This window comes from Euphorbia lathyris, chromosome 8 (genome assembly GCF_963576675.1).
Source record: "Euphorbia lathyris chromosome 8, ddEupLath1.1, whole genome shotgun sequence".
Lineage (NCBI taxonomy): Eukaryota > Viridiplantae > Streptophyta > Magnoliopsida > Malpighiales > Euphorbiaceae > Euphorbia > Euphorbia lathyris.
Genome location: NC_088917.1, coordinates 71,483,913 through 71,556,001, shown reverse-complemented (window position 1 = coordinate 71,556,001; position 72,089 = coordinate 71,483,913). Strand labels below are relative to the sequence as shown.

At 38.5% G+C, this 72,089-nt stretch overlaps 1 protein-coding gene across 1 annotated transcript; it reads left to right on the top strand.

The window, feature by feature from the left end:
- Positions 1-25,598: 25,598 nt before the first annotated feature.
- On the top strand, positions 25,599-30,113 carry LOC136202081 (homeobox protein knotted-1-like 6). The gene is made up of 4 exons (XM_065992538.1): positions 25,599-25,863; positions 27,073-27,180; positions 29,738-29,870; positions 29,970-30,113. The coding sequence occupies exons 1-4, from the start codon at positions 25,744-25,746 to the stop codon at positions 30,041-30,043; spliced, it is 435 nt and encodes a 144-aa protein (XP_065848610.1). The 5' UTR covers positions 25,599-25,743; the 3' UTR covers positions 30,044-30,113.
- Positions 30,114-72,089: the final 41,976 nt, after the last annotated feature.

Sequence of the window (72,089 nt, the reverse complement as noted above, 5' to 3'; positions counted from 1 at the left end):
CTCAACTTCACTTGTTCTTCCGTTACTCCTTGTGGTCTCATGCTGGAGCACACCACATGGAATTGCTTAAGATGCTTATGAGGACTTTCACTCTCCATGCCGTGAAACTTGGGCAACAAATGAATCAACCCGGATTTCAGCTCAAACGACACATCCAAGTTGGGATATGTGATGCATAGGGGCTGATTATTAACCTCTTGCGCCTAAAGTTGTCTTAGAGTTCTGTCTGCCATTGTTTCCTCTTCTGATTGTTCACTTTCTTCACTGGATATTTCTTCTTCGTCACTAGAACTCGAAGTTTCAGCGCTTTGTAATTTCTGTAACCTTACTTCCTTGCGAAATCTCCGAGCCAGTAATTCAATTTCTGATTCAAAAAGAAGTTGTTCTGAATTGTTGGACCTGGTCATAAAAAAATCAAATCAAATTAGATTATTCCCCGGCAACGGCGCCAAAATTTGATGGGTGCCGATACCAGCAAAAATAATCCCAACTTTTCCTAAACGAATAATTTGTAATAGAGCAAGTAGAGGTCGAACCCAAAGGAATAATATTGATTTAAAACTTCTAATGACCTAACAAAATAATTAAATGGGGGGTTTGGAATTGTGAAGTTTATTAAATTTAAATGTAACAAGTCAAAAATCATAAGAAGAACAAAACAGAAATTAAAGAAGGTTTGTGAATAATATTTTGATGAATTCGGTCAAGGGGAATCACAGGATAATTCTTACGTTAACGATCATTGACAGATAAAATTGTATTCTCATGTATTCACCGGGTCAGTTTGGCGTGTTCTTCCTTAATAGTGAACTAGTTAAGCACGGCAAATAACTTGTTCCTAATCAATAAACAATCCTATCTCAGCGCCTAAGATTTAATTTACTGACAGCTTAAGAATTAGAAGAACCTGATCTTAGTTAATCGTCTCTCAGCGTCGGCGATTTTGGACTAACTTATCTGTTCATTTGGCTCAGATAAACCCAACTAGATTCGTATTAATGTCACGTGGAAGACGAACTCAGGTTTGTCCGACTCGAGTCCGTTCTTCCAAATACGAAGCTAGCTTGATTTAAATAGTCAATAGCTACTTTGTTTGGCTATCTTAGGTGAAACTCTAATAAACCAAATCAGCCATATGATTATTCGATTCGACAAACAACCTGCAGTTATCATTCATAGAACAAACAATCAATTGAGAATAATTCTCTAAACACGATGAACAAATAAACGGTTTAATAAATTGAGAAAAGTGAAATACAACGATCTCACGATAACGGAGAAAAATCCCTTGAATTAACCCTTAACCGAAATTAAGAAATTAGCTATCAATAGCCATGGAACGTATGTGTTTTTCTGCTGGAAAAATAAATGTAAAAACTGATGTTCTGAACTTGGAAAATCTGCCGTTCTTAAGTCTATTACGGCTCCTCAAAATAAGGAATTAAAATCCCTTCAAATTAGCTCTAGAATCCTTCTTCAAATTTGAAATTAATTGCCTCCTCATTTGTCTCCTACAAATTCGTGCTTTAGCTGAAAGTCTTGTTCTCAAATTGTCCAATCCGGATCAGGAAAGCAATCCTATTCGAACCAGGAAACTGTCAGCCCATAACTGCCTTAGTCTTGTGCAAGACTAACTCTGGCTCAGACCAATATCTGCTCAATCAGCTCCGGATCACGACCCGACATCAGCTCGGCCCAAATTAAGCCCAATTTGTCTCCATTTAGTCATCATTGGCCTGTAGAGATGGAAATACCAAAAATAAACAATAAAACCCGCAAAAATAACAAAACACGACAATTATAAAGCACAAAAGCGGGGTAATTTATTGTTGAATTATGCACTTATCAATCCTCATAAACACTTGAAGGAATTCCATGTCGTTTGTTCCGGTTTGAAACCCGAACGAGTAACCGAAGAGCAAGTTAAACTACAAGCCTTTCCTTTTTCTTTAAAAGATAAGGCTAAGGATTGGTTGTACTATCTCCCATCGGGATCTATCACGACATGGACAGAAATGCAAAGGTTATTTCTTGAGAAATTCTTTCCATCTTCACGTGCAGCGAATATTAGAAAGGAGATATGTGGAATTAGACAAGCTTGTGGAGAGACCTTATATGAATATTGGGAAAGGTTCAAGCAACGGTGCACTAGTTGCCAACATCATCAAATACCCGAACAACTCCTTATCCAATATTTTTTATGAAGGATTGGCTCCAATTGATAGAAGCATGATTGATGCAACTAGTGGAGGAGCGTTGGTGAATAAGACACCCGATGAGGCAAGACAATTAATCTCCACTATGGTTGAAAACTCCCAACAATTTGGAACAAGATCAAACAGCACCACCAAGCAAGTTAATGAGGTAACCAATTCTAACATTGAAAATAAATTTGCTGAATTAGTTTCTTTGGTGCGTCAAATTGCAGCAGACAAAGTGCAACCCGAAAAGGTATGTGGAGTATGTTCAAGTGTGGGACATCATACTGATGAGTGCCCATCATTACAAGAAGATTTCCAACAAGCAAATGCTATTGGAGGATTTCCAGGACAACCACAACGCAATTATGATCCTTGTTCTAACACTTACAATTCAGGATGGAGGGATCATCCAAATTTTAATTATGGAAATCAAGGAGGACAACCAAGGTTTCAAAATCAGTCATATAGTAGACAGCGTGCACGAACCATATAAACCTTCAACGTGCACGAACCATATAAACCTTCAACCTCTAACTCATGCATGCCTTTGGAAGACATTGTTAAAAGCCTTGCTGAAAGTACTTTTAAATTTCAACAGAAAATGGAGGCAGAAATTCAGAATTTGGGAAGCCAAGTGGCTCAATTAGCTACATCAGTTCACAAATTAGAGGCATAAAATTCTGGAAAACTAACTTCCCAAACTATGGTGAACCTAGAGGAAAATGCTTGTGCAATCACATTACTAAGTGGGGAGGAAGTTCAATTAAGTCCACCTCCAACAAGAGAAGAGAAACAAAAAGAACCACCCATTGTAGCTAAGAAAGATCCTAAGGTAAACTCTAATCCCATTCTATTAATTCCATCTAAATTGGCTCCTTTTCCTTCAAGGTTCGCAAAATCAAAGGACGACTATGAGAAAGAGGTATTTGAAACCTTTCGAAAGGTAGAGGTAAACATTCCACTACTTGATGCAATAAAGAAAATTCCAATGTATGCTAAACTTTTGAAGGAATTTTGCACAAATAAGAGAAAATTGAAAATTGATGAAAGAGTAAGGGTGGGGGAAAATGTTTCAGCTGTGATTAAAAAGAGTCTACCTACTAAATATAAGGACCCATGCATGTTTACAATGCCTTGTGTTATTGAAAATAAACAAATTGAACATGCCATGCTAGATTTAGGAGCATCAATAAATGTAATGCCTTATTCTATTTATAATGCTCTTAATTGGGGACCTTTGAAAGAAACTAGGGTAGTGATTCAATTAGCTGATCGTCTAACTCTTACCCGGAAGGAGTTGTGGAAGATGTTTTGGTGCAGGTGAATGAATTGATTTTTCCAGTGGATTTCTATATTTTGAAGATGGAGAATGATACATCTGGAAATTCAGCACCTTTGTTACTTGGAAATTCTTCAATTCGCCCCTATTGATTTGGCTTCAATGGAACTTACAGCAAAAAGGACAGTTCAGATCGATACATTGGCCAACCTTCTTTGCCTTCAGCGTCTGGTGGCTCTGGAAATGGAGAAACGAAAAGGTATTCAGGTCCAACTCTCCATTTGCTTACTCTATTGACAAGCTTACTTCGTTCTGTGAAGAATATGTTCGTGCAAAAAGATCCCTGGATAGTGGTCCCTTGATTGGTCATCGGGTAATCTGGGTCTCCTGGCATCCGCCTGATCCGGGTTGGATTAAACTAAACACGCACGAAGCCTGTAAAGGGAACCCCGGGCTAGCTTTTGCATGAGGACTTCTGAGAAATGATCTAGGGGCCTAGTGTGGTGGATTTACAGCTAACATTGGCCTTTGCACTTCTTCAGCAGCAGAGCTTTGGGGCCTCTTCTTAGGTTTGCAGCTAGTCTAGGAAAAAGGTTACAAGAACCTGATTGTTGAATTGGATTCGCAGGTCGTATTGCAATTCATGGATGGTGAAACATGAGATCGTCACCCTTTCTCTTGGCTCATCAGTATGTGTAAAGCTCTTCGAAACAGAAATTGGAGGGTTGTCCTCGTGCATACTTATCGTAAAGGAAATAGGGCAGCTAACTGGTTGGCGAATTTCGCAGGGTCGTTTTCTCTGGGTCACCATGAGTTTGGTGTGCCTCCTGCAGGCCTCCAGGAGATTCTTGCAGCTGATTGGAGGGGCTCAGTTCTGAGTTGGGTTGTTCGCTCTTAGTCTCCTTTTCTTTTGTTCGGTTCCTGGGCCATGTGCCTTCGTCTGTTTACCAAAAAAAACAAGGAAGAGAATTAAATATACGCTTAAATTTTTTATTATCAGTTATAAAATTTATTTTGTTTAAATACGAAACCGTTATTATTATAATAAATTGTCGGTTATCAAAATTCATTTATGTTTTAATAAATAAGTAACAATGATTTTATTGGAAAAGAAAAATTTCAGTTATCTTTTTGAAATTATTTTCGAACTTCAATGACCCAAGTGATGTTTAATGGGATTTTTTGTTCACATATATGAGCTCGAGTTCAACATTCTGTTCATGAGCTTATTTATGAGTTTTGCTCGCAACCAGCTCGTTAATTCAGTTTACGAATTTCGTTTGCGAATAACTAATTAATTATGTTCATTAATTATATTGATTTGAAAAAGCAAAACTAAATTTTACATAAAATTACGTTGTTTTACATTTTCCTTTATATAAATATAATTATTAACATAATAATTGAATCAAGTTTGCTCACGGATGTGTTCAGGAACGTTATAATTGAGCTTGCTCACGAGTTTATTCATGAACCTATAATCAAGCCTGCTTACGAGCTTTCGAACAAAGTTTTTCCGTGCTCAAACTCGGCTCGTTTATGAATCGAGCCGAACACATTAAGATTTTATCGAGTCTAAGACCGAGCCGCTAATGAGCAGCTCGGCTCATTTACAGCGCTATTTCTAACAGAGAAATAATTTTCTAAACAACGAAAACATTATCCATATACAGAGATCTTGAAGTGTCAAATTTGGTTGGCAAGGACATCATTTGTCTGCTGAAGGGGTGAATTCTGAATAAATTATTGTACGAAAAATAATACAGTAATGAATTTTGGAATTTTCTCATGAAGAAATTTAGGAGAATGAGCAGTATACTACAACAAAAACATACAAACAAATGTTTGTGAGAAAAATAATAATGACATATAATTTTTCTATTGGATAGCCAAATAATTAATTAATTAATTGTGATAAAAAATTACAAAATATATAATTTTTTTTTGAAGGATACAAAAAGCTTAATGCATATTTACACCCTTAAACCTGACAAGTTTTGCCTATTGACACCCTGAACGTTTAAAATAATATATGATATACCTATAGTTGGCTTTAAAAACCTATCAAACACTTATAGTTTGCTTTAAAAACCTATTATACACCTATACTTGGTTCATTCAGACCTCTTGTACATAAAGTGTTGATCTGTCATCTTTGGTTGAACCTGGAGTAGGTATTAGTGCTCACCATAAGAGGGATCGAGATGCTTACTTGGCATGGAAGAAAAAGATTCCACAGCTCGCACCATCGACTTCATTAGGCAAATCTGTAAGTCTGAGACTGCAAGGGGTCTCTAGGCGATCCTAAAGGATAAATTTGGAGGTGTATCTCCGACTAAGCTCTGCTCTCTCACTATCAAATTCGATACTTACAAGAAGAAGGCTGATCGTACTATAAGAAAACATCTAAGAGAGATGTCAAACATGATCAGTGAGCTTAGTGAAGCAGGTCATTTGTTGACTGAAGAGTAGAAGATCCATGTTGTTATTCGCTCATTACCGAACATTTGGGAGCATATGAAGATGTTGACTGATAGGGGTCAAAACCCCCTATCTTTAGGTACGGGTTTTAGGGTAGTTTAATTAGTTTTCGTTCAATAAACGAGCGTTTCTCGCACTTTTATGCATGTGTACGTGGTTTTCGCATATTTCTTATTTACTTTTGTAGTTTCTAGCCGTTTCTGATTGTTTTCAGGCAAAATATTGCCAAAATAGCACACACGTGAACTTCAGCTTATTTATTTCGGCTAATTGATCCACCAAAGGTCACACCAAAAGGAGTTTTTACTCAAATCTAACGACTGATGGGTCAATTTAGCCTTTGGACTAATGTTTTTCGGAGTTTATGTGCGTGTGGAGGTTAAACGAGATCGAAATTTGCAAGAAATCGCGCCTCGGGGACCCCCAGGAGTCGCTCGGCGAACTGGGCATCACCAGCCCGTTGAAAATGGCCTATGTAGGCCAGCTCGGCGAGCTGGCCTGCGTGAATCAACATTTTAGCTGATTCCCGGCCCTATGTCTTCACGAATCGCGCCCCACTCTTCCACCTACATTGGGAAACAAGTTAGACTAGGTTTAGGGACAAAACTATAACTATAAATAGAACATTTTATCATTGTATTCAATATCTTTAGTTTTGTGTAGAAAAACCTAACCCTCCTTTGAAGAATCTTCCTCATTCCTTTGTTTGCCATTGAAGAACACCAACCTTCGAGCTCCAAGAGGATTGTTCAAGGCTTCTATCCTTCAAGTCCTAGGAAGACGTCTGCACTGGTCGACAGCTTCCCTGAAAGGGTTTCAGGATTTCATCTCTTTTATATTTGTTTGCCTCTGATCCATTCTATGAATCCTAGGCTAATTATATCTTCGTGACAATACTTTCTTCATCTTTAATGTTAATCTAAGTTTTATTTTATTCAATTGATTGTTATCGCTTTTCTGCTTACGCTTTGCCTCTTTGGGTTAACTCATTCATATATCCAAATATCGTCTAGGCACATATTGCGAGTTGAATCTGACTAAGTCAGAGCCTATAAGATTGACAACCTTATAGAAGATTAAACCCAAATTGCTGAGCCTCAGAGCTAGTTTCGGTCTTATAATGGAATCATGCGCTAGGAACCATAGAAGGATAAGTCAGGTTAATCGCCTTAGGCATAAGTGACTCAGATTAGGTTAACAACTGAATGTTAAAATAAGATTGGAATTGATATTATCGTATCACCCATCTCATTCCAGGTTAATTTACCTTGCTAAAGATCACTTAGGAGTAGATTTAACTTAATTAGGAATAACTTTAATCTAATTAGGAGTAGTTTAACTTAAAACCATCAATCTCAAACCCCCATAGCCTAGATAACATTAGAAGCCTAATAGTTTGGTACTTACGGTATAAATCATGTGGATTCGATACCTGGACTTGTCCAGATTTATTACTTGATAACGACGAGATACACTTATCCCTTAGTGAGCTCTCGGGCGACCGCTCGGGGCACATCATTGACCCACACCGAAGGTCTCACAAACCTTCGATTCTATTATTCACCAACTTGAACTTAAGGAGGATCCCATTGCATCGATCAAGATCAATGCAGAAGGCCCACTATTTGGGTTCACACTAAAGTGGGAGGCATTCCAATGTTTAAGACAAGAAACAAAAATGTTTCAATGGACAAGGCAAAGAGAAAGCTAAGGAGCCTAACAAAGCAGAAGGGAAGAAGGACAAGAGGCCTAAGAATAGGAAGAAGGGAAACATCTCATGTGTGAAGAGTTTCAACTGCCAACTAAAAGGGCATTATGGAAAAGACTGCTTAGCCCTTAAGATACATTATATATGGGAGACAACTTGATAGTTGAAGACCAAAGGATTGGCACGTGTAGATTGAATCTACAAGGCAGTCAACCTCTTCTCCTACAAGACATCCTCTTTGCTCCTAATATTCAATAGAATTGTTACCTTATTGTTGAGGATTGGCTTTAGTTTTTATTTTAGTAATAACAGTTCAGAATTGTGTTTGAATAATTTTTATTATGGTTCTTGATACGTTTTGAATGGTTTAACAATTTTAGATGTTATTTTAGAGGATTCCAATGAATTTTTTTCCTTAATTCTTCTTCTTGTTCTATGAATGATAAGGATGTTAATTTATGGCATGGCAAGTTAAATCACATTAGCCAAGACCGAATGAGTTATTACTCAAAAAAGGTTTACTGGGTAGTTTGTAAATCATGTCTTAAGGGAAAAATGCATAGAAAACCATTTGGAAAAGATATGAGATCAGAATTTCCTTTGAAATTAATCCATTCAGATGTCTGTGGTCCTATGAACATGAGGCTAGGAACGACGACTCCTACTTTACACTTTTATAGATGACTATATCATGTATAGTCATGTCTACTTAATGTCTCACAAGTCTGAAGCTTTAAGCTGTTTCAGAAAGTTTATAATCTTTGTTGAGAACTAGTTAGACAGAAAGAGAAAATCTTTAAGAATCGATCATGGTTGAGAGTAACTCTCAGATGAATTTAAAGCTTTATATGATGAAAAGCGAATAGAACACTAGTTATCTATTCCATACACTCTGCAATAAAATGGTGTTACCAAGAGGAGAAATCATACTCTTCTCTCGATATGGTTAGATCTATAATGGTTGAAGCAAATCTACCATTCTACTATTAGGGATATCCGTTGCTAACAACTACATATGTCTCGAATCGAGTGCCCTCCAAATCTTTCACCTCAATTCTATATGAGTTTTCACCTCAACTCCATATGAGTTATGAACAGGTCGCAAATTCGATTTAGGCATGCTTAAACTATGGGGTTGCACCGCTTTCACCCCCACACCTCAAGCAAGTTTGGTAAAGTAGGCCCGAGAGGTAAGAAATGTATCTTCATAAGATACCCAGACATATCAAGATGATACGTCCTAGTGGGAGAAAACGATGTAGGCCATATGACGAAAATAGACTAAGGAGACGTCTTTTTAGAGAACGAGTTCCCTAAACTAGGGCAAGTAGACCATGATCTGGCTTTATATGAGGAACTTGATTCAAACGGTCCTCTCCACTCGAGTGGGAGGAATTTTGAGGAAGGAATTGACCAAGTTGTGCAAGACCATGATTAAGTACAAGAACTTGATCCTGAACCTAAAAACATTTTGAATGAGATAGATCCTAATTTAAGTGGGAGCATGATTCCCGACTCGCATTAGAATACAGAATGAAGTCTAAAAGAAAGGGTTATGGGTTATGATCAATATATGAGATATTTTTATCAAGACCGAGAACCATGTTATACTAAAAGGCAAAAGGTCGAATGTCGATGATTCAATATCGAAGGCACAAATATTTTAGCCACTATAAGCGATGATGTAGAGCCTATAAATGTAAAAAAGGCTCTCTCTTATCCAGAAAAGACAAATGGATTAAAGAAATATAAGCGGAAATGGACTCTACGATATCTAACCAAGTTTGGGAATTGGTAGATCTATTAGAGGGAAGAAAAACTATGGGGAGCAAGTGGGTTCTTAATATGGAGCGAAAGGCTGACAACATTATCTGAAGGTGTAAAGCTCGCATTGTCGCTAAATGCTATATATAACAGGAAGGGATATACTTTAAGGAGACCTTCTCACTTGTAGTAAGGTTTACATCAATAAGGTTAATCTTAACTATAGTAGCAAGTTTAAACATAGACCTACATCAGATGGATGTGAAGATTGCTTTTTCTCAATGGAGAATTGTACGAAAAAATCTACATAGAACAACTAGTGGGTTTCATCGTACAAGGCCGTGAACAAAAGGTTTGCAAGTTGAATAAAGAAATTTATATCATTAAATAGTATTCTAGACAATGTACATATGATTTCATAATCAGATGATCTCGATTGACTTCGAGTTAATTGAAGAAGACCATTGAGTTTACAAGAAACGCTCAGGTAAAAAATTTGTCATTTTGTCATTATATGTTGATGACATCCTAATAAAAGGAAATGACATTGGATTTATAAACCAGATCAAAGTTTGGCTCAACAAGAGCTTTGAGATGAAAGATATGGAAGAAGTCGTATATATTCTTAGAGTCAAGAATTCAAGAGTTCATTTGAAGAATATGTTTCCTTTGTCTCAAGAGACTTAGGTCAACAAAATCATCAATCAATTCAGTATGCGTGGTTTGCAAGCATATAGATAGCCCGATGACTAAGGACATCACCCTCAGTACCGAGATGTGTCCACAAACACAAGAAGAAAAACAACAGATGAAAAACATTCCTTATACTAGTATCGTTGGTAGTCTAATATACGTTATATTATTAACGAGACCTAATACTTCTCACGCTATTGGGAGATAGCACTCTAGTCTAGGACCAACACATTGGGCAGCTGTTCAAAGGATATTGAGATATCTTAAATCAACTACAAACTATTCTATGTGCTCTCAAGGTAAAGATCTCAACATGAGAGGATGTGCAGATGCTGATTGGGAAGCAGATTTGGACGAAAGGAAGTCCACATCATACTACATATTCTTGCTTAGGAATGGTGCCATTTCATTGAGTAGTAAGAAACAGACGTTCGTAGCTTATTCACCGTGGAAGCCGAGTACATATCATACTCCTCAGCAATTAAAGTGGATGTTTGATTTAATGGGTTCCTAAACCATCTAAACGTTACTACCTCTAATACTTTGGTCGTAGTTAACAATGATAGTCAATTTGTTTTTACTTTCACTAAGGATGAAATATACCATAGCAAGACAAACCACATAAATATTTTTTTTTGATAGAAATTGGGACGAGACAGATCTTGAGCAGGGAGAGCACCCATGGCCCAAGAACTGCCAAACTCACCATATATTAAAAAAATAAAAGGTGAATGTTTGAACAAGAGAAGAGGAAGGAGAACAAACAAAAAGAAGGGGAAGGAGAAAAGTTTGAGGAAAGGTCAAAAAAACCGCAAATGAAAAATATTACAGATGTCATCATTGATAAACTTGTGACAAAAAGCCGGAGCTGAAAGCCACCAATTGATCACTGAGGAAGAGACTCCAAACTTTGCCAAAGCATCAGCAACGCGATTTCCTTCCCTAAAGATGTGTGTAAAAATAATGTTCATCCTATAGCAAATGCTGAGACAATGCAACCACTCTTGACGAATGCTCCAAGGAACATCCATGGAACGAAGTCGAAGCAGATTAACTACGTACATGGATTCTGACTCAACCCAAAGTTGATGCCAATTTTTCTCCCAAGCAAGTTCAATTGCGAAAATAGCGGCTCTCAATTCAGCCATATAAGCAAAAGAAGGAGTGGTAGAAAAAGCAAAACAACCTTTGGGAAAGTCGCGATAGTTACGAAAGATACCGCCCGCTCCCGCCTCGCCAGGAGTACCAAAAGCAGAGTCGTCCACATTCACTTTAACCCAGCCCGGAGGAGGTTTAAGCCAATGGACCAGAATAATGTTGGGAGCAGGAGGCGGCCTTGGAGAAGCCAAAAGATGGGATAAGATATCAGCATCTCTCCTCGAAGAGCAAAAACCTTTAGAAGAGGCAAAGGACTCTCGAATCATTCGAAAAAGGGTGATCTTCGAGTGTTGAATAGAAGGAGAAACCTCCTTAAAGGTTGCTTCATTCCTATAATGCCAGATTAACCAGATGTAAGAGACAGCGGCAACATGCCAGATCATCGACACTTGTGAGCCAAAATGAATGCTACGAAGAGTGCTGAAGAAGTGGATTAAGTACCACTTTATTATGGATATAATTTCATACAAATAAGTTAGTATGAAGTATGTGTCGACTCATGACATGATTGAGGATCCCTTTACCAAACATGTCAAGATAGGCGTTTATGTTAAACATGTTAGATCCCAAGGATTGCGCATGAATCTAGGCATACTTCTATTTTTTTTATGTATTATGTAAACATGAATTATTAATAAAGGTTTCATGATGTTTTTCCAATATATAAGTGAGAATATTTTTTTTGTTAATGTTCGCTGTTATATGTTACAATGCATGCCAGACATAAAATGAATGATATTTTTATCACTCTTAAAAAAACTATAGTTTTGATTTATGTCTTTTTTTTCCACATACCTTGTTCTTAGGCATATTCCTATATTCCTTTATTTATAAGTAAATGTGTATTGTTAATTTGGTAGGCTGTATCTTTTTTTTCCTTGTATAGAATAATATAAATCCATACCATTTATTTTTCATATATATAGTAATATGAATCCATACCATTTAGGTAATGTGAATCCTTACCATTGAATGATTTAAAAAAAATTGAAAATAGAATAATCAATTTAAGTATTGACATCGCAGTTGATTAATCATTCATTAAGTAAATTAAAAATGAAAAAGGTAGAGAAGTTACTGAATAAGTAACTAGAGACTTTGTGTTATAAAATATGTAAGCATATAGATAGCCTGATAACTAAGGACATCACCCTTAGCACTGAGATGTGTCTACAAAGACAAGAAGAAAAACAACAGATGAAAAACATTCTATATACTAGTATCGTTGGTAGTCTAATGTATGCTATATTGTGCACGAGATCCGATACTTATCACACCATTGGGATGGTAAGAAGATAACACTGTAGTCTAGGACAAGCACATTGGGCAGCTGTTTAAAGAATATTGAGATATCTTAAGTCAACTGCAAACTATTCTATATGCTATCAACATAAAGATCTCAATCTGAGAGGATGCGCAGATGCTGATTGGGAAGGAGATTTGGACGAAAGGAAGTCCACTACGTATTCTTGCTTAGGAATGGTTCCATTTCTTGTAGTAGTAAGAAATAGACATTTGTAGCTTTATTCACCATGGAAGCCGAGTACTTATCATACTCATCATCAATTAAAGTGGAAGTTTGATTGAATGGGTTCCTAAACCATCTAAATATTACTAGCTCTAATACTTTGGTCGTAGTTAACAATGATAGTCAATTTGTTATTGCATTCGCTAAGGATCAAATATACCATATCAATACAAATCACATAGAGATTAAGTATCACTTTATTATGGATATAATTTGATACAAATAAGTTAGTATAAAGCATGTGTCAACTGATGACATGGTTGAGGATCCTTTTACCAAACATGTCAAGATAGGTGGTTATGTTAAATATTTTAGATCATAAGGATTGCGCAGGATATAGGCATACTTCTATTTTTTTTATGTATTGTGTAAACATTAATTATTAATAAAGGTTTCATGATGTTTTTCCAATATGCAAGTGAGAATATTTTTTTTTGTTAATGTTCGTTGTTATATGTTACAATGCATGCCAGATAGAAAATGAATGATATTATTGGTTCGTTTGCCACTTCAGAATCAACTTCTGCCTTTTATGAACCTATAACCATGTATCAATTTTGTAATTAGATATGATTTACATATACAATACAAATAAAACTAGGAGGAGAATAACATTACATGATAAACACATGATGAATGAAACACACAAAAAACTCCATATCAATAGTGATTTTAAAATTGACATTAGGTGAGTCATTTTATCACTCTTAAAAATAGTTTTGATTTATGTCTTTTTTTTCCAGATACTCTGTTCTTAGGTGTATTCCTATATTCCTTTATTTATAGGTAAATGGGTATTGTTAATTTGGTAGGCTGTATCTTTTTTTTCATGTATATAATAATATAAATCCATACCATTTATTTTTCATATATATAGTAATATGAATCCATACCATTTAGGCAATGTCAATCCTTACCATTGAATGATTTAAAAAAAATGAAAATAGAATAATAAATTTAAGTATTGACATTGCAGTTGATTAATCATTCATTATGTAAATTAAAAATAAAAAAGGTAGAGAAGTTAGAAAAGTTACTGAATAAGTAATTAGAGAGTTTGTGTTATAAAGTGTGTAAGCATATAGATAGCCGATGATTAAGGACATCACCCTCAGTATCGAGATGTGTCCACAAACACAAGAAGAAGAAAAAAACAGATGAAAAACATTCCTTATGCTAGTATCGTTGGTAGTCTAATGTACGCTATATTGTGCAAGAGACCCGATACTTGTCATGCCATTAGGATGGTAAGCAGATAGCACTCCAGTCTAGGATAAAGCACATTGGGCATCTATTAAAAGGATATTGAGATATTTTAAGTCAACTGCAAACTATTCTATGTTCTATCAAGGTAAAGATCTCAATCTGAGAGGATGCGCAGATGCTGATTGGGAAGGATTGAACGAAAGGAAGTCCACTTCGTATTCTTACTTAGGAATGGTGCCATTTCATGGAGTAGTAAGAAACAGACATTTGTAGCTTTATTCACCGTGGAAGCCGAGTACATAAAATACTCATCAGCAATTAAAGTGGAAGTTTGATTGAATGAGTTCCTAAACCATTTAATTTGATACTACCTCTAATACTTTGGTCGTATTTAACAACGATACTCAATTTGTTATTGATTTTGCTAAGGATCAAATATACCATAGCAAGACAAATCATATAGAGATTAAGTACCACTTTATTATGGATATGATTTCATACAAATAAGTTAGTGTGAAGTATGTGTCGGCTCATGACATGATTGAGGATCCCTTTATCAAACATGTCAAGATAGGTTGTTATGTTAAATATTTTGGATCCTAAGGATTGCGCAGGATCTAGACATACTTCAATTTTTTTTATATATTATATAAACAGAATTTTTTTTTTAGAAAAATTATGTAAACATGAATTATTAATAAAGGTGTCATGATATTTCCAATATATAAGTGAGAATATTTTTTTGTTAATGTTCGCTATTATAAGTTACGATGCATGCCAGACAAAAAATAAATGATATTGTTTGTTTGTTTGCCACAACAGAACCAACTTCTGCCTTTTGTCAACCTATAACCATGTATCAATTTTATAATTAGATATGATTTACATGTATACAATATAGAAAAAACTAGGAGGAGAATAACACTTACATGATAAACACATTATGAATGAAAAACACGAAAAACTTCATATCAACAGTGATTTTGAAATTGACATTAGGTGAGTCATTTTTATCACTCTTAAAAAAACTCTAGTTTTGATTGATGTCTTTTTTTTTCAAGATACCTTAGGTGTATTCCTATATTCCTTTATTTATAGGTAAATGGGTATTGTTAATGTGGAAGGTTGTATCTTTTTTTTCATGTATATAATAATATAAATCCATACAATTTATTTTTCATATATATAGTAATATGAATCCATACTATTTAGGCAATGTGAATCCTTACCATTGAATGATTTTTTTTAAAATGAAAATAGAATAATAAATTTAAGTATTGACATTGTAGTTGATTAATCATCACTATGTAAATAAAAAATAAAAAAGGGTAGAGAAGTTAAAGAAGTTACCGAATAAGTAATTAGAGAGTTTGTGTTATAAAGTGTGTAAGCATATAGATAACCAGATGACTAAGGACATCACCCTCAGTATCGAGATGTGTCCACAAACACAAGAAGGAGAAAAAACAGATGAAAAACATTCCTTATACTAGTTTTGTTGGTAGGCTAATGTACGCTATATTGTGCACGAGACCCGATACTTGTCATGCCATTGGGATGGTAAGCAGATAGCACTCCAGTCTAGGACAAGCATATTGTGCAGCTATTAAAAGGAGATTGAGATATCTTAAATCAACTGCAAACTATTCTATGTTCTATCAAGGTAAAGATCTCAGTCTGAGAGGATGCGCAGATGCTGATTGGGAAGGATTGGACGAAAGGAAGTCCACTTCGTATTCTTACTTAGGAATGGTGCCATTTCATGGAATAGTAAGAAATAGACATTTGTAGCTTTATTCACCGTGGAAGCCGAGTACATAAAATACTCATCAGCAATTAAAGTGGAAGTTTGATTGAATGAGTTTCTAAACCATTTAATTTGATACTACCTCTAATACTTTGGTCATAGTTAACAATGGTAGTCAATTTGTTATTGCTTTTACTAAGGATCAAATATACCATAGCAAGACAAATCACATAGAGATTAAGTACCACTTTATTATGGATATAATTTCATACAAATAAGTTAGTATGAAGTATGTATCGGCTCATAACATGGTTGAGGATCCCTTTGCCAAACATGTCAAGATAGGTGGTTATGTTAAATATTTTAGATCCTAAGGATTGCGTAGGATCTAGGCATACTTCTATTTTTTTTTATGTATTATGTAAACATGAATTATTAATAAAGGTTTCATGATGTTTTTCCAATATATAAGTGAGAATATTTTTTTTTTGTTAATGTTCGCTGTTATATATGTTACAATGCATGCCAGACAGAAAACAAATAATATTATTTGTCCGTTTGCCACAACAGAACCAACTTCTGCCTTTTGTGAACCTATAACCATGTATCAATTTTATAATTAGATATGATTTACATGTATACAATATAAAAAAACTAGGAGGGGAATAACACTTACATGATAAACACATTATGAATGAAACACACAAAAAACTCCATATCAACAGTGATTTTGAAATTGATATTAGGTGAGTCGTTTTATTAGGGGTGGGTAAAAAACCCGATCAAACCGGTAACCGAACCGAAAACCGGTAATCCGAACCGAAAAAAGCGGTTAACCGAACCGGTTGTTTTCTTAATGGTTAAAAAAATAGATAGGTACCGGTTTCGGTTTCGGTTTAGGGTTAAAGTATTCAAAAACCGCGGTTAACGGTTAACCGAAACATTTAATAAATATAAATTTTAAAAAAAATATATAGGCCATTTGACGATAAAGGCAAGATAAATATAAATATAAATACATAGATTATACTGCTTAATATAAATATATAGATTATAATATAGATTAATATAAATATATAACATAGATTATACTGCTTTATGTTGTAATATGTACTTTGACGAAATATTATTTACATTTCTTTATGTTTTAAATGTAAACTTGATGGATTGTTTTTTAGTTCGGTACTTATGTTTGAATTCTAAACTTTTATATAAATTCGTTTCGTTTGAATTTTTGAAATTATGTGTATTTTAATATTGTTTAAAAATTTAGATTTGGGTAAAAATTGGTTAAAAACCGTTAACCGAAAAACCTAACCGAAATTAATGGTTAACCGGTTAATGGTTAACCGATTGATATGGACCGGTTTCGGTTTGGATGGTTAAAAAACCGTTGATAGCGGTTCGGTTAATTTTTTGCCTAATGGACCGGTTAACCGAACCGTGCCCACCCCTACGTTTTATCACTCTTAAAAAAACTCTAGTTTTGATTTATGTCTTTTTTTTCCAGATACCTTGTTCTTAGGTGTATTCCTATATTCCTTTATTTATAGGTAAATGGATATTGTTAATTTGGTAGGCTGTATCTTTTTTTTTCCAGGTATATAATAATATAAATTCATACCATTTATTTTTCATATATATAGTAATACGAATCCATACCATTTAGGCAATGTGAACCCTTACCATTGAATGATTTTTTTTAAAAGAAAATAGAATAATAAATTTAAGCATTGACATTATAGTTGATTATCGTTCATTATGTAAAAAAATAAAAAAGGTAGAGAAGTTAGAGAAGTTACTGAATAAGTAATTAGAGAGTTTGTGCTATAAAGTGTGTAAGTAGTAGTCATAAGGACCGATTTAATAGTATTTGGCTCCAATTTGGATGAGCTGCCTTTAGCAACGCTGCTATTCGTGATGCATGTGGGCATGCAATAAATGTACTTGCCAAAATTTAAATTTTGGAGAAATATATAAATGGTAAAATTTTATATCTAATGTGTTTAAGCAATGATGAATTCTATCCCTACCTAACAAAAAAAATTTGAACAAACTAATTTATTGTTACTTGAACCGTTATATAATTGTCATTATATAATTGTCATTATTCACATATTCCAAACATTAATTAAGTTTGAAATTTTTATTGTGTTATTGACCCATATCAAAATCTCAACAACTAACTACCACATATAATAATAAATGTTTTTATAACTTTATAAATATAATGTCGTAAGCTTTTATATAAATTGTAAAAGATAAAATATTGAAAACTAAAAACCTATGACCACATTAACAAATACAATTTTCAAAAAATAATTCAAACTTAAAATTACATCACTTCATCTCTATAAACTAAAGACACACTAGATAATACAATATATTATTGAAAAAACCAATTACTTTATGAAAAAGGCAAAATAAAACTAAGGCAAAGTAAACTCAAAGTAATCCATGTGCTTTTCCATTCATAAGCCAAGGCAGAACTAGAATTTGATTTGTGAAAAACCTCATATACCCCAACCTTCATTAATCTTCCTGCTCACGTGGTCAATTGATTTCTTGCAACTATAGTTTTTGGGTTTTGCTATTCGTCGCTCTTATTTTCCTTACCGTCGCCTCCTGTTTGACATTTTTGCCCTTTTCATTTTTCATTCAAAAAAATGAAATTCTCTCAACCCGAAAAACAAAACGAAGAAAAATCATGCCTCCAAAACAATGAAAAATACTTAAACATCTAAGTTTCGTACTAACCAATAATCTGAAATTTAACGAATTTAACTTGAAACTAACTTTTTTTTTCGTTGAATTTACTCTAAACGGGTAGCCCATACGGTCCGGTCCATGGACCGACCGTATGAACTACCAGTTTTGCCTAGGCAAAATCGGGTAGCCTACCCCGTTTTGCCTAGGTAAAACGGGGTAGGCTACCCGATTTTGCCTAGGCAAAACTGGTAGGCTACCCGTTTTCCTTTAGAAAAACGGATTTATTTTTTTTTTCCTTAATTATAATAAATATTAAAAATTAATTGGACGCCTCAATACGTATTTTTTATTTCCAATTTATCTATACGTTTTTCTATCCAATCAATACATAATTTATCAATAATTGAATTTACGTTCTAAAAGGTAAATAAATATAATTTACCAAATAAAAATTAATTGGACACTTCAATACCGTATTTTTTATTTCCAATCAATAATTTATCTATACGTTTTTTCTATCAAATCAATACATAATTTATCTATTTTTAATATTTATTATAATTAAAAAAAAATCCATTTTTCTAAAGGAAAACGGGTAGCCTACCAGTTTTGCCTAGGCAAAATCGGGTAGCCTACCCCGTTTTACCTAGGCAAAACGGGTAGGCCAGGTGGCCTACCCGTTTTGCCTAGGTAAAACGGGGTAGGCTACCCGATTTTGCCTAGGCAAAACTGGTAGTTCATACGGTCGGTCCATGGACCGGACCGTATGGACTACCCGTTTAGAGTAAATTCAATGAAAAAAAAAAGTTCGTTTCAAGTTAAATTCGTTAAATTTCAGATTATTGGTTAATACGAAACTTAGATGTTCAAGTATTTTTCATTATTTTGGAGGCATGATTTTTCTTCGTTTTGTTCTTCGGGGTTGAGAGAATTTCATTTTTTTGAATGAAAAATGAAAAGGGCAAAAATGTCAAACAGGAGGCGACGGTAAGGAAAATAGGGGCGACGAATAGCAATCCAATTTAAGGTTACTATAGGTTTTTTTAGGGAAGGTTACTGCATGTTGTTAATTAGTCAGATAGGTGATTCATAGACAAAAAAAAATACAAAAAATAGATTGAATTGAAGATAATTTTTATATTCGGTTCTTTACCTAAACCAACCGGACCGAACTGAATTTATTTAGGCAGCACGGTAATGCATGCTACGATCAGTGATAGGCCAGTTAAGTGTGTTGGTCCCGTGTAACGTGAGAGAATTAGTTCCAAGCAGGGCCGGCCCTGGGCTATGAAACGCGGGGCGCCCGCCCAGGGCCCATAACATTAAGGGGCCCAAAAAAATATTTTAGATTGTACATATATAGAACCGAGATGTATAAGTAACATAAAAATGAATTGGTTTAGTTGGTATAAGTAAGGGGCTTATGTTTCTAATTAAACTTTTGTGGTTGGAGGTTCGAACCTCCTCTTTCTCATTTTTATTATTGTCAAATATTTTTCCCTCCCACCCCATTTTATCACTATCATTTTTTTTGTTTTGTTAAATCAAAATTATCAATTTATTTATGTATTCAATAAGAGAAATAACCATTTAATCTTTTCTAAAAAAAAATTTATCATCTCATTTCAATTTTTTTCTTAAATTTAATTGTCAATATACATACTACTTTGTAAAAAAAACAAATTAAGCATAGCCTCTACCTGAAAAATAATATATTTATAGCAAATAGTATAATTAAACTCTGAACTTTGGCTGCTTTAAGGATTAAGCCCCTAATCATTTATTTTTCCACATTGAATCCTTGATCATTGATTTTATCTTATTTAACTTTAGAATCGTCAAATCGACATTCTCATCTCCTAAACTCGACGGAAAAGTTAAATAAGGGCCAAATCCATAACAAAATCAATGATAAAGGGCTCAATGTGAAAAAATAATCGATCAAGAGTTTAATCCTTAAAACAGCCGATGTTCGGAGTTTAATTATATTATTTGCCTATATTTATTTACTTTTTCAATTTTACATGACATAAATGCTTGTTATTTTAGTACATAAATAATTCTTCTTAGTATATAGTCGCTACTACTGCACTACCAATTTAGCTTTTATGTAGAAAATATTGCAATTTTAAATAACCTTTACGAGTTGGTGCAATTTCAAACCTAGTTGATTAAAAATGAGTTCTTTTCATTGACATGAAATGTGCAACTTCAACCATATTGAGTGACCAGAACAGTGGAGGTTGGAGCGAGGATAGAACAAGAAATTACATATAAAAAACCTCATTTCTGTCAATTAAGCTCGAAACTATACCAATTGATAAACGTTAGGCTTAAAATTGCACTATTTTATGCATAAACGTTGATTGCTCTCTCCTAATAACCATATGACTAAATTTGTACCTTATCCTTTATAATAATAATAAAAATCTTCTGGCCTACAACTTAAAAAAAAAAGTAGAATGAATATATGGGGGCCCAAATTATCATCTCGCCCCGGGCCTCTAAAAGGTCAAGAACGGCCCTGGTTCCAAGGGGGGGTGGGGTTAGGAACTATTTTTAAAAAAATCTCGTTTAAGTTTACTTTTTTTAACTAAGACGTTTCACTTAGTCGTTTAGCACAGTGGTGTTAAGTAAGATAAGAGGCAGCTTTAGTTAACTAGTAACTAAGGCTGTTTCTACCGTTGAGTTAGGAGATAACACTGAAGTCTATTCCTGAACTCAGTACTCAAGCCACACAACTCAGTATATAGATTTTAAAGTTTTACTAGGCACAGTTCAAAGCAAGCAGATAAGGAGTTAAGAGTTTAGAAAATGTTACTCAGTAGGTTTATCCTGGTTCGGCCTCCTGCCTACGTCCAGTCCCCGGAATCCTTCCGAGCTTTAATCCATTACTGAGCTCTTTCACGTAGAGCATAAACCTCTTACAATAGTCAGTGAGTATATAGAGTACCTTCCTCTATATCCTATACCCAATACTATTTCTACCACTGAGTGCTATAACCGAGCAACTCAGTATCTCCTTCTAATCTCTAGAAATGATAAAGATATTGTTCTAACTACAGAGAACACTTTAGATGATTTGCGATCTAGACTTTTACACAAAATAAGAGTGAGTGTAAGATTTCTTTGCTTTGCTTTTGGCACAGAACTTCAAGTAGAAATTTGGTCAGTGTTTCGACTTGATGAAGATCTGCATCGAATGAAGCAAATGAGAGGCCTATTTATAGTGACATCTGAGGCACCGGTTATTTCGAATTTCAAAATAACCATTGGAGGGAAATGGCTTGCTGTCGTTTTCACTCGTCAGTACTCAGTGTCTTCGGCCAATGAGAACGTTGCCTTTTCTGTCTGATTCAGGTGGCAGGTACTTCCGGTTGGTAGGCATCAGATTGTCTCTCTACTTATGGTAAAGTCTTCTAGACAACTTTATGCGACGTCTGAATCTTTCTCAAAGTGGAACAACTTTGTCTCGAAGTTGTTTAGGTCAACTGCTGAACTGTCTTCTATCCGTTCGACTCAGCAACTTCAGCATGAAGTTGTTAGGAATGCCTTCTGGATCCTTCTTCCTGATGGGCCGCATTCTTCAACTGGGTTGGATCTATTGACTTGGGCTTTGACCTTCTCTTGTGGGCTTTTGGGCCTTGGTCTTTAATGTCTTTTAATTCTTATCAATTTAAATACTCAATATTGAATAAACACATTAGTAGTAAATAAATCAAAGCATTTAATGTGTTGGAATATTTTATCATATGTATTTAAATCTAATTTAAATAATTTTGTCAAATCAAAATCATCGTGGAAAAGTGTTTCAACAAAGTGGCGCTCATTGGTTGAACTTCTAGTAATTGATTCAATCTTGCCATATAACAAGACATAATGATTTTTATGATAAAATAAATAAATAAATAAATAAATAAGGAGATCTCCTACCTAACATGTTTGTAGGTGAAACCATAGTTTTTGTTTTTTTCCTACAGATATACCTTCCATAACATATTCTCGTAGTAGATCAGTGTTTTTCTTGTAGTGTATGTGATATATATTTTAATATTTTAAAAAGTTAAGAGTCAATTGTTTATACAGTAAAACTTCTATATAAGAATACTCTATATAGGAATAACCTCTATTTTGTTATAAAAAAATCCGGTCCCAGTTTGGGCCAGTTATAAATAGGAATAACCTCTCAAACGTTATTTGTTATACACTTTTCAAGTCCCACCTTTAAAAACTATACCTCTATATAGTAATAATTATATATATATATATATATATATATATATATATATTAAGAATTCAAACTAAAGTATAAAATATTAAAAAAAAACTATTGAAATTATCTATGAGTTGGAAACACAAACTACAACTTGAAATTATAAATATTTATTATTCTCATTGATATTTACATTTTTTCCATAAAACTCTTCCAATTATCTATATATTGAAAACCTAGACTCTAAATTGAAATTCTAAATATTTAATTTGTTCCATTAATATCTATTTGTTATGCATTATATATAAATCATGCATGCCTATGATAATCTTAACCAAGTATCGAGCAAATTTAAAATTTTATGTGTTGAGAAATTTTATTATACTAAACTCTATTTAGTAATAACCTCCCAATTGTTATACAAATAGCCCGGTCCCAAGTGTATTCCTATATAGAGGTTTTACTGTATAATTTTTAAAGAGTGGACTAGGAGTGTCTTGAAGATGCTCTAATATTCGGTATTCAAGAAATCGGCCAACTAGACCGCATAGACACTTGAAATTTAGAAATCGATCTATCTTTTCCCGATTCACCCCATTGAGTATTTTTTTCTGGTTGGACATTTATATAAAAAAATTATTATTATTATTTTTAATTTATTTTATTATAATTCGCTTTTGAATTGTCTTTATTATTTTCAGATATTTTTATTTAATTACGTTTCCACTTGTTTTCATGATATAATTTAAAACTTTAAAGACTCTGTTTCATAGTTTTTGGTGAATTATACTACTTATGAACATTATTTTTTACTTGTCCAATTGTTTCAATGATATTGTTGTTAAAATGTTGTTGTTAGCAAGCCACTAGACATGTATCTTGTTTCATAAATTTTTAGTAATTACTATGATTAATCGTTTGAGACTCCAGACTTGTTAAACTCTCTTCAAATAAATCATCTCTCAATTAAAATTTATTACCTACACTAAAACTTAAAGTTAAATATTGACCACCTGAATTTATTTAAAGTTACATATTGACTGCCCTCTAAATTTACTTACATTAATCTATAACCCATACACTTACTAAAAGTAATACACATTTTTATTTGTCAAAATCATCCCTTGCTATGCTATATGAATTTAAAAGGTTAATAGGGTTATTTTTATTAAGTTTGAGATACTAATAAGATAGCTCTTGATGTATTACGCCGGAAAAAAAACCAGTAAATTAAAACAGTAATCAATCTTGTTGTGCAAAAAGGTAACATATTTCTACTCAACAAGAATTCATTTATGATTCTGTTAGTCCAAAAAGAATACGCTATATTAAATCCATGAGCAATATAATGAGGGCAATAATTCCTTAAGGATGACAATCTTGTTGTGCAAAGCCATATTTATGTGCTGCATCATTATTTATTACTTACTAAGAGCATCTCTAAGAGACTCATTTGTTAGTTTTTAAGTTAAATTTTGAGGAGGTCATGCCAAAATCCAACTCTAAGAGCCTCTTATTTCCTCCTCAAATCACTAAGAGTCTCTATCTCCTCCCTATTATTGATGAGGATTTGTCCTCTATTACATTCCTTATTTCATTTTGAATTAATAATTTATTAGTTAGTAGTCTCTCACTTCTCACTATTGATAAATATAACAAGACATTATGATTTTTATGATAAAATAAATAAATAAGGAGATCTCCTACATAACATGTTTGTAGGTGAAACTGTAGTTTTTGTTTCTTTCCTACAGATATACCTTCCATAACATATTCTCGTAGTAGATCAGTGTTTTTCTTGTAGTGTATGAGGAATATTGTTAGTGATGAGATATATTTTAATATTTTAAAAAGTTAAGAGTCAAAATTATATAATTTTTAAAGAGTGGACTAGGAGTATCTTGAAGATGCTCTAATATTCGATATTCAAGAAATCGGCCAACTCTAGACCGCATAGACACTTGAAATTTAGAAATGGATCTAATTTTTCCTGATTCTCCCCATTCAGTATTTTTTTCTGTTTGGACATCCATATAAAAAAACATTTTATTATTATGATTTTTAATTTGTTTTATTATAATTCACTTTTGAATTATCTTTATTCTTTTCAGATATTTTTATTTAATTACGTTTCCACTTGTTTTTATGATATTTAAAAACTTTAAAGATATTGTTTCATAGTTTTTGGTGAATTATTATGAACATTATTTTGTATTTATCCAATTGTTTCAATGATATTATTGTTAAAATGTTGTTATTAGCTAGCCACTAGACATGCATCTTGTTTCATAATTTGTTAGTAATTAATCTGATTAATCGGTATGAGACTTCAAACTTGTTAACCACTCTTTAAATGAATCATCTCTCAATTAAAATTTATTAATGTTGGCCGCCTGTATTTAAAGTCACATATATAAGTACTGTCTTCTAAATGTTGCTGTTAGCAAGCCTTCTCCTGCCAATTTGTTGGCAAAAGACCGCTCCTAAAACTTGAACACGGCAACAATATTTACCGTTGCACCAATGCTCGCCCTTAAACCTAAAAAAACAATAAATTAAAACAGTAACTAAATTGGAACCATAAATAGAAAAAAAGAAAGATAACTAAGGAGAATGAGCAGTAAACAAAAAAAAAAAAAAAAAGGATGAAACAAAGACTGGTGTCTCAATCAGCAGAAAAATAGAAAAAATATAGTAACAAAGTTGCCCATTAATCGAGGAAAAACTTTGTCGAAGTGTAACTTTCATAAGAGTAAAAAGACACAAAGACATCATCATATAATAAAGGCAAAACACCTTCAATTAATATATATATATCTATATATGCATGCATGGGTCAATCAAACCAACAGTATATGTATGTTGTATCCAACAGCACAGCAGCAGCAACCTCTTTTCAATTAGTAGAAAATAGTCTTCTTTCTCATATCTGAACAATTATGGTAATAAAAAGCAGAAGCATCTACTCAACTTTTGAATAGTTTCTAACAAGTTAAGCTAAGTTAGGGTTTCTAATTTTCTTTCTGAAACTGAAATTGAAAGTTTATAGTGATATTATGGAGAAGAAACAAGTACTTGTGCAAGAAGAAGAAGAAGAAGAAGTTGCTCTTCAGAAGAGAATCTCTAGCCATCCTTTGTATGGTTTCTTGGTTCAGGCTCATATTGACTGTTTGAAGGTCTTTCTTTCTTTCTCTCTTCTTAATCTCCTCTTGCTTATGTGTAAATCCCCTTCATTTTCTTTTGCCAAAGTCGGTTTTGAACATAATACTCGGTTAATGACACGTTATTCATTTCATCTGCATTTCAAATTTGCAATTTTAACAGTTTGAGAGTAGCCTCTTAGTGTTTAAATTGGATGTTTACAGCTAACTAATTTGATAAGTAAAGGTTTAACATGCCTACTGAGATCAAGGTCTGATATATATATTGAAATAAAAGATTAGGACTCACTAATCCATCAAAATTGTAATGATCAAGGCACCTTAGAATGTTTCTTTTTGCTTCTTGTTAATAGATTTGTCAAGATTCAACCATATTTACAAGTAGGGTTGTGAAGAAGCCGAGCCACTCATAAACAGCTCGGTGGTCGGCTCGATCAAAACTTAACTCGATTTGTAAACGAGCCGCTTGTGAGCATAATTTACTAGCTCGGTTCGTAGACGAGCTAAGCTTGAGTAGGTCAAGCTCGACTCGAAAGTTCGCGAACAGGCTGGATTAGAACATTTATGAACAAATTTTAGTTTTGTGTTAGTTCCCAAATATCTAAATTTAATATTATTTCATTTGCTATTAGATGAGTTTGTTGACAAACATAAAAAAAAATAAGGAGTAGACAAACTATTTGTAAGCATCTTGTTTATTTATCCACGAACTTTGCTTGTGAGTTTGTTTATGTACACAATTAAAGAGCTATTTGCTAGCAAACTTCATAAATATAATTAACCATTTAATCACAAACAATTCATGATTAATTATGATTAAATAATTTTCTTAATGAACCATATTCAAAGAGCATTTTAGGCTTGAAATGCGGCTCGAACTCGTTTATTTTCTAGTGAACTGAGCCGAGCTTAAGCAAGCCAAAGCTCGGCTTGGGCTCGAGCTCGTTAATTTTATAGCGAGCCGAACTTGAGCAGGTGAAAGCTCGACTCGGCTCGATTACAACCCGATTTACAAGTGCATTTTTTAACCATATTACTTTATTAAGTAAGAAGTCTGTACCTTGTGGATACATGATTTTGAACCAGAATCAACTATATTTTATCAATTTAAAAGGTTCTTAGCATACATAAGCTTGTCATTCCACTAAAAATATATAATTGCACAATTGAACTTTTTTCTTTTTAGTCTGTTTGACATCTTGTATATATAATTAACATTGTCAGATAGGTGGAATTGGGGATGAGAGGGAAAACCAGAGCCTGAAGCAGAAGGTTCCTGATGAAATTGGCAGTTCAAGTTCACTAAAGCAGTCCGAGTTGGATAATTTCATGGTAAACTAATTAAAAATTTATATAAATATATATAAATGTGGGTTAATTTAAAGTTTGAGGAATGTTCTACTACTACTAAACTAGGGTGGCCATTTCTAGAAAATCCTTGATGTTAGTGAAATTCTTGTAATGGAAACAAACAACATCTCTTTCTCTAGGTAGTCAGATAATAATTTACTGTAATCACATCTCTATTGGACAATAACATATTTCTTTGAAAATGACAACACATGAACATGGAATCTGGGACACTATATCAATTCTATATCAACCATGGGACACTATATCAATTCTATATCAACCAAAAGAAATTCTGTGTCATAATTGTGTATACATAATCAGATTAGTGATTTCATGTAATTTTATTATGTATCTATCTTAATGGTGACATTTAAAAGTATAGTAGGATATAATAATAATCTAAATATTTTTAGCCGTTTTTTCGATTAGTAGGTTACCATGACCATTTAAAAGTCTGCTAATATATCATGTTTGCTTGTACAATTTGTTTACTAGTCACATGCAAAAGAATGGAAGGTGGTGTTATAGAATAAATCAATATAATAAATGTAATCATGTTTAAGGCATCTATGACATTTAGATGGCTGCTAGTAGGGTTTATGGCATCTATGACATCTATGACATCTATGTTTGCTTAATCGTATGAGTAACTTAGGGAGAACTATGTATAAATATGTGTATTAATCTTAAGTTTAATATATCAATGTAGTCTCTTAATCTACATTGTATCTCATGGATTTCTCATTACATGTTGTATAACATGGTATCAGAGCCTTGTTTTGGCCTCTATTTTAGATATCTGGATTGAGATTCCAGAATTTGTTTTCTGCTTTGTGAGCAGGATTTCTTGGATTATATTTTTGGACTGTTTCTTTTAGCATTGTTATCTGTCATGTGAGCAAACTGTTTGCACCTAGGATTCCAAGTCTCAGTTCCTTTTCCACCGACATCGCCTCACTGTTTTCAACCTGTCTGTCCGATCAGTTTTCTAGAATCTCCTTTTTTTTGACATTGTTGGCAAATTCTTGCACGATATTTGTATTGGCATTTGTTTCTCCCTTTCCGACGAGAATTGTTGTTCTATTGTCTTCTTGTCATCTACCTTCCGCCTCTCCGATTTGTTCTTCTATGTTGCTTCTTCCGGATTATGTTTTATATCCTGAAATATCTTGAGTTTCTTATGTTTTATTTTATTTGAAGGTATTGTTTTAAGACTGTGTTATCTCTATCTATAGCAAGGTGGTCATGATTAAAATCCATGCTTCAATTTGAGGGGAATGTTATAGAATAACTCAATGTAATGAATGTAAGCATGCCTAAGACATCTATGACAGCTAGATGACTGCTAGTAGGATCTAGTCTGGGGCGGCTATAAGCGGCCGCCTAGGGCCTCCTGTTTAGGAGGGCATCTAAAAAAGTTATTTTTTTTTTATAAAATTCAAAACTAATTTCAATTATAATACAATAATTATTGAGATTTCAATGTTGAAAAATTATCTCAATAAATAATTGTTATAACATGTCTGAATTTAATAGTAATCATAAATAGAAAAACAAGAATACACTCCACTAAATGAAATTGAAAATCGAAAACAATAACACAAATTGTGTCTTTTTTTTGTTAGTTATCGTTTCTTAACAACAATAGCACAATAATGAGCTTCAAATTTTATTTCATAACTTTTTTCTTAACAATAATAAGGATGAATTACAAATTTAGCTATATGGTTATTAGGAGAAAGCAAATTTAGCATCTAGTACAATTTTAAGCCTAAGATTCACCAAACGATACTATTGCAATGTCATTAGCAGAGGATGAGCTTTTTCTTTTTTGTAAACAGAAAAACATTATTAGATAGTGAGAATACTAGAGGTTGAAGGATAGGTAACACAGAAAATTGCATATGAAATAAAAACTCCTCTTTCATTAATGAGACGTGAAATTTGATTGTTTTATACATAAGGGTGAAATCAATTTTCACCCAATAACCATAGGAATAAATGTGTATATAAAAATTGAGTATGAGAGCTGCTTAGGGCCTCTAAAATATTGGAGTTGCCCCGAGATCTAGTAGGGCTACTATGTTTGCTTAATTGTGGAGTAACTTAGGAAGAACCGTATATACATATGTGTATTGATCTTAAGTTTAATATATCAATGTAGTCTCTTAATCTACATGGTATCCCATGGATTTCATGGTCTATAACAGAAGGTTTAAGTCGTGTTTGCAATTTATAATTATAATTTTATTATCTTTATTAATTAAATTGACATATATATATATATATATATATATATGAGAGAATATGATAATAATTTTAAATATTAATGTCATTTTCGAATTAGCAGGTCAACCTTAATTCAAACTCAAAATATGTGTCAATCCAAAATGATGCATTTACCTACTAAACTAAACACAAACACTATAATTATGTGTCAATTCCGAATCGTGTGTAAAGTTGCCAGTAAATAGAGGAATGACACTATATATTATACATGGAAAAGGGTGATATAAATGAAAGTGAAAATGGACAGGAAGCATACTGTTTAGCACTAAGAAAGTTGAAAGAAGCAATGGAAGAATCTCAACATCAAACAGTGGCATTCATTAATACTATGCATTTACAGCTCAGAGATCTTATCACTCCTTTTTCTTCTTCTTCTTCAGGTACCTACTAATCCTTATCTTTTTATTTAATTATTTTTTTAATTCTTCTAATAAATATTAGTTATTACTTTTTATTTATTATTCTTCCTTATCTTCAAGATTCTGCAGAAGAAAGAGATAATAACCAGAATGGCCAGAGTGCAGATTTCTCTTTCTCTCAAGCAAGTAATTAGCTTCTAATTAGTTAATTAGTGATTGTTTACAGTATTTTTATTATGGTGTTTATCATATAATTAAGATATCTTACTGTCTAAAACCATCTGGGGTTTTACATTTTTTTTTTTTTTTTTGTATTTCTATGTATTTTTTCTTAAATCATATTGTTGAATGGTTTTGTCTTGTTTTCTACTTTAATAGGTAAAAGTAATACAAAATTTTTCTTTATTTTCTAATTTCACAAAAAAAATAAAATAATAATAATAGGACTTTTGTTTTTTTTTTTTTTTAAATTTGCGCACAATGCGCTTACATTAAAGAAGAAAGAAAAATCCCCATGTGATTCGAACCCATGACCTCCCAAGGCATAGGTAAACTCTCGACCACTAGGCTAAGAGCTTCACCACGATAGGACTTTTGTTATTGAAATTACATACACAAATCATTATTATCTTGCTTCTTAAAGAATTTTTACAAGTGTTTCACAAGTAAATTCTAGTTATAATCAAGGTTGTAAAAAACGTCAGATGCTATTCGGGCGGATAGGACCATTGGGAATGAATCGTGGATCAGGTATCAATCGGATTTGTATTTTATGTATTTTTTTAAATAAAGTATTATATAAATACAATTAAAATATTATGTAAAAATAATAATATAAAATATTTAGAATAGAAAAATATGTATATTAATATTATTTACATTAATACCTCACAAAAAATAAAAAATGAATCAATAAAATAATATTAATAACAAAATTTGTCAAAATAAGATAAAATTAATATTCTTAAAAATACATTTGATAGTTTAAGGGTTTTTTTAAGTTTTTTATTAATTAATAATTTATTAAATTAAAAAATTGATATAAAATTTAAGGGTAATTTTTTTTTTAAAGGGCCGTGTAGGAGCCGTCTAGGACTGCCTAGAAGACTAAAAATCAGTCAACCAATTTGTACCGTCCGACTAGTGAAAATCGGAATAGTGTTCTAAAAATCATCATCTAAGCAGCCTGCTCGGCCGACTTTTAGAACACTGGTTATAACTCACTCAATATACTAAAACTTATATATAGTAACATCATAATACGAAATCAATAAAATAAAAAAAAATTCCTTTTATCATTATCAATGAACATAATAATATTTGTATTGGAAAAAAGCATTCTGTGTAATGACCCGGTCCGGAATGGGTGGCGCCGGGGTAAAAGACCTGAGCAAGGAGCGGCCCTAAGGGATGGCGATGGGCCACCTCTAGCCTCGTGAAAGGACGAAAATAACCTTTGAGGCTTTGAGGTGGGAAATGGGGAAAAAATACCTCTCCCGGCACGCGGGCGTGAGGTAGTCACGCCTCACCACAGGGTGAGGCGTGAGGCTATCACGTTCGCACCTACGGTGAGGCGTGATAGCCTCACGCCTCACCCTATGGTGAGGCGTGATTACCTCACGCCCGCATGAATAAATCCCAAAAAAAATTTATTGATGATTGTGGTTAACTCGAATTAACCGTTTTGAAATAAAAATTACGGCATTTTAACTCGGATTACCCTTTAACAAATAATATTTAACAACATAAACATTAAAATAAAAATTAATAAACATAAAAGAGTACATATAATATCAAAAGTGTTAAAATGTAATAAAAGAGTACATATAATTACGGCATTTAGTTCGCCCGACGTCACGTGTCCATAAACTCATCCATCTCCCTCTTAATGAGTGGAGCATCCTCGTAAGATCGGTGGGTAGCCGCTAGTTGGGTGACACGTCACAACCAGCTAACCCACTACAAAAAAAAATATTAAAAAATAAGCACATATAAACTAATACTAAATAATAATATTAAATAATAATAACTTACAAATTCGCTGTTGGCGCGAGCATACTGGACCGGTCCATCCTGTGGTGCATGAAGGAGATGAGGATGCAAATATCGCATATACTAGTCCATGTAAGCAGCATCACAGGCAGTGGGATCGTATCCAACTGGTCGGCATCTCCTCCGATCAATGCCCCGAGCCGATGGAAATCTCCGCCAGGTATCCTCAACTGTGACAGAGGAATGCGTGAGCCTGTACGATAAAGACCTCCATGGTCGTACTGCTTTATCAGGTCTAATACGCTCAGTTGGGATAGGCTGAGTATATCCGACTTATCGCAACGCTCGATCCGGCATATATGGCTCAACAATGTCTCTACACCGTATCCAACCGGCGTAGGACACTCGAAGCCGATCATCATCGGGGACAGGACCATAAGGCAACCACATCACCTGCAAAAAAATAATACTCAATAATAAATAATAATATACTATAAATAATACTTAAATTAATACTAAAATTTTATAAAATACCTCTGCTGCCGTCATACGGTCCAGCTGCCCACGTATGGTATCTAGTTGGGCGGTCGTCTTGCCTGGTACCCCGACCTCCCATCTGCATGCACGGGCCTGGTCAGCTGGGATCCTGTGAGCTAGTCTATGTGGCCGGAACACCGAAAAATACTCGAATATCCACGCCTGTAGTAGGGTCAAACATCCGTATATACCAGAACAGTCTCCTCTGCTCGCTATCCCCAACTGCCGATACAACGTGGCAAATGTAGCAGACCCCCATGAAAGTCCAGCTGCCCCTCTGACACCGCCGTAAACCTCAGCAAGATGGGCCGGCCTAATCCTATCTCCACTCTTGTCAACAAACAAGGTGGATCCGAGCATAAGCCACATCTACGTTGTGGCCCGAGTAGCGTCATCCCTACCCTCGATGACAAGTTGTGTACAACATCAACAAATACACCTCCACCACTCTAGAGATGTCGGGTCGACGATAGAAGCTGATCCCGATCCACTCCGAACATCATCATGCACATGGCATGCAGTCGGTCAGTAGTGGGAGACTTGGACACCATCACACCATCGATCGGGATATGAAAAATCTGCCATACATCGTGCAGTTGGATAGTCATCTCCCCGAACGACATGTGGAAGGAGTTCGTATCGGGCTGCCACCGCTCCACGAACGCAGTCAATAGCAGAGTGTCGAGGTTCTTAAACATGATAGATGGAAGGTGAGATAACCCAGTCTTCTCGATCATATCCTTCAGCTGTAAAATGACACATATACAATTACTAAATGTTTTTGAGGTTTATAGTTAAAAATAAAAATTACAATAAATGTTGACAAACTAAATTATTCTTACCTCGGGTGACGCACTAGGAAACTACACCCACAAATTCTGACATGTTGTTGATCTGTTGTAGCATGTCAGAAACGACCGAAGCTCTCCTCCCAGCATCCGTGAGGCAACATGTCCTAGAAAACTAGGAATCACGGAACCATCAACGGGGCCACCATCCACCGGTCTACTAACAATCCAGCTCTCGTCCTCACTAGCTTTGGGACGTTTGCTGGTCCCTGAAATATAAAATTATACTAAAATTATACTAAAATTATTAAATTATACTAAAATTATACTAAATTTATAAAATTATACTAAAACTATTAAATTATACTAAAATTATACTAAATTTATAAAATTATACTAAAATTATGCTAAAACTATTAAATTATACTAAAATTATACTAAATTTATAAAATTATACTAAAACTATTAAATTATACTAAAATTATACTAAATTTATAAAATTATACTAAAATTATACTAAAACTATTAAATTATACTAAAATTATACTAAAGTTATAAAATTATACTAAAGTTATAAAATTATACTAAAGTTATACTAAATTTATAAAATTATACTAAATTTATAAAATTATACTAAAACTATTAAATTATACTAAAATTATACTAAAATTATAAAATTATACTAAACTATACTAAAGTTATAAAATTATACTAATGTTATAAAATTATACTAAAAAATACCTGTACTCGCAAAGCGACCTCCTCTGCGCTTGGTCGGCTGTCTAACCGGGATCGGCTGCTCATCGACATCCTCACCCTCGCGATCACGTGCAGCTACAGACTGTCGTAGTACCTGGGCTACCACATCCAAGTAGTCCTCCACAGAATCGCTATCAGGTTCTCTGTCATCAAAATCCGTCGTCCCCTCTGATCCACGAATATCGGGATGATCCACAATCGGACCCCTCCGTATCTACTCCCTCACAGCCCCTCTCCTCCTACGACCAGATATATCAATACCATACAATCTCGTATGCCGTGGTATATCATCCTCGTCGTTCATATCTAGACGATGAGCAGATGACGGGATGGATTTCCCCCCGATAGTAGGCCGCTCCGTCTACAAAAAATTACACTAAATTAATCTAAAATTGTAACATATAGATTATAAATTACACTAAATTAATTTAAATGTAAATATAATTAAAAAAACACCCTCGAGTGTATGAACATCACGCCCGAACCACTGGTCGGGCGTATGAACATCACGCCCGACCAGTGGTGCGGGCGTAAGAACCTCACACCCGACCAGTGGTTCGGGCGTTTGGCTATCACGCCTGCACCACTGGTCGGGCGTGATGTTCATACGCCGGAACCACCAGTCGGGCGTGATGTTCATACGTCCGACTGTGATTCGACGATTTCAAAGAAACTCCCACAGATCCAAAAACGAAGCGTAAATCAACAAAAAAAATCGTAAATCGTACCATTTTGGCTTTTCCTTTTCGTCCTTTGTCACCATCCATGATTTGGTTCAAAAATTAGTCCGGATTTGATCAAAGAGTCTATAGGGTTCTTGAGAGGTTTTGTCTTTTTTCAATTTTTGTGCAAAGGGTAGTTCGGCCAATTCCCGAGGCTAGAGGTAAGAATTTGTGGCTAGGTATAGCAATTCATTTTTTTTTTTAAACCTTAAAAGCATATTCCTCAAAATCTTAATTTACTTTTTTATTTTTCTCATTTTTTATGGAAAAAAAAATCATTTCATTAAAGATTAAGAGTAGGTAATTTCTAAATTAACAAGGGTGGATGGAAAAATGTTTTTGTAATGGTCCAAAAATCACACTATCCCTCGAGCATTATTGAGATAGTGACACTTAATTATGTGATACGTCATCCATTTAATATACTAAAAGTAGGAACTTACGTTGTTGATTTGTCATTCCTATATACTAAAAGTAAGAACTTACGTTGCTGATTTGTCATTCCCTTATTCACTCTACAGATGTGTAATTTTCTTAATGTTTTAGTAATATTTTAATTTTTTATGTTAAATTTCGCCAAATGAAAAGCAAGAGTTTCTTTCGTCTAAGGTTGTATGTTTATCTCTCCTTTCTAAATCCTATATCTGAATTTGAATTTATTAACCTCCTTTCCGCAAACTCACATTTTCCATAAATGCTTCTCTCTCCCTCATTGAAATCCTAAACTGCTCCACCCTTTTACAGTAATCTAACCATTTCTTCTCTAGCCATTCCGTAAACTTATTCAAACTCCATCTCGTAACTTCCACTCTCTCCCACATTCTTTGGGAACCTAATAGAAATTAAAAAAAAAATGCTGAAGATGGTTTGGTTTTTGCGAGTTGGCAGATTAGATTAGGACTTGGGAACCTAATAGCAATTACTATGGTTTTAATTATAAATCAGAATTAGACGTGGAAACACTACATTTGGCCCAAAGATTTTCTCATTCATTCCTATCATGAGTCCCTGAAGCATTTCAAGTGATTTTAAGGAAATTAAACAAGTTACAATGCCCGATGGATGGAGTTCATTATGACTTTTGCTTATTGTAACGACCCGGTCCGGAGTGGGTGGCACCGGGGTAAGAAGGCCTGAGCAAGGAGCGGCCCTAAGGAATGGCGATGGGGGCAAGAATGAACTGAATCCCACATCGGAAATGGAGAGGGAGTGATTGGGGCTTATTAGTAAGATGTGAATCCAATACATGCAGACGCGTTTTAAAGCCGTGAGGCCCAATGTGTTGGAATTGGGCCAGAGCGGACAATATATACATGGTATTGAACCGGAATGTTACAATTGGTATCAGAGCTGACTCTCCACGTACGATGTGTGGTTCGGGGACGAACTAGGCGGAAGCTGGTGGGCCTGTAACGACCCGGTCCGGAGTGGGTGGTGTCGGGGTAAGAAGGCCTGAATAAGGAGCGACCCTAAGGGATGGCGATGGGGGCAGGAATGAACTGAATCCCATATTGGAAATGGAGAGGGAGTGATTGGGGCTTATTAGTGAGATGTGAATCCAATACATGCAGACGCGTTTTAAAGCTGTGAGGCCCAATGTGTTGGAATTGAGCCAGAGCGAACAATATCTACATGGTATTGAACCGGAATGTTACAATTGGTATCAGAGCCGACTCTCCACGTACGATGAGTGGTTCGGGGATGAACTAGGCGGAAGCTGGTGGGCCTGTAACGACCCGGTCCGGAGTGGGTGGCGCCGGGGTAAGAAGGCCTGAGCAAGGAGCGACCCTAAGGGATGGCGATGGGGGCAGGAATGAACTCAATCCCACATCGGAAATGGAGAGGGAGTGATTGGGGCTTATTAGTAAGATGTGAATCCAATACATGCAGATGAATTTTAAAGCCGTGAGGCCCAATGTGTTGGAATTGGGCCAGAGCGGACAATATCTATATGGTATTGAACCGGAATGTTACAATTGGTATCAGAGCCGACTCTCCACGTACGATGTGTGGTTCGGGGATGAACTAGGCGGAAGCTAGTGGGCCTGTAACGACCCGGTCCGGAGTGGGGGCGCCGGGGTAAGAAGGCCTGAGCAAGGAGCGGCCCTAAGGGATGGCGATGGGGGCAGGAATGAACTGAATCCCACATCGGAAATGGAGAGGGAGTGATTGGGGCTTATTAGTAAGATGTGAATCCAATACATGCAGACGCGTTTTAAAGCCGTGAGGCCCAATGTGTTGGAATGGGGCCAGAGCGGATAATATCTACATGGTATTGAACCGGAATGTTACAATTGGTATCAGAGTCGACTCTCCACGTACGATGTGTGGTTCGGGGATGAACTAGGCGGAAGCTAGTGGGCCTGTAACGACCCGGTCTGGAGTGGGGGCGCCAGGGTAAGAAGGCCTGAGCAAGGAGCGGCCCTAAGGGATGGCGATGCGGGCAGGAATGAACTGAATCCCACATCGGAAATGGAGAGGGAGTGATTGGGGCTTATTAGTAAGATGTGAATCCAATACATGCAGACGCGTTTTAAAGCCGTGAGGCCCAATGTGTTGGAATTGGGCCAGAGCGGACAATATCTACATGGTATTGAACCGGAATGTTACAATTGGTATCAGAGCCGACTCTACACGTACGATGTGTTGTTCGGGGATGAACTAGGCAGAAGTTGGTGGGCCTGTAACGACCCGGTCTGGAGTGGGTGGCGCCGGGGTAAGAAGGCCTGAGTAAGGAGCGACACTCAGGGATGGCGATGGGGCCAGGAATGAACTGAATCCCACATCGGAAATGGAGAGGGAGTGATTGGGGCTTATTAGTAAGATGTGAATCCAATACATGCAGACGCGTTTTAAAGCCGTGAGGCCCAATGTGTTGGAATTGGGCCAGAGCGGACAATATCTACATGACATTGAACCGGAATGTTACAATTGGTATCAGAGCCGACTCTCCACTTACGATGTGTGGTTCGGGGATGAACTATGCGGAAGCTGGTGGGCCTGTAACGACCCGGTCCGGAGTGGGGGCGCCGGGGTAAGAAGGCCTGAGCAAGGAGCGGCCCTAAGGGATGGCGATGAGGGCAGGAATGAACTGAATCCCACATCGGAAATGGAGAGGGAGTGATTGGGGCTTATTAGTAAGATGTGAATCCAATACATGCAGACGCGTTTTAAAGCCGTGAGGCCCAATGTGTTGGAATTGGGCCAGAGCGGACAATATCTACATGGTATTGAACCGGAATGTTACAATTGGTATCAGAGCCGACTCTCCACGTACGATGTGTGGTTCGGGGATGAACTAGGCGGAAGCTAGTGGGCCTGTAACGACCCGGTCCGGAGTGGGGGCGCCGGGGTAAGAAGGCCTGAGCAAGGAGCGGCCCTAAGGGATGGCGATGGGGGCAGGAATGAACTGAATCCCACATCGGAAATGGAGAGGGAGTGATTGGGGCTTATTAGTAAGATGTGAATCCAATACATGCAGATGCGTTTTAAAGCCATGAGGCCCAATGTGTTGGAATTGGGCCAGAGCGGACAATATCTATATGGTATTGAACCAGAATGTTACAATTGGTGTCAGAGCCGACTCTCCACGTACGATGTGTGGTTCGGGGATGAACTAGGCGGAAGCTAGTGGGCCTGTAACGATCCGGTCCGGAGTGGGGGCGCCGGGGTAAGAAGGCCTGAGCAAGGAGCGGCCCTAAGGGATGGCGATGGGGGCAGGAATGAACTGAATCCCACATCGGAAATGGAGAGGGAGTGATTGGGGCTTATTAGTAAGATGTGAATCCAATACATGCAGACGCGTTTTAAAGCCGTGAGGCCCAATGTGTTGGAATTGGGCCAGAGCGGACAATTTCTACATGGTATTGAACCGGAATGTTACAATTGGTATCAGAGCCGACTCTCCACGTAGAATGTGTGGTTCAGGGACGAACTAGGCAGAAGTTGGTGGGCCTGTAACGACCCGGTCCGGAGTGGGTGGCACCGGGGTAAGAAGGCCTGAGCAAAGAGTGACCCTAAGGGATGGCGATGGGGCCAGGAATGAACTGAATCCCACATAGGAAATGGAGAGGGAGTGATTGGGGCTTATTAGTAAGATGTGAATCCAATACATGCAGACGCGTTTTAAAGCCGTGAGGCCCAATGTGTTGGAATTGGGCCAGAGCGGACAATATCTACATGGTATTGAACCGGAATGTTACAATTGGTATCAGAGCCGACTCTCCACTTACGATGTGTGGTTCGGGGATGAACTAGGCGGAAGCTGGTGGGCCTGTAACGACCCGGTCTGGAGTGGGGGCACCGGGGTAAGAAGGCCTGAGCAAGGAGTGGCCCTAAGGGATGGCGATGGGGGCAGGAATGAACTGAATCCCACATCGGAAATGGAGAGGGAGTGATTGGGGCTCATTAGTAAGATGTGAATCCAATACATGCAGACGCGTTTTAAAGCCGTGAGGCCCAATGTGTTGGAATTGGGCCACAGCGGACAATATCTACATGGTATTGAACCGGAATGTTACAATTGGTATCAGAGCCGACTCTCCACGTACGATGTGTGGTTCGGGGATGAACTAGGCGGAAGCTAGTGGGCCTGTAACGACCCGGTCCGGAGTGGGGGCACCGTGGTAAGAAGGCCTGAGCAAGGAGCGGCCCTAAGGGATGGCGATGGGGGCAGGAATGAACTGAATCCCACATCGGAAATGGAGAGGGAGTGATTGGGGCTTATTAGTAAGATGTGAATCCTATACATGCAGACGCGTTTTAAAGCCGTGAGGCCCAATGTGTTGGAATTGGGCCAGAGCGGACAATATCTACATGGTGTTGAACCGGAATGTTACAATTGGTATCAGAGCCGACTCTCCACGTACGATGTGTGGTTCGGGGATGAACTATGCAGAAGTTGGTGGGCCTGTAACGACCCGGTCCGGAGTGGGTGGCACCGGGGTAAGAAGGCCTAAGCAAGGAGCGACCCTAAGGGATGGCGATGGGGCCAGGAATGAACTGAATCCCACATCGGAAATGGAGAGGGAGTGATTGGGGCTTATTAGTAAGATGTGAATCCAATACATGCAGACGCGTTTTAAAGCCGTGAGGCCCAATGTGTTGGAATTGGGCCAGAGCGGACAATATCTACATGGTATTGAACCGAAATGTTACAATTGGTATCAGAGCCGACTCTCCACTTACGATGTGTGGTTCGGGGATGAACTAGGCGGAAGCTGGTGGGCCTGTAACGACCCGGTCCAGAGTGGGGGCACCGGGGTAAGAAGGCCTGAGCAAGGAGTGGCCCTAAGGGATGGCGATGGGGGCAGGAATGAACTGAATCCCACATCGGAAATGGAGAGGGAGTGATTGGGGCTCATTAGTAAGATGTGAATCCAATACATGCAGACGCGTTTTAAAGCCGTGAGGCCCAATGTGTTGGAATTGGGCCAGAGCGGATAATATCTACATGGTATTGAACCGGAATGTTACAATTGGTATCAGAACCGACTCTCCACGTACGATGTGTGGTTCGAGGATGAACTAGGCGGAAGCTAGTGGGCCTATAACGACCCGGTCCGGAGTGGGAGCGCCGGGGTAAGAAGGCCTGAGCAAGGAGTGGCCCTAAGGGATGGCGATGGGGGCAGGAATGAACTGAATCCCACATCGGAAATGGAGAGGGAGTGATTGGGGCTTATTAGTAAGATGTGAATCCAATACATGCAGACGCGTTTTAAAGCCGTGAGGCCCAATGTGTTGGAATTGGGCCAGAGCGGACAATATCTACATGGTATTGAACCGGAATGTTACAATTGGTATCAGAGCCGACTCTCCACATACGATGTGTGGTTCGGGGATGAACTAGGCGGAAGCTAGTGGGCCTGTAACGACCCGGTCCGGAGTGGGGGCGCCGGGGTAAGAAGGCCTGAGCAAGGAGCGGCCCTAAGGGATGGCGATGGGGGCAGGAATGAACTGAATCCCACATCGGAAATGGAGAGGGAGTGATTGGGGCTTATTAGTAAGATGTGAATCCAATACATGCAGACGCGTTTTAAAGCCGTGAGGCCCAATGTGTTGGAATGGGGCCAGAGCGGATAATATCTACATGGTATTGAACCGGAATGTTACAATTGGTATCAGAGTCGACTCTCCACGTACGATGTGTGGTTCGGGGATGAACTAGGCGGAAGCTAGTGGGCCTGTAACGACCCGGTCTGGAGTGGGGGCGCCAGGGTAAGAAGGCCTGAGCAAGGAGCGGCCCTAAGGGATGGCGATGCGGGCAGGAATGAACTGAATCCCACATCGGAAATGGAGAGGGAGTGATTGGGGCTTATTAGTAAGATGTGAATCCAATACATGCAGACGCGTTTTAAAGCCGTGAGGCCCAATGTGTTGGAATTGGGCCAGAGCGGACAATATCTACATGGTATTGAACCGGAATGTTACAATTGGTATCAGAGCCGACTCTACACGTACGATGTGTTGTTCGGGGATGAACTAGGCAGAAGTTGGTGGGCCTGTAACGACCCGGTCTGGAGTGGGTGGCGCCGGGGTAAGAAGGCCTGAGTAAGGAGCGACACTCAGGGATGGCGATGGGGCCAGGAATGAACTGAATCCCACATCGGAAATGGAGAGGGAGTGATTGGGGCTTATTAGTAAGATGTGAATCCAATACATGCAGACGCGTTTTAAAGCCGTGAGGCCCAATGTGTTGGAATTGGGCCAGAGCGGACAATATCTACATGACATTGAACCGGAATGTTACAATTGGTATCAGAGCCGACTCTCCACTTACGATGTGTGGTTCGGGGATGAACTATGCGGAAGCTGGTGGGCCTGTAACGACCCGGTCCGGAGTGGGGGCGCCGGGGTAAGAAGGCCTGAGCAAGGAGCGGCCCTAAGGGATGGCGATGAGGGCAGGAATGAACTGAATCCCACATCGGAAATGGAGAGGGAGTGATTGGGGCTTATTAGTAAGATGTGAATCCAATACATGCAGACGCGTTTTAAAGCCGTGAGGCCCAATGTGTTGGAATTGGGCCAGAGCGGACAATATCTACATGGTATTGAACCGGAATGTTACAATTGGTATCAGAGCCGACTCTCCACGTACGATGTGTGGTTCGGGGATGAACTAGGCGGAAGCTAGTGGGCCTGTAACGACCCGGTCCGGAGTGGGGGCGCCGGGGTAAGAAGGCCTGAGCAAGGAGCGGCCCTAAGGGATGGCGATGGGGGCAGGAATGAACTGAATCCCACATCGGAAATGGAGAGGGAGTGATTGGGGCTTATTAGTAAGATGTGAATCCAATACATGCAGATGCGTTTTAAAGCCATGAGGCCCAATGTGTTGGAATTGGGCCAGAGCGGACAATATCTATATGGTATTGAACCAGAATGTTACAATTGGTGTCAGAGCCGACTCTCCACGTACGATGTGTGGTTCGGGGATGAACTAGGCGGAAGCTAGTGGGCCTGTAACGATCCGGTCCGGAGTGGGGGCGCCGGGGTAAGAAGGCCTGAGCAAGGAGCGGCCCTAAGGGATGGCGATGGGGGCAGGAATGAACTGAATCCCACATCGGAAATGGAGAGGGAGTGATTGGGGCTTATTAGTAAGATGTGAATCCAATACATGCAGACGCGTTTTAAAGCCGTGAGGCCCAATGTGTTGGAATTGGGCCAGAGCGGACAATTTCTACATGGTATTGAACCGGAATGTTACAATTGGTATCAGAGCCGACTCTCCACGTAGAATGTGTGGTTCAGGGACGAACTAGGCAGAAGTTGGTGGGCCTGTAACGACCCGGTCCGGAGTGGGTGGCACCGGGGTAAGAAGGCCTGAGCAAAGAGTGACCCTAAGGGATGGCGATGGGGCCAGGAATGAACTGAATCCCACATAGGAAATGGAGAGGGAGTGATTGGGGCTTATTAGTAAGATGTGAATCCAATACATGCAGACGCGTTTTAAAGCCGTGAGGCCCAATGTGTTGGAATTGGGCCAGAGCGGACAATATCTACATGGTATTGAACCGGAATGTTACAATTGGTATCAGAGCCGACTCTCCACTTACGATGTGTGGTTCGGGGATGAACTAGGCGGAAGCTGGTGGGCCTGTAACGACCCGGTCTGGAGTGGGGGCACCGGGGTAAGAAGGCTTGAGCAAGGAACGGCCCTAAGGGATGGCGATGGGGGTAGGAATGAACTGAATCCCACATCGGAAATGGAGAGGGAGTGATTGGGGCTTATTAGTAAGATGTGAATCCAATACATGCAGACGCGTTTTAAAGCCGTGAGGCCCAATGTGTTGGAATTGGGCCAGAGCGGACAATATCTACATGGTATTGAACCGGAATGTTACAATTGGTATCAGAGCCGACTCTCCACTTACGATGTGTGGTTCGGGGATGAACTAGGCGGAAGCTGGTGGGCCTATAACGACCCGATCCGGAGTGGGGGCGCCGGGGTAAGAAGGCATGAGCAAGGAGCGGCCCTAAGGGATGGCGATGGGGGAAGGAATGAACTGAATCCCACATCGGAAATGGAGATGGAGTGATTGGGGATTATTAGTAAGATGTGAATCCAATACATGCAGATGCATTTTAAAGCCATGAGGCCCAATGTGTTGGAATTGGGCCAGAGCGGACAATATCTACATGGTATTGAACCGGAATGTTACAATTGGTATCAGAGCCGACTCTCCACGTACGATGTGTGGTTCGGAGATGAACTAGGCGGAAGCTAGTGGACCTGTAACGATCCGGTCCGGAGTGGGTGGCGCCGGGGTAAGAAGGCCTGAGCAAGGAGCGGCCCTAAGGGATGGCGATGGGGGCAGGAATGAACTGAATCCCACATCGGAAATGGAGAGGGAGTGATTGGGGCTTATTAGTAAGATGTGAATCCAATACATGCAGACGCGTTTTAAAGCTGTGAGGCCCAATGTGTTGGAATTGGGCCAGAGCGGACAATATCTACATGGTATTGAACCGGAATGTTACAATTGGTATCAGAGCCGAGTCTCCACGTACGATGTGTGGTTCGGGGTTGAACTAGGCAGAAGTTGGTGGGCCTATAACGACCCGGTCCGGAGTGGGTGGCGCCGGGATAAGAAGGCCTGAGCAAGAAGCGACCCTAAGGGATGGCGATGGGGGCAGGAATGAACTGAATCCCACATCGGAAATGGAGAGGGAGTGATTGGGGCTTATTAGTAAGATGTGAATCCAATACATGCAGACGCGTTTTAAAACCGTGAGGCCCAATGTGTTGGAATTGGGCCAGAGCGGACAATATCTACATGGTATTGAACCGGAATGTTACAATTGGTATCAGAGCCGACTCTCCACTTACGATGTGTGGTTCGGGGATGAACTAGGCGGAAGCTGGTGGGCCTGTAACGACACGATCCGGAGTGGGGGCGCCGGGGTAAGAAGGCCTGAGCAAGGAGCGGCCCTAAGGGATGGCGATGGGGGCAGGAATGAACTGAATCCCACATCGGAAATGGAGAGGGAGTGATTGGGGCTTATTAGTAAGATGTGAATCCAATACATGCAGACGCGTTTTAAAGCCGTGAGGCCCAATGTGTTGGAATTGGGCCAGAGCGGACAATATCTACATGGTATTGAACCGGAATGTTACAATTGGTATCAGAGCCGACTCTCCATGTACGATGTGTGGTTCGGAGATGAACTAGGCGGAAGCTGGTGGACCTGTAACGACCCGGTCCGGAGTGGGTGGCACCGGGGTAAGAAGGCCTGAGTAAGGAGCGACCCTAAGGGATGGCGATGGGGGCAGGAATGAACTGAATCCCACATCGGAAATGGAGAGGGAGTGATTGGGGCTTATTAGTAAGATGTGAATCCAATACATGCAGACGCGTTTTAAAGCCGTGAGGCCCAATGTCTTGGATTTGGGCCAGAGCGGATAATATCTACATGGTATTGGGACAGGGTGTTACACTTATACCATCCAATATAAGCAAGATAAAGAAAATGTGGTAGTCGATTCACTATCACGCATGTATGTGCTTCTAACTTCATTGACTACTATTTAGACACCTTAAACAGTTGTATGACTGTGATGTTGATTGTTGTGGCATATCTTACATGTGGTAAGTCTATTGTGGATAAATTCTATTTACTTGATCATTCTTAAAGCAAACTTTGTGTGCCACAATGTTCATAGGAAAAATTACACAGAAATTTATCTTTTAAAAACTATTTACAACTATGTCAAACCATAATTTTGGATTATGTCAAACTAGTAAAATCAGTACTTTAATATATTTTAAGGATTAAAATTTAGAAATTAGAAGTATAGAATATATTTTCTAGGGTTTATGATTTATGAATTAGAGTCTAAATTTTTTAAATTATGGTGTAAAATCATAATATATAGAGAATAATGACATAATAAGAATTAAATTTTGTGACATGACTTAGTTGTAATTTTATAGTTAATGGTGATATTCATGTATTTGACCCATGTTCATATATGGAATTGCTTGTTGGGAAAGCCCACGATGGGACATTTTTATGTTAGAAAAACTATAGGCTTAATACATAAATTCACCCTTAAACTTGACAACTTTTTTCTCTTGGCACCCCAAACTTTTAAGTGAACCTATCACACACTTCAACTTGACATTTTTATACCTTCAACACACCTAACTCTTTATTGGCTCAGTAGTAAGTAATTTGGAGTGTAAACAAATGGTCCGAGGTTCAAACCCCCATGGCAGCAGCGTTTTGGAGAAGAATAACAAATATTTAGTTTAGGAAAAAAATAGTTTCTCATGATTGACCCAAACCTAACGCGACCGCCGCCGTCGTCCTCCCCAACCTCACCACAATGTCCTCCGCTAAGCGATGGCCTCGGCCAGTCTGCCCACATCTCTTCTCCCCGGTCATACAGTGACACTGTTAGTATGGATTCTCAACGACCTGCGGCAAGAACTCCGGTTGATCTACGGACCTCTGGCCTTGGAAAAATTGAATATACGAATGGTAACCCCCTTCTCCCAAACATCACGATTGCCCCCCAACTGCTCGATGAATGGACTCAACCATGGTGTGATGCGTTAATTGTGAAAATTTTGGGCCGGAATGTAGGATTTATAGCACTGCGAAACCGTGTAACAGAACTTTGGAAACCGAAAGGTAAAATGGACTTCATGGATTTGGGATTTGGTTTCCACTTGGTGAAATTCGAGCTTGCTGAAGACAGAGATAATGTTATCCAGAATGGTCCATGGATGGTCCAAGGACATTATTTAACAGTCCGTACATGGTCTCCCCAGTTTGTCCCCTCTACAGCCTCAGTGAATTCGACCCTTGTTTGGGCTCGCTTTCCAGAACTCCCGCTGCACTTTTACAATGAAGACTGCCTCATGCTAATCGGTAACTCCTTCGGCAAAGCGATCAGGGTTGATAAAAATACATCCTCTAAGTCACGGGGTAAGTTCGCCAAAGTATGTGTGGAAGTTGACCTAGCTAAGCCTCTGGTTGCACAGTTCTGTATTAATGGAGTGGCTTACCGTATCGAATATGAAGGGCTCTATGTGGCATGTGTAAAGTGTGGCTGCTACGGTCATACTAAGGAGGAGTGTTCGACTATTGCCCCGATCCAAAGGGAAATTGCTCCCCTCAGTTCTTTAACAATGCAGGATGGCTCTCCTCCTCAACCTGCGAAGACGCCCAGCCAACTAGAAAGTTCACCTGATACCAATCCAGTTACAGCACCAAAGAAGACCCTTCAGAGTAATGACAGAATAGCTGCAATGGACCCTGAGGACTATGGGGTGTGGATGATAGTCCCGAGGAGACCCTATAAACCGCGTCCAAAGAAACAGGAACCACCAGTGCTACCTGTTGACCTCCCTCTTGACACTAGCGCCGGGCCGAATAACAAACTGTCTGCAAGGAGTAAATTGATACGGGACCCTAAAGGAAAGGCGACTGCAACTGATCCTGGAAGCTCCAATTCTAAATCCATATTCACGTTCGATAGCTCCAGAGCTGAGACAGGCCATGGAGATAGTGTACAAGGGTCTCGAATGCCAGGTTTTGCTCCCTTACAAATACGCAACATCTTCCAAGAGTTATGTGATAATGCCCCTGATACATCCATGGACATTGATAATGCTCAGAAAGGCAAAGAGAACCAGATACCAAATGAGAAATCCCCAGGGAGAAATAAGAGAATTCGTGCAGATATAAACCTGAAGGACCCCCTTGGACCTCGCGATTTAAATGTGGAAGAAGTCCCAATGGGGAATCCTGCAGGGAAGTGTAATTGACCAGGTTAGGTCAGCTTGTGTCTTTTTTCATTCTTGATATGTTTATTACATGGAATTGTTTTGGAGCCGGTGGTAATGAGTTTCACCGGGCTCTTCGTCATCTAATTTCTGCTTTTAAGCCCGAAGCTCTTGTTTTGCTTGAACCTCGTCTTCCATCAACCCGTGCGGAAGAGTTGAGGAGGAAATTGAAGTTTTCTAATGTTGAGGTGATTGATACTGAAGGGTTCAGAGGTGGCATCTGGCTGTTCTGGAATGTTGTTCATTTCACTATTCAGGTTATCTCAAGGAATCGTCAGTACCTTCACACTAAAATCACTTGGCGTGGGGGTCGCTGGGACGGTCTCTCGTTTCTAGCAACCTTTGTTTATGTTCGCCCACAAATGGGCTTCAAGAGGGAGTTTTTCTTTGATATGCTAAACCTTCACCAAACAGTCAGGGATGCTTGGGTGATCCTAGGGGACTTCAATTGCATAAAAAGTTCGGATGAAAAGCATGGAGGGGCTCCGAGCGTCCTGGATAGATGCACCATTTTCTCTCAGTGGATCAATAGTATGCATCTTATTGACATGGGTTTCTCTGGCCCAAGCTTTACGTGGACGCGCGGGTCTACACATCGGACACGAATTGTGTGTCGCCTAGATCGGGCCCTTTGTAATCAGCAATTCAGGAATCTCTTCTCTGAGGCAACTTTACGGCACCTCCCCCGCAACAAGTCAGACCATACTCCTATCATGCTTTCTCTTCGCCCTTTTTGTCCTATCCAGGTGAATAAACCATTTCGGTTTGAGGCGGCTTGGTTACAGCATTCGGATTTTCGTCAGTTCTTGGCTGTCACATGGAATGGCTCGACGAATATTGCGGATGGCCTTCAGGATCTGACTCCGATGCTTCGTCGCTGGAATGCAGAAGTTTTTGGCAATATTTACCATAAGAAGCAGCGCCTTCTAAAGCGGCTAGCTGGGGTCCAAATTAGGCTCAGCCGCGGTTTCTTACGGGGTTTATTCCGCCTTGAATCCAAATTGCTTAATCAGCTTAATGAAGTGTTGCTCCAAGAAGAGACTCTTTGGTATCAGAAATCTCGCGTTAATTGGCTTTGCTATGGTGACAGAAATACAGCTTTCTTCCACACGTCTACTCTTATCCGCCGGCGTCACAATAAAATTGAAGGGTTATGGGATAATTCAGGTGTTTGGATTTGGGAGAGCTCGGAGGTCAAAACAATGGTTTTCAACTATTTTCTCCATTTATATACTGAGGATAGAGCCGATCGTCCAGTGCTTGTTTCAACCACGTGCTTCCCGTCACTCCCGACCCCAGTTTTGAACAGGATGGTGGTGCCTTTTTCTAGTGGGGAAATTAGAGGTGCGTTGTTTGATATGGGTCCTTTCAAGGCTCCCGGCCCTGATGGCTATCAAGCCTGTTTCTTTTAGAAAGTCTGGGATCAACTCGGTGCTCAGGTTTGTAGTGCTGTGCTAAATTATCTAACTACTGGTGTGATACCTCAGGGTTGGAATGATACATTACTTACAGTAATCCCTAAAGTTGATAATCCGGAACACATATCTCAATTCCGCCCCATCAGCCTGTGCAACGTTCTTTATAAAATTGTCACGAAGTGTATTGTGAATAGACTAAAACCTCACCTGAGCAAGCTAGTGAGCCCGATGCAAAGTAGTTTTGTACCAGGCAGGCAAATAACGGACAATGTGATCCTCCTTCAAGAAGTGATTCATTCCTTCAAGAAAAAGAAGGGTCGGAAAGGCGCAATGGTTCTGAAATTGGACTTGGAAAAAGCTTATGATAGGATCTCCTGGCAGTTCCTCCGGGATACTCTGTGTAGCATTGGCCTTGAAACCGCTATGATATAGCTCATTATGGGGTATGTCTCGGGTTCAAATCTTAGAGCTCTTTGGAACGGAGATCAACTTCCTCAATTTAGCCCAACTCGGGGGCTACGCCAGGGAGACCCTCTCTCCCCATATATCTTTGTGCTCTGCCTAGAACGCTTATCACATTTGATTATGGATGCTGTTGAAAACTCCTCCTGGAAACCTGTTCGCTTATCAAGGAGGGGCCCGTTGCTTTCTCACATGTTCTTTGTCGATGACATTATGCTCTTATCCGAAGCCTCCACGGAATAAGCAACTGTTATCAGAGACATTCTTCATAAATTCTGTGAAGCCTCCGGACAAAAGGTCAGTCTTGCTAAATCTTGGGCCTATTTTTCTTCTAATATATCAGACATGAGGGGCAATGGAATCTGTGATATTCTGGGCTTCTCTCGCACCTCTGACCTTGGAAGATATTTGGGTGTCCCCTTACACCACAACCGAGTCTCCAAAACAACCTATCAATATGTTCTTGACAGAATGCACAAGAAACTGGCAGGTTGGAAATCTTGTTGCCTTAATTTTGCTGGAAGAGTTACTCTTGCTAAATCAGTCCTCAACACTGTCTCGTCCTACATCATGCAAACTACCCTTCTCCTAATTACAATTTGCAACCGGTTGGACGCCTGCAGTCGCCGATTCATTTGGGGATCCAACGGAACAACCCGTAAGATACACTTGGTTAATTGGGGAACTGTGTGCCAGAAAAAACTGAATGGTGGATTAGGCATCCGCACAGTGAGGCAAGCAAATCTGGCTATGATTACCAAGCTCACCTGGCAGGTCCTTACTCGAAAGGAGATGATTTGGGTCCGTGTTCTTCGTGAGAAGTATGGAAGGAGTCGTGAGGGTATGGAGATTTTTACGTCTAACGCGGCTCAATCCCCAACCTGGCGCAGTATTGTAGCGGGAAGTTGTGTCTTGGCCAAGGGCGTCGGAAAGCTCATCTTTAATGGACAAACAACGCGGTTTTGGACTGATATTTGGTGCGGGGATACTGCATTAACTCATGCTGCTGTTACTCCGATCCCCCCGGAGCATTTGACTCGTATGGTGAATGACTATTGGAGAAATGATTTGGATAGCTGGGATTGGGATGCTATTCGGCATCTGGTCAATGCAACTACCCTGCTGAAAATTGCCTCATTTGCAGTGTGCCCGTCTAGCGAAACGCCGGATACATGGTTCTGGTCTTCGAGTTCAAATGGCACCTATACTGTCAAATCTGGTTATGAAGCATTAATGAAAGAGAAGAACACCCCGCCCTTACAAATTTGGAACTCGATCTGGACCTTAAAAGCTCCGGAAAAAATCAAGTTCTTCTTATGGCTGCTGGGACATGATAGCGTCATGTGCAACGCTGTGCGAGTGAAGCGCAACCTAACGGCAACTTATCACTGCGCCAGATGCGGCCGAGTTGAATCAGCAGCTCACCTCCTTCGTGATTGTGAGCAGGTCCGGAGATTCTGGATGCAAGTCATCCCGCCTGGGTTACACGGGGAGTTTTTTGGGACCAATATCAGAGAGTGGGTGTTGAAGAACCTGTGCTTCAAAGGGAATTATGGAGTGATTCCATGGCCTCTGTTCTTCGGGTGTTGCCTTTGGTGGATTTGGAGGTTTCGTAATGATCTTGTGTTTAACGCCAAAGAATTCCCTTGGAACGCCCTAGCTTTCATTAGACGTTATTGCCAGGAATTTATTGATGCAAATTTCGATCCGTATGCCTCTGTTCATGGAGCTCCGAGGACGATTTGGGTGGCATGGAGACCGCCAGACACGGGATGGGTGAAAGTCAACACGGATGGTGCGTGTAAGGGTAACCCTGGACCTGCTTCTGCTGGGGACCTAATTAGGGATGCCCAGGGACTTTGGTGTGGCGGGTTTGGAGCAAACATTGGCTACTGTACCTCGGCATTTGCAGAATTATGGGGTATTTACTTTGGTTTACATATTGCCTGGACCCGGGGATTTAAGAGAGTTATCTTTGAATTAGACTCCCAAGTTGTGATTCGTTTTATGACTGGGGATGCAGAACCACATCATCCCTTTGCCTGGTTGATCAAGAGATGTTGGGAGTATCGTGATAGGGCCTGAGAAATTTCTTTTACTCACAGCTACAGAGAAGGTAACAGGGCGGTGGACTGGCTGGCGAACTACGCAGGTTCTTGTTCTTTGGGTCACCATGAGTTTGGTCTGCCTCCTGTAGGCCTCCAGAGGATCCTTGCTGATGACAGTAGAGGTTCTGTGTTAAGTAGAGTTGTCCACTCTTAGGTTCTTGCTGTTTTTTATTTGTTTTTTTTCTCTCCTCCCTTTTGTCTGGGCGTTTAAGCCTTCCACATTTACCAAAAAAAATCTTCTCACCATCGGCGTTTGTTGCACAATTGATGCTTAATAACAAGGGAGAAACTTCTGATCGGAGCTCGTCCCTGTGGGGGGCGTCGTTGGGTTCGACGGGAGAAACTCCGATGCTAAAGTCAGTAGAGAATATGGAGAATAAACTGTATTGACAAAGCTTTAGAGAAGGTAAGAAAGTGTGAGTACCTTGATAGCCTAGAATGGTAGGCTATATATAGTTGAGAAGTTCGTAACCTCTAGGTAACTAGAAAGTCTCCATTAATTCTCATTTAATGGCGGTTACAAGTTACTCTTAACCTGGCGGGTAAGACAATTAATGATCCTTTATGGCCGAGCCGGCGGCCAGCCGTTACCAAGGTGAATGGAGAGATTCGCCTTAGATATCCGCCAGCGGATCTCCTAGAGCTAATCCAGGGAGATTCGCCAGCCGACTTCCCTTGCTACGTGGCATACTTAAAGGCGAATATCTCTTTTGGTCCTCATGATAATATCTCGATGTTATCAGAAGCCCCCCTTAAAATGCCTTAAAAGTCCTTTAGGGCTTTCGAACTTCTGTGCGTCGTCATACGTTCCCTCATTAATGTGCACTCTGTTCAACGCCTTTTGATGGCCGACACGTGTGGTGGCACACTGTCCTAGGAAAATTCAAAAACCTTTTTCTTCTTTTAATTTCTCTTTCTTCCTCATTTCTTCATCTCTTTCTGTCCTCGAAGCTTTTTTCCCAGAAATTTTTCAGAGATCCACTCAAGCTTCTACATTTCCATGTAAGTGCATTTTCCTTTTATCTTGAATGTTTAGAAGTTCATCCTCATCTTCTGGGTCGACTTCTGAACTTTTTAACTCGACATCTCCTCCTAAGATTGAAGTAGATTTTAGTTGGACCACTTCATCATCGGAAAACTCCCAATCTTCTATAGGTGCGATTAATTCCGGTTTAGCTGAGTTCAATAACTCGGCGCGTAACCATTACCAGACTCGTTCCACCAGAAATCCCTCTTTCTTTTCTTCTGTTTCTGGTGCCGTTCCGGCCGGTGCTCGTAACCAGCTTCTGGGTTCTATGGCCACTTCTTCTTTCCCTGTTAGGAAAAAAAATCCTCGAGCGGAGTCCACTCCATCTCGTATGAGTGCCGTGGATCTGGCGAATCTGGCGGATCGCTTTCCGTGGATCAAAAATTACGAGACCCAACTCGCTGCTTCTCATCAACGTCCCTCCAATCCGCCTAACGGCTTCCTTACTGTGTTCTGTAGTCATGTGGAGAGAGGGTTTCACCTTCCTCTTCCCAAGATGATGGCGGATATCCTCTCATATTTTGACATTGCCGTTAGTCAGCTACACCCTAATGGCTGGCTTGACATGGCCCTAGATTACTATCTCGCTTCAAATTTAGGCGTTGTCTATACGGGCCGCATTTTTAGAGCCTTTCATAAACCTTCCAAGAGGAAGTCGGAATCCTATCTTACATTTGCCAAATTTGGTGTCTACTCGCCCTTTTACGACAAAATGTCCAACGTTCATAGCTGGGATGAGAGTTTCTTCTATGTGAAGATAAAGGATGATGAACCGTTAGGTTTCCCTTCAGTTTGGAATTCTCGTCCGCTACATATGGCGAGTGACATGCGAATCTTAACGAGCAGTGATGAAGAGGTGGCGAATCTCATGAAGCAGATCAAGGCGGACGCATGGACTTATGCGGATGCCTTAGCCTTCATGATGAGTGACATTCCATTGATTCGCCGAGAAGAGGATCAATTTATTTATTCAAAAATTACTCAGTTTGATCAAGGTACCTTTCTGTTACTTCAGGAGTCTTGATTATTTTGATGTCTTCTTTGGCAGGGGTGTATCTAAGGCCAATCACGCTCTTGCAGAGACGCGCAGGAAGCTTTTGGAAGATGAAGCGCGCAAGAAAAGTCAAGCGGCTAATCCTCAAGCCGATACGGGCAAACATCCTGTAGAGACAGCTGTCGATCCTCCACTGAAGAAGAGGCGGCCCAACACTATTGTTCAGGTAATCCATCTCTTGATTTCTTTTTTTGCTCATCCGATCCTAAAGCGGTGTATGGCTCTTTTCTGTTTGTGCAGATGGCGAAGCCCGATATTGGAGGGTACTGGTCCGCCAAATTGGGGGCCCAAGGTTCTTTTGAGAATGAATCCCTTCTGAATGATCTAGATGAGGCCTTGGGTCAGGTGGGAGAGGTACAAAGGAACTATAACCAAATCCCTGGACCAATTCACGTCCACAAGGGGAAATCGGAGCTTCTTTCGGTGAGTTCAAAAAGAATGTAGATAATGGTAATTCCTTCACTTCTTTTTCGCCTTTGGACTAAATCGTTTTGTCTTTTATAGTTGTATGCCCGTCTACGTACTTTGGAAAATGGGCTTCTTCAGAACGTGGCGGACAGGGCAACTATTGAAAAGTTAGAAAAAGAGATAGCGAATGCCAATTCCATCATTGCATCTGCAAACATGGATCTAGCTTCCGCCACAGCTGCTTTAGTTCTTCGGGATGAGGAGATTAAAAGATTAAAGGCAACGATGGCTTCTGATGCCAAAAGCCATGAGGATGCTCTCGGAGAAGCTGAATACACGGCGGGTGTACATGCGTTTTACTATGGCGAGATGCTTATGGCGTACTTCTCCCTGGCCCATCCTGAAGTTGACTTCACAGATCCCCAATTCGCCTCCCCGAACCAGAAGACGTGGCGAGGTTCAATAAAATGCCAGATGTCAGGGAATACCTCCGCAATTATGTACGGAGATGGATGAAGGGACCCATGCAGGAAACCAAACCTTCCACCATAGTTGTGGCGGATGATTCCGAAGAGATGCCGCCCAAGGCAGGTACAGAACCAATTCTTGATTCTGTCCTTCCACCGGGTCCTGCTTCTTCGAAGGATAAGGAGGTATCTCCTGATGGCGAATCTGTGACTGTGGAGAAGAAGGATCCTCAAGCAAGCATCGTAGGCGAAGGAAGCACAAAAGAGGATGCCCCTATTATTATTTAGCTTTTGCTAGAGATCTTTTTGTAAAAACCTTCTAAGTACAATTTGGTTAATCCTTTACGCTGTTATCTATTTATTTTACTCTTACATTTGCGCAAAGAAGTACTTTAAATATAAGCATGTTTAGGATTTATGTTTGGAGTAGGTGGCCAGCCATACTCCATGGTATGAACCTTTGCGAAGGTTTGAAGCTGTTCTATTCCTTCTTGGAGGAAGTAAAGCTGCCCATGGGTTCAATTTGCTACCTATCTTTAAGGTGAAATGATCCGCCCGCAGGACTTGTGAATCCTTCTCTGGGAGGGATAAGAGAGTGTAAAGACCTTGCGTCCAAGGATCGTTTTAACTCTATCGGTGATCAGGATCCGCCAAGTGGCGGATTTACTGTGAATGTGGAGAGCGTTGGATGCCCCCCTTCTTTTTAAGACTGGAATATTGATATTGCAGCAGTAAACTATAAAAAGAACATAGATAATAAAACCAACAATGTTTATTAATGGGAGAAACACCTTATTACAGCGAATATGTCTTTATAAATGAGCCTCGTTAAAAACCTTTAACAAGAAAAACCACATGGGAAAAAGCTTGTTAAAGGAAAAAGAGTACTCAAGACCATGGACATACTTCATTTTTTAACAAAGTATTTGCGGAGGTTTTGGAGATTCCACGTGCGTGGCAGTGTATTGCCCTCCATATCTTGTATTTTGAATGTGGCCGGTCCAACCTTGTCTACTATCTGGTATGGACCTGTCCAGTTGAGCCCCAACTTGCCCTTGCCTTCTCGAGATTGGGCTTTGTCAGTTTTGCGAAGCACAAGATCTCCTATCTTTAGATCTACAAGCTTGGCATTTTTATCATGGTAAGCCGCGATCCGCTGTTTGTATGCTGCCATGCGTACATAGGATTGGTTCCTGCGATCCTCAACCTGATCCAAACGCTCCCTTAGTCGTTTGTTGTTGTCCTCTTCACAATAAAAGGCCACCCGATCACTGGGGACTTGTATTTCAACTGGGATCACGGCCTCCACTCCATGAGAAAGGGCGAATGGTGTTTCCCCAGTAGCTGTTCTTGGGGTGGTACGATAAGCCCATAAAACACTTATAAGCTGATCCGCCCACCTCTTGTCATGCTCTCCCAACCTCTTCTTTATCCCCTTAACAATCGTCCGATTGGTAACTTCGGTCATTCCATTGGACTGAGGATAATAAACGGAGGCGAATCTGTTCAGGATGCCCAACCCCTCACAGAAAGCCTTGAATTTGCCACAGTTAAACTGTGTTCCGTTGTCAGTGATGATGGTATGTGGAATGCCATATCTTCCCACGATGTTGTCCTTGACAAACTCCACCATCTGTTCTGCTGTAATAGAGGAAACAGCCTCGGCTTCTACCCATTTGGTGAAATGGTCTACTGCCACTATTACGTACCCCTTTTACCGGCGAGTTAGGGGAAATGGGCCAATGATGTCTATTCCCCAGAGGGCGAATGGACGTCCCTCAATGATTGGCTTTTGGATATGTTTGATAGTATGTGACTCATTTGCGTGAATCTGACAATTGTGACAAGATTCTACCAAACTCTGGGCATCCAATTCAGCTGTGGGCCAGTAGAAACCTGCTAACCTAGATTTCTTCAAGATCGTGGCGGATGCTTCATGCGACCCACAAGATCCCTCGTGTAGCTCCTTGAGGATCTGCTGCCCCTCTTCTGGTAGAATGCATTTCAGCCAAGGATGACTAAAGGATTTTCTGTAAAGACCATCATTGATCAAGGAGAAATAGGCTGATCTTCTAACTATCCTCCGTGCCTCTTCCTTGTCTTCGGGTAATGTTCCATTTAGCAGATGTTGGCGGATGACTGACCTCCAATCATCCTCCACCGTTGTGAGTAGGGACACTTCTTCAGAGGCAAATGCTGGAGCCATTTTTACTTCAAAGGGACAATCTGGGTCCGCCCACTTTTCCTCACAAGAAGCCATTTTGGCCAATTGATCAGCCTCTGTATTGGATTCCCTTGGTATGTGAATCAATTCCCACTTAGTTTCTTTAACTTCAAGGTGATCCAGCAACTTTTTGACTTCTGCTACATATTTGGCCAGAACCTCGTCTTTCACCTCGTAATTCTTGATTACTTGGTTGACCATTAGTTTTGAATCGCTATATATCACGATCCGCTCTGGGGTGATTTCTTGAAGTAGATGTAATCCCAGTATCAGAGCTTCGTACTCAGCAGCGTTATTAGTGGCATGGAAATTTAATTTTGCTGCGTATCGCAATCTTATGTAGTGGGGACCTTTGATCACAACTCCCACACCTGCTCCATCCGCCGAGGAAGCTCCATCAGTGTACATCGACCATTCTTCTAACGGAGGCTTGGGATGAGATATCCCTTCGTCAGTGAATTCATTCACGAAGTCCGCCAGGACCTGACTTTTCAAAGATGATCTGCTTTCATATCTTACATCAAATTCGCCCAGGCGAATCGCCCATTCCATCAACCTTCCTGAAGTGTCCGGCTTCTGCAATACCTTTCTCATTGGTATATTGGTTTGAACTATTACAGTATGCGCCTGAAAATATGGCCTAAGGCGAATTGCCGTGGTTACAACAGCCAGTGCCATTTTATCCAGCTTTGAATATCTGGTTTCAGCGTCTTTCAAAACTTTGCTCACGTAATAAATTGGGAATTGTTGGCCATCTTCTTCTCGTATCATGACCGTGCATACGGCTTTATCCGTGACCGATACGTACATGTATAGATCCTCCCCTTTCAAAGGTCGGCTCATCATGGGTGGCTCTGTGAGGAACCGCTTGATTCCTTCGAAGGCATTTTGACAATCCTCATTCCACTCGAATGCTTTTTGTTTCTTGATGACTTCGAAAAAAGGCTGACATCTACGAGCTGAGCAAGAGATAAACCTGCCCAAGGCTATGATACGCCCGTTGAGGCGTTGTACTTCTCTGATATTCTGGGGCGCTTGCATTTCTAGGACTGCTTTGACCTTGTCAGGATTTGGGCTAACTCCTTTTTCGCTGATCATGAATCCTAAAAACTTCCCATATGTTGCCCCAAAAGTGCATTTCTCTGGATTCAACTTGATGTTGTGGTGCCGAAGTACGCCCAATACCTCTTTTATATCCTATGGATGCCTTTCTACAGTTGTGCTTTTAATGATCATATCATCTACATAGACAGAATAATTACCGCTCTTATTGTCCGCGAATATCTTGTTCATCATCCTCTGATAGGTAGCACCTGCGTTCTTAAGCCCGAAGGGCATGACTTTAAAACAATAAGTAGCTTGATGCGTCATGAACGAGGTCTTGATTCTATCTGAGGGCTCCATGGGGATTTGATGATAGCTTGACTTCACGTCGGTAAAGGAATACATTGTGTGACCGGCAGTTCCATCTACAAGCATGTCTATGCATGGCAAATGATAGTTATCCTTGGGGCAAGCTTTATTGAGATCTGTAAAGTCAATGCACATGAGGTAAGATCCGCCAGCTTTCTTGACTAGCACGACGTTCGCCAACCACTGGGTGTAAAGTACCTCCTCAATGGCATCCGCCTTTTGGAGCTTGGTGATTTCTTCCTCTATCACCTTTTGCCTTTTCGGACCATGGTTTCTCCGCTTCTGAGCCACAGGAACTGCATCTTTATCGATGTTGAGTTTATGGGTGATCACGTCCGGGCTAATTCCGGGGAGAACTTCATCCTTCCATGCGAAGACATCTTCAGCTTCACAAAGTACTTTGGTGATTGCATCTCTGATCTTGCCTTGTAGCCCCTTAGCTATCCGCACCTGCTTCTCCTCTGTCATAAAGTACATTTCGGTTTCGCCTAAGGCCATTGTGACACGCTCCTCTTCGTCTTCTTCCTTAGATTGAGGGCGAATCATTAAGGATGTCGAATATGTTTCTTGGGCCACTTTTTGACAACCTTTGACCATCACACCTCCCTTGACCGTGGGAATGTAAAGTGTCAAATGGCGAATAGAGATAAGAGCTGCGACTTCGGAGATAAAAGGTCGTCCGAGGATAATATTGTAAGCTAATTGTCCATCCAAGACCGAGAACTCCAAATCTCCTCTCCAAACTTGATCACTGTCAGTAAGCTCACAATCTAAAGTAACTTGGCCTTTCGTTTGAATGGTATGACCTGTCACTCCCAAAATGTCGACCACCGTCGGCTCCACCTGGACGGGATCAATCCTGAGTTTGGCGAATGCTCCTCGGGTAATGACATTACATGAACTTCCCGTATAAATCATTACCCTCTTCATTTCCCAACCTTCAACCATCATGGTGACAACCAGTGCATCCGCATGGGGTGGAATCTCAGGACCTGCGTCTGAGAAAGGGCGGTTTAATGATGTCCTATCAAGGGCGGTCGTCTTCGCCTTTTTCAATGCTGGCTGATAACCAGGTCCGCCTGCTATGACATTGATGGTACCCTTTCCTTTCTTCTTTGGGTCCTCCTTGGATCTATCATCTTCTTTTCCTTCCGCTTGGATGAACCGATCCAATTTACCTCTTTCAATGAGTCATTCAATTTCTCGAGCTAACTCCCAGCAAGCATCTGTATCATGGCCATTTTTCCTGTGATACTTACAATAAATTTTGGGATTTTTACCTTTATTGGTGTACTCCCCCCCCTTTTGGCTCGGGGTATGAAATGCTCCGCTTGTGCTGGCTGTTCTCAATCCACATAAGAACTTCACTTTTAGAAGCATTGAGAGGTGTGAAGGAGGTGACAAACGTCGATTTGTTCCGAGAATCCCTTCGTTTGTTTCGAGAGGAAGAATCCTGACGTTTGTCCTTGTCCCGGTCCCGAGGACGAGATTCGCCTCTGTCCTTTTTTGACGATGATGGCGAACCTCGGCGGATGTCATCTACCTCTATAAAGTCTTTGCAACGCTCCATTAACTCTGCCATGCTGGTGGGCTTTTTACGAATGAGATCCTCTTGCAAACTTTTACAAGTAGTGTTTCTCACAAAACACTCCACAGCTACGGAGATATCTACATCAACGATTTGTATACACAATTGGTTGAAAGTGTCCACATAGTCTCGGAGGGGTTCATTCACCTTCTGCTTTAATTCAAAAAGCTTTCCAGATTTCACCACTGCAGGAATACAACCAGCAAATTTAGCACAAAATTCCCTGCTTAATTGATCGAAGCTGTTTATTGATCCTAGAGGTAGAGATTGAAACCACAAATAAGCTGGACCTCCCAGCGTGGTGACAAACATTTTGCAGAGCACGGGCTCGGTGGCTCGATTGAGTCTGGCCAAGATTCGGTACTTTCGAACATGAGCCTCCGGATTGTCTTTGCCTGTGTATATTGTAAGATTAGAAATCTTGAAAGCTCTGTCGGTTTCCTCTGCCTCGATCCAAGCTGCAAAAGGCGAATCCCTATTGGCGAATGGATTGTGCCTAGCATTTTCTTCGTTCATTCGGAGTACTAGGGCCCTCACTTTATCATCAAAATTCTCCGGATCCGCCCTGGGGCGACCCCTTCGTGGCGATCTGCTTGGAGAAGAAGAAGAGGAAGAACTTGACTCAGACGATGGATCTGATGGCGAATGTCTTCCTGCATTACCACGTCCGCCCCCTCCTCTCCCTCCACCATCTCCTCCACCACTTCCTCTGCCTGGGGGAGTTGGACCATTTCCTCCTTGTTGACCTCCAGACGAGGTGTGTCCAACAGTTCCTGAAGATGGATGTGGCGGTGGTCCACCTACATGAGATGTTTTTTCTGGCATTTTGCTTCTTCTACGACTAGTAGATGGAGGTGATCTTCCACGGCGTGGGGATCTTGCTCGCTTATTTTTATCCTTTTTATGCTTTTTACGAATGGGCTCCTTAAATCCGCCAAGAGACGAATTTATCCGCGGGCGCCTAGGTACATTTGGTCCATCAAGATTAAACCTTGGAACCTCCGATCCGCCAGGAGGGACCGTATCATTCCTTCGACTTCCCTCACCAGGAAATAACTCCCTGATAACCGGTCGCCCGCCACCCGATGCCGTAGTAGTTATCATGGAATCAATGTTGTGAGCTTGAAGGAATGAAGAGCTATGGGCACCTGGTCCCAAACCAAAGTTTAATGGAGGTAAAGATGAGACAGCTGACATAGATACCGTACTCCAACGAGGAGGAAGAGTCATGAACGCCCGGAGGCGGTTCCCAATTTCAAGCCCATACCGTGCTTCGATATCCTGAGCACACATATCGATGAAAGAAGCAGTGGGCATATTTCCATCGATATTTGTTATAGGAGCAGTCGTGTTAGTGCGACCAGCACTGGATGGTGTAATTATTGGTGATTCAATCCCAGAAGAGGGATTTTGTCCTCCATCGGTCATGATGTTTCAGTGTGAATGAAAAACCCTTTATTTGATCAAGGGTTCCACCTTCACCGCACCAATTGATAACAAGGGAGAAACTTCTGATCGGAGCTCGTCCCTGTGGGGGGCGTCGTTGGGTTCGACGGGAGAAACTCCGATGCTAAAGTCAGTAGAGAATATGGAGAATAAACTGTATTGACAAAGCTTTAGAGAAGGTAAGAAAGTGTGAGTACCTTGATAGCCTAGAATGGTAGGCTATATATAGTTGAGAAGTTCGTAACCTCTAGGTAACTAGAAAGTCTCCATTAATTCTCATTAATGGCGGTTACAAGTTACTCTTAACCTGGCGGGTAAGACAATTAATGATCCTTTATGGCCGAGCCGGCGGCCAGCCGTTACCAAGGTGAATGGAGAGATTCGCCTTAGATATCCGCCAGCGGATCTCCTAGAGCTAATCCAGGGAGATTCGCCAGCCGACTTTCCTTGCTACGTGGCATACTTAAAGGCGAATATCTTTTTTGGTCCTCATGATAATATCTCGATGTTATAATGCTGATGTGGATTTCCACCAATATAATCATAACATGTGTCACTTTTTTTTACATGTAATAATTAATAATTCACTTCAAAATTATCTCCCTCCTCTGCTTGATCCTCCTTGTCTCATCTGGTTCTTCATCATCTTCTACTTTAGCCCATTTTCGATTTCTGTTAAAGAACTTTTTTTGCTTTCCCTTTTTCATTCGGGTAGGAAGATGCGACGGAGGGTGACATTGAGCAAGAAGAGTTGGATTTGACGAAGGCGTTCAAGGTGTTTGATGAAGACGGAGATGGGGTCATATTGAAACATGAATTTACAGGTGGTGTTGAGGAAATTAGTACCGTCTGACGCTAAAAGTGTTGAGGAAATTGGGGATGGCTGAAGCTAGAATTGTAAAATTGATGGAGTTTATGATTCTGGCTCTGAGATATGAATCTCACACTTAGGTTTTGCTTCCACTAGGCAGTGCCCATGATGCATTTTTCTCGGATGTACAACTTCCAGCATTAATGGAATTCAAAAATTTCAGGTCCTATAATTTAAGTTCTAGATCCTTCAACAGATGATTGAGAAATTGGAGATAGACAGAGTTCTGACAGATGAAATTGGGGCTCTGTTACTTCAATAGTGTTTTCCATAGCCATCGATTGAAGGTTTTCGTGTTCATGCTAATCTAGTGGATTTTGTAAAGTTGAAAAGTCTAATAGAAATAAATTCAATTGAAGATGTTTTTTTTTTGGGAATAAATTGAAGATGTTGAAGACCATGGAAGATGGAGACGACCATATAAAAGGGAGTAATAAAGGAGAGAAAAAAAAAATTATTGTTAACCTTGATCATTTTAGAGTCACGCGCTCCACAAGAATATCACTCAGTTTTCATGCCATGTAGGATTTAAATTCTGCCAACTCATCAATTTGTGTGAAGGAGGTTCAATTATATCAAGTTGAGGTGTGTGATAGGTTCGATGGATAGTTCGGGTTGCCAAGAGGCAAAAATGGACAACTTTAAGGGTGCATTTATGCATTAAGCCGAAAACTATAAATATTATGTATGGGCATTTCTTTTAGCCAAAGATGCATATGGATGTTAATATGCTTTGTTTTAGGTGCATCGTTCGTAAAACTGCTGAGTTTAAGGTTCTGTCCAAAGTCTTTACACACCATTACAAGTATCTACAGAACTCTATGTAGATATTTCCATGGATTTTATTTTTGGATTACCTAAGACAATAAAAGGTCATTGTTCTAGTTTTGTTGTGGTTTATAGGTTTAGTAAGATGGTATATTTCAATATGTGTCATAAAATCAAAGGTTAATACACATATTTGCCCTCGTGTTTTCTCGGAAAAACACATATGCCCCTGTATCAAATAAACCCACTAAAATCTCCTTGTACTTGTCACAACCCTACAGATATACCCCACACTAACGGAATGATGATTTGGCACAAACGCCGTTCCACGTGGAACGCCACGTCATGCCACGTCAACTGCCAACAAATTAAAATGAATCCTATGTGGCAAAGTAAAAAGGGTTAATACACATATTTGCCCTCGTGTTTTCTCGGAAAAACACATATGCCCCTGTATCAAATAAACCCACTAAAATCTCATTGTACTTGTTAATAAGTTATCAGCATTTGAAATGTAGATGTCGCTTTGGAAATGGTAAAAAAGCTGAAAATTGGTGGTGCTGCTGCTGAAGAATTAGAAGAGGAAGCAGTGCAAAAATTTGCCCTAAAGCCTCTAAATCGTCCTGGATTTATAAGCATAATATTTCATCCATGTTAGTTCTCAATTCTCTATTTGCTTATAACAGCTTTTTCAAATGTAGCAACTGTTGTAATATTTTCATAAATCCAAGGAGAAGAAGATAGGGTTTCACACTCGTTTTTCATAAATCCACTGTTCACTCCACTGCAGAGTAACTATTCATTCTCCATTGCGTCGAATAAACCAGAAGAAGATAGGGTTTCGCACTCGTTTTTTTGTCAATCCATGAGAAGAAGAAGTGCTGCGATAGAGAGAGAGGAGTCGAAGGGTTCTTTTAGTTCTCCTAGGAAGTCGAAAGAAAGAGAGAGAGTCATTCTAATTTCTGCTACTTATATGAACTTCCATGTAGACATATTTTTAATTATTTAAATTTTTAAAAAAGGGACGTGGCATGATAACTTATTAACAAGTACAAGGAGATTTTAGTGGATTTATTTGATACAGGGGCATATGTGTTTTTCCGAGAAAACACGAGGGCAAATATGTGTATTAACCCTTTTTACTTTGCCACGTAGGATTCATTTTAATTTGTTGGCAGTTGACGTGGCATGACGTGGCGTTCCACGTGGAACGGCGTTTGTGCCAAATCATCATTCCGTTAGTGTGAGGTATATCTGTAGGGTTGTGACAAGTACAAAGAGATTTTAGTGGGTTTATTTGACACAGGGGTATATGTGTTTTTCCGAGAAAACACGAGGGCAAATATGTGTATTAACCCTAAAATCAATGATGTTGCTAATGTTGCTGACCTTTTCCTTCGTGCGGTTAAGTTATATGGAGTCCCTAATAGTAAAAATACTGCCAACTAAGGTTCTTGTCTGTTTGCAAAACTAATGATTTTTAGGTTAATATTATCAATTTGACTGTTGATGACTTCAAAATAGAATATTCCAGGAATTAAATTTGTTTAGTATAATATTTACCATGGAACCATGTTTTTTAATTTCCAAATTCCTTATTTTTGGAGCTTTTATTTTCGAAGCTTTAACTCTCTAAACATTAAATCTATCTCTTCTAACCAAACATCTAAATGACGTCTAAACTAAAAGGTTGAAGAATTAAACTTAATTGAATATCTTTAATTCTTGATTTTTTTTTATTATTTTGAGGTTATCAACGGTCAAGATGGCAATATAACTAAAAAGCATTGGTTTGTAAACAGGGGAGGACCTTAGTCCTCTTTTTGCTAAAAAAATCCAAGACACTCATTTATAAATTAGTGAGAAATTCTCTTTTGTAATTTTTAATGAAAGAGATTGAATTGTTGACAAAAACAAAAATTAATAACTGAATATATTTTTGTTTAAAAAAAAATAACTAAATATATTTTTACTAATACAAAGACCCTTAGTATAATAAAATTAAAAACTAATAAATAATTGAGTAAAGTGCAAAAAAAATAAAAAATAAAAATAAAAACACATGTAGTTTCACGTTTTGTTAAATAGTACATATGAATTTTTTTTTCTAAATGGGACTGAAGTTTTTTTTTTTTCTAAAAAATGACTGGTTTTTCACTTTTCTAAAAACAGTGACCTCAAAATTAAAATAAGCGTTGACGATTTCAAAATTGAAAAATTTAAAGACAAATCTTATATTCTAAGCAACTTCAATTCTTTAACATTTTAATTTTGAGGTCCTTTAGATGTTGTTTGGTGATGATGAAGAAAGACAATGTTTAAAGAGAGAAAGCTTCGAAAATGATGATTTTGGAAAATAAAAAATTTGAAACTAAACAACTTTAATTTTGGAATTTTCCATTTTGAAGTTGTTAACGATTATTTTTATAATATTAAATTAAAAGATTATCGTTTTTAGTAAAACGAAAAGTTCAATCCCCTCATTTTGACCAAAAAAAAAAATTCTAAAACTAACCATTTTTTGTTAAAAGTGAAAACACATTATTTTTATCATAAAAAAAACACATTATTTTTCACTTTGTCCTAAATTATTTACTTAAATGTTTATATGTACATATTCATTATTTTAAGGGTAAATTACAAAACTAAGTCAAATGGAAAGTCCATTTACATATTTAACCCATTTACTCAACCTACTACATATCTAGACTGTTTTTGTGTGACTTTCCCATAATACCCCCAATCTTTCCTCTTCCTCTTCCTCTTCCTCTTCCTCTTCCTTACGGTTTCCTCTTCACCCAAAATGGCTCATCCTCCTTCCACAGGGATCTAACCTGCAAAATCCGTTGTTGTTTGACGGCGTTCTCCAGCAACTCCTACTCCGGTGAGAGAAAAGGGAAGCGAAGGCCGGTAGAGGAAAAACGAGAGGGCGATTTTAGGACGAACGACGGTGAGAGAAGGTGAACAGTGAGAGCAAAGAAGAGGAAGAATATGAACAGACGGTAGAAGAAGGTAAACAGTGAGAGAAAAGACGAGGAAAAAGGCGAACAATAGAGAAAAGGGAAGAAAGAGGGCGATTTTAGAGCGAACTGCAACCTCGTTCCGTAAGGCGGAAGATTGGGAAACGCAGATAAAATGCCTAATTCTATAAATCTCACTAAATTATTATTGGTGTATTCATTTATGTTCTGATTTTTTTGTTAAATAATGTCAGAATCCGTTGTTTGCCATTTTTTGTTATATACCACTTAGCGAATTTTCTTAAAAACACATCCAGACTTCGCATATGCTAACTAAAATCATCAACTAAACCAAACATTCGCTTCGCAGGCTTCGCATATGCTAATTAAAATCGTCAACTAAACCAAACATTAGCTTCGCAGGCTTCACATATGCTAACTAAAATCATCAACTAAACCAAACATTAGCTTCGCAGGCTTCGCATATTTAGCTTCGCAAGATTCGCATATGCTAACTAAAATCATCAACTAAACCAAACATTAGCTTCGCAGACTTCGCATATGCTAACTAAAATCATCAACTAAACCAAACATTAGCTTCGCAGGCTTCACATATTTAGTTTCGCAAGGTTCGCATATGCTAACTAGAATCATCAACTAAACCAAACATTAGCTTCGCAGACTTCGCATATGCTAACTAAAATCATAAACTAAACCAAACATTAGCTTCGTAGGCTTCGCAGGCTTCGCATATCTAGCTTCGCAAGGTTCGCATATGCTAACCTCTGCGAAGTCAGACGGGAGGAAGACAGCCGCGCGTAAATATTGAGGGTATTATGGGAAAATCACACAAAATCAGTTTAGATATGTAGTAGGTTGAGTAAATGGGTTAAATATGTAAATGGGCCTCCCATTTGACCCATTTTTGTAGTTAACCCTTATTTTAATATTACTTTCTTTACTTAATTTACCTTTTATACCTCATCATTAAATGAATTCTACTATATTTGGTGATAAGATATAAACCAGTATTTTATTTAAAAGATATATAATTATTAGGGTAAATAATTATAAAGTCCTTATGTTTTTACTTAACATACTAGTAGGTCCATCTTATTATTATAAGGTCCTTAAGTTTTATTTTAATCAACTCTTTAATCCTTCCATATGTTTTTATAGATGAAAGTCCAAATTGCCCATAGTTATTTACATAAAAAAAACTTATATTTTAATTTCAAATTTAATCGAAATAGTTTTAATAAAGTTTATGAAGTATATATATACCGAAATTTATGTAATTGTATATACTAATCATTAAAAATGTATTTTTATTCTCTTGAATTTTTATTTTTTTAATATAATATCTTTAAACTAGCATTAAATATTAATAAATTTTTTAAAAAATCATATTTTTTTTTTCATTTATAAAATTTATTAGAGATAAATAAAGAGTACTTTTTACAATTTATATAGTTTTGCTCTTATTTTTATAATTTTTGAAATATTTTTCATTCATTTTTTTAGTCAATAAAATTTAGGCTACTAAATTAAATTTCTATAATTATATAAAACAATATTGTAGAGATTATGCAGGAAAAAAATATTGTAGAGACTATGTTGGAAAAAAGAGAAAAAAACATAAAATAGAAAAAATAGATGTTTTATTATTAAAATATAGAATAAAGGGTAATTTTGGTATTTTGAAATTTATTTGGTATAGTTTGACCATTGACTCTAACATAAGGACTAAGGAGTTGATGAAACTAAAAATTGAGGGACTATATAATTATTTCTAAAAACAGAGGGACTAACTAGTGTATTACGTAAAAACTTAGGGACTTTATAATTATTTACCCTAATTATTAAGACAATGACTTCAAAAATTATTGTTATAATAGCTTTGGTTTTTTTTAAAGGAAATCCAATCGTATTGGAATGAATCAGAATCTTTATAAAAAGTTACCTACAAAAAAGTATGTGTCTAAAAAACTTTAAAGCGACCAATATTGGAATGGACCCAGCAAATCATGACATTCCCTAACTGAAAGACAAAAGACATAGAACAGTCGATATGATTGACGCTGCCAAATTCCAAATCATTCTTGCCACTTACAATACTATCCACAACCTCTTTTGCATCCGTCTCAAACGGTACAAAAAGGTAAGTCAATACCGTAACCTAAATAATAGCTTTGTGTTTATGCCGAAAATCAATATATCATTCATAGAAAAGCATATCATAGTAAAGACTAATAATTTAGGGAGGAATCCTAATTAACCCCGCTTTAATTTTGAGTAAACCTTAATTGCAAAGAGAAAGTGAGAATTGGTTAGCAAAGTTGTTTTCCATTATCCTTAATCATTCCAGGGAATTTCTAATATACACCAGTTGCAATTTTTTTTTTTTTTGAATGGATTGCTATATTGTAGAGTTTTTTCTCACTCCAAATATTACAAAATATTTTTTTATATTACATAATATATATATATATATATATATATATATATATATATATATATTTTGGGTAAATAATTATAAGCTCCCTGTATTTAAACCTAATACACTAATCAGTCCTTCTGTTTTTACAAATAATTATATAGTCCTCCAGTTTTTATTTTCACCAACTCCTTAGTCCTTATGTTTGAGTCAATGGTCAAACTATACTAAAAAAAATTAAAATACCAAAATTACCCTTTAATCTATGTTTTAATAATAAACATATTTTAATTTTTTCTACATAATCATAATCTCTCCTATATTAAGTAATTAATTTATTAAGTTTTATATAATTATAGAACTTTAATTTAGTAACGTAAAATTTATTGACTAAAAAAAATAAATGAAAAATATTTCAAAAATTATTAAAATAGGATAGAAGTAAAACTATACAAAATTATAAAAGGTAATTTTTATTTATCTTTAATAAATTTTATGAATCAACAAATAGAATTTGATTTTTTTAAGTCATCGAAAATTCATAATAATATTAATGCTAGTATTAAAATATTATATTAAAAAAATAAGAGAATTAATAATATATATTTTTTTATGATTAGTATACACAAGTATATATCAATTTTGATGTATATATTTCAAAAACATCATTAAAACTATTTAGATTAAATTTAAAACTAAAAGATAAGTTTTTCTTATGTATATAACTAGGGACAATTTTGTACTTTTATCTAAAAAACAAATGGATGGACTAAAGAGTTGATTAAAATAAAACTTAAGGATCTTATAATAATATGATGGACTTACTAGTTTGTTATGTAAAAACATGAGCACTTTATAATTATTTACCCTATATTTTTTATGTATAATTCTTTTTTTCTCTTTTAACCTTTTCTAGTTTTTTTTTTTTTTGGCAAAAGGTTACTATATATATATATATATATATATATATATATATATATATATATATATATATATTGAATATTGAATTCTTAAAAAAATATCGAATTTATACCTCATAAATGATGTTATTTTTTGTAATTAATTTTTTTCTCTACTATTTTTGTTATTTTCCAAAAGTTTCTACTATTTTCTATTTTTTAGTGTCCAATCTCTTTATCTGGATTCAGTTCAGTGCAGCCCATATATGGGCCCATCCTCTGTTTAAGCCCAAACGTTTTTTATATATATATTTAGCCCAAAGTCTAAGTTAAGGACAAAACCTCAAATCCGTCTCATCTACGCTTATATAATATTGGGTTAAGGTGCAAAAATACCCCTAACGTTTTGAGCCAGGAGCAATTTTACCCCTAACGTCTAAAATTGTGCAATTTTACCCCTAACGTTAGAAGTCAAGAGCAATTTTACCCTCTAACGTTGATAAATTGAGTCAATTTGAGAAATAATTCATCAAACTGTCTTCTCGGTCATGAATCTTGTCATCTACACCTCACACGTGCGTCATTTTATCAGTAACAAATCAGAAACATATGTTGGGATGTGAAAAAAATAAAAATAATATATACTGTCTTTTGTACGAATTAGACAAAAAAAAATTCAAAAAATTCACTGAATTTATAAATATTAATCTCCAATTCTATTATTAAATTACAAAAACATGAAATCCTTTTTTTGAGAACGAATTGATATGAAATTGGTGCAAAATAAGAAACAAAAATATATGTGTTTTATAATAGTGTCTGAAATTGATACAATTTATCAATGTTAGGGGTAAAATTGCACCATTTTAGACGTTAGGGGTAAAATTGCTCCTGACCCAAAACGTTAGGGGTATTTTTGCACCTTAACCCTATAATATTCTTATTAAAAATATATAAGATTTTGTAATTTTTTTTTTGAAAAGAATAAAATTTTGTAAAAATCTAAGAATATATAAAAGGTAAAATAATTTATTAGTATATATCATTTATAATACTAGCAAGGCTCTGTTCGGAGAATTCATTTGATTAAATGGGATATTGTATGTAGGAAGAAAAGTCATCATGCACTGGGTATTCGTATGATAAGATAATTCAACTTGACAATGGTAGCACGCTTAAGTTGGGCGATTCTAACGGATAAGGATGCTCTCTAGGTACATGTGCTGAAGGCTAAATACACAGGGAACAACAGGTGGGATTGGATGTATTCCAATCAACGTCGTCGAGTTTGGCCACATGGCGAAGCATTGTAGCTGGCAGATTAGTTCTGATGAAAGGAGCAATGAAAATCGTGTTGAATGGCTGTAGCATGCGATTCTGGGCTGATGTTTGGTGTGGCACGGAAGTTCTTACGCGTCCTGCTACTACTGATGATTTTGCTGAAATGGGCGAATCTGTTTCTTCGTATTGGGATAATGATCGGTGCTGCTGGAAATGGGATCGTCTTCAAGGGCGTATAAGTGCGTCAGATATGCTGAAAATGGCAGCTTTGGCCGTTTGCACGTCTAGTCCGGTGCATGACCCATGGTTCTGGAATGCTAGCGAGTCTGGTGAGTATTTGGTGGCAACATGATATGCGTTGTTGGAGAGTGTAGACTCGCGAATTTGGAAGGCTATTTGGCAAGTTCGGGCTCCAACAAAAATTCATTGTTTTATATGGCAGGCCGTGCAGTGTGCTATTCTGTGTAATTCTACTCATGCTCGCAGATGGTTAGCAGATTCATCGGTTTGTGTGCGTTGCCTTTTGGAGGAGACGGTCCTTCATGTTCTTCACGATTTCCTGATGTCAACCTTTGTCTGGTCGACTCTCATTCCAGTCAGGTATCTTTGTGCCTTTGTTGCAGATGATACGGTGAGTTGGTCGTTACTAAACTTGAATACCCATATAGTTGTTAGAAATGTGAAATGGTCATCAATGTTTTCCTTTTTAGTTTGGTGGTTATACAAATGGAGGAATGAGTATGTGTTTAATATAATTTACCCTCACAAGAATAAGGTGGATCAAGTAGTGATAACATCGAGATATTATCATGAGGACCAAAAGAGATATCTGCCTTTAAGTATGCCACGTAGCAAAGGAAGTCAGCTGGCGGATCTCCCTGGACTAGCTCTAAGAGATCCGCTGGCGGATCTCTAAGGCGAATCTCTCCATTCACCTTGGTAACGGCTGGCCGCCGACTCGGCCATAAAGGATCATTAAATGGATCATTAACTGTCTTACCCGCCAGGTTAAGAGTAACTTGTAACCGCCATTAAATGAGCATTAATGGGGACTTTCTAGTTACCTAGAGGTTACGAACTTCTCAACTATATATAGCCTACCATTCTAGGCTATCAAGGTACTCAGACTTTTCTATATTCTCTAAGCTTTGTCAATACAGTTTATTCTTCATATTCTCTACTGACTTTGGCATCGGAGTTTCCCCCGTCGAACCCAACGACGCCCCCCACAGGGACGAGCTCAGAGAAGTACAGTGTCTCAACGGAGAAACTTCTGATCGGAGCTCGTCCCTGTGGGGGGCGTCGTTGGGTTCGACGGGGGAAACTCCGATGCCAAAGTCAGTAGAGAATATGAAGAATAAACTGTATTGACAAAGCTTAGAGAATATAGAAAAGTCTGAGTACCTTGATAGCCTAGAATGGTAGGCTATATATAGTTGAGAAGTTCGTAACCTCTAGGTAACTAGAAAGTCCCCATTAATGCTCATTTAATGGCGGTTACAAGTTACTCTTAACCTGGCGGGTAAGACAGTTAATGATCCATTTAATGATCCTTTATGGCCGAGTCGGCGGCCATCCGTTACCAAGGTGAATGGAGAGATTCGCCTTAGAGATCCGCCAGCGGATCTCTTAGAGCTAGTCTAGGGAGATCCGCCAGCTGACTTCCTTTGCTACGTGGCATACTTAAAGGCAGATATCTCTTTTGGTCCTCATGATAATATCTCGATGTTATCAAGTAGTAAATTATTGTGTTGAATTTTTTAGGCTTCACGAGTAGTTAATGGATGGTCGAGTTTTGGTACCGCGGTCTGTCTGGAATAGTTGGCATCTACCGGATGCAGGGTGGGTAAAGACTAACACTGGCAAGGCTTGTAAGGGTAATGATGGGCTTACAATGACATGAGGACTGTTGAGAGATGCACAAGGGGTTTGGCTAGGTTGGTTTGGAGCTAATATTGGTTATTATACAGTTCCCCTGGCCGAGCATTGTTGCTTATTCTTTGGTCTTTGCCTGGCTTGGGAAGCGGGTTATAGAAATGTCATTTTGAAGGTTTATTCCCAAATGGTAATCCACCTAATCTCGAATGTAGTCGACTCTTACCTCCTATTAATGATTGATCTCTCAGTGCAGGGAGTTTCATGATAGAGATTGGACTGTTGTTTTTGTACATACTTAGAGAGAAAGGGAATCGTGCTGCTGATTGGTTGGCAAATTTCGCATATTCTAATTCGTTAGGTCATTATGTAAATGATGTGCCTCCTACAGGTCTTTAGAAAATCATATCCAATGACCATCTTGTATTGGCTTTAAGCAGAGTAAT

Excerpts from the sequence above, each read along its gene's own strand:
- LOC136202081 (XM_065992538.1), top strand. The coding sequence starts at position 25,744 with ATGGAGAAGAAACAAGTACTTGTGCAAGAAGAAGAAGAAGAAGAAGTT. Across the intron at positions 25,864-27,072 it reads CTCATATTGACTGTTTGAAG|ATAGGTGGAATTGGGGATGA; the intron begins GTCTTTCTTTCT and ends TAACATTGTCAG. Across the intron at positions 29,871-29,969 it reads TTTTTCTTCTTCTTCTTCAG|ATTCTGCAGAAGAAAGAGAT; the intron begins GTACCTACTAAT and ends CTTATCTTCAAG.